The 72,089-nt window shown below is 32.2% G+C and overlaps 2 protein-coding genes and 1 long non-coding RNA gene across 7 annotated transcripts; 2 read left to right on the top strand and 1 right to left on the bottom strand.

Moving 5' to 3' along the window:
- The first annotated feature begins 18,796 nt into the window (after positions 1-18,796).
- On the top strand, positions 18,797-21,039 carry LOC129943396 (uncharacterized). The gene has a single exon (XM_056052805.1). The coding sequence runs from the start codon at positions 19,761-19,763 to the stop codon at positions 20,604-20,606; it is 846 nt and encodes a 281-aa protein (XP_055908780.1). The 5' UTR covers positions 18,797-19,760; the 3' UTR covers positions 20,607-21,039.
- A 6,920-nt stretch (positions 21,040-27,959) lies between these two features.
- Positions 27,960-29,585, bottom strand: LOC129943397 (uncharacterized). 3 transcript variants are annotated; one of them, XR_008781236.1, is made up of 3 exons: positions 29,298-29,585; positions 29,014-29,195; positions 27,960-28,953 (listed from the first exon to the last, which is right to left on the bottom strand). It is a non-coding gene; the product is annotated as an uncharacterized LOC129943397 (long non-coding RNA). The 3 variants fall into 3 exon arrangements; XR_008781235.1 differs by having other exon boundaries at positions 27,960-28,568; positions 28,646-28,953; positions 29,014-29,582; XR_008781234.1 differs by having other exon boundaries at positions 29,014-29,585.
- An 11,901-nt stretch (positions 29,586-41,486) lies between these two features.
- Positions 41,487-62,320, top strand: LOC129943395 (inositol-trisphosphate 3-kinase A). 3 transcript variants are annotated; one of them, XM_056052802.1, is made up of 6 exons: positions 49,090-49,324; positions 56,895-58,210; positions 61,003-61,252; positions 61,327-61,595; positions 61,668-61,778; positions 61,839-62,320. In XM_056052802.1, the coding sequence occupies exons 2-6, from the start codon at positions 57,518-57,520 to the stop codon at positions 62,142-62,144; spliced, it is 1,629 nt and encodes a 542-aa protein (XP_055908777.1). In that variant the 5' UTR covers positions 49,090-49,324; positions 56,895-57,517; the 3' UTR covers positions 62,145-62,320. The 3 variants fall into 3 exon arrangements, with proteins under 3 accessions (XP_055908779.1, XP_055908777.1, XP_055908778.1); XM_056052803.1 differs by having other exon boundaries at positions 49,090-49,345; XM_056052804.1 differs by lacking the exons at positions 49,090-49,324; positions 56,895-58,210 and adding an exon at positions 41,487-41,878.
- Positions 62,321-72,089: the final 9,769 nt, after the last annotated feature.

The following is a 72,089-nucleotide window of genomic DNA, read 5'->3' as shown; positions in this document are numbered from 1 at the left end:
CAAATCTGTATTTTTTTCCTAAATGAGGCCGGTCAGGCAGCTACTGTGATTGGTGTTCGCTGTCGTGAGATGATAACGAACTTTTTATGGCTCTAATTGGTGATAAGGATGTTGACGATATGTAGTTTTAACAGGACGGTGTCCTGTGTCCCACCACACTACTAACGAAACAATGGCTCTTTTAACAACAAATTCAATGTCCATGTCAATTGGCCTCCAAGATCATGTGATTTGACATTGTTGGACTTTGTTCTTCGAAGTTGTGTGCATTTTGGGATCGAACTTTAATATGCCTTAGCGTCATCAAAAATTTGAACTATGGGGTAGATGTATACCGTCGAGGTTGCGACAGACATTTGGCCGTTATTTTCTTAATACATAATTGAACCATACCAATATTTTTATAATTAAAAGAAATAACACAAATTGTATTTAATAATTTGTGATTTACTCATAACGAACATCGGCCCTACAAATTTAACCAACCTTTATATCTTCATTTTCAACCTTCTCCATTTAACATTTTCTTTCGTTATGTTCTAGAACTGATAGTGGTTTTACAGTGACGCCTGATATATTACTGTAATTAAGTGGCGCCTTTTATCTCTGACTGTAATTTACTGTCATTTGCTATCTCAGATCGTTATCTAGTGGCGCCTGTTAATTCAGTCAAATTTTATAAATATAACCACAAAAGTGTACATTTCTAAATAAAGCTAGATTAAAAATAATTACAGTTTAAAGAGAAAAAATATATATATTAAATATATTGAATTACTCAGGGCTATTAAGACTTGAGTACGTTAATGTTAAAGTTTTCTTATTTATAAGGTAAAAATCTACATTCGAGTTCGAGTCGACTTTTAATAAAAAGCTTCCTAACAAAAATAGAAACCAAGATTCAGAAAAGACTGCTTCGACATTCTGTTGGACTCATTTTATGTGGTGAAACAATTCGAGATGGTTAAGGTTTCTTCCAAAACACAGAAGAAGGAGGAGAAACTAAGTTTTCTTCTCAACATACATATATTAAAAAATAAAACTATTAAATATAAAATCAGATTATCCCTAAAGAAAAGGAGCCATCTTTGTCTGCCATAGAAGGTAGATGAAGGTATATTAAAGGATAGTAGTTATATTCGATACTTGAAGTCCAAACGATATTCTATTACCTTTTTTTTTTTGGTACTTCAACATTAAATTGGAAAAGTTTTTCATTTCATTCCATTTTACCTTGATGGTCTGTTAGTAGTTAGTAGTGTGCTTACTTAAACGTTTACCGCAGCCACTATATACAAGTGTATATCCTATACCTTACCTATAATACGAAATAGACGATGGCTCTTTGGTTTTCTTAAGTGTTTGACTTGAATTTAGTTTTGCAATTCTTGAACTAAGCTTACCAATAACCTGCTATATACTATACTATGTATGTGTATATGTAAATTCAATATTTGAAGAGGACTAAACATTATTGCATCGTATAAGATGGTAAAAGTCTCTGTATAGTTTTACAATTTTTTTTTGTAGTTTTATCTTGTAGTCAGTTTTATTGGATTTGACATGCAAAATTAAAACTGAACTAAGGAATATATAGAACTCACATATGGAATGAGAGTTTTATTTCGATCCAGTTTTTGAAACTTTTGCAAATTAAAGATAATACTCGATTTAAGAAGTAGTTAACCTTAATTGAATACAAATTTGGTCTAAAGCACACAATTAACATTTATAAGGATTTTTCGACATAAGTCTTAAGCAAAAGATTTATCGAAAATGGATTTAGTACAAATAAAATGGAAAGTACAAACATTACTCATCTCATACCCTTTACGACTAACCGAATTTCCAACACACTCGAATGTTTTCAAATAATAGTAAAAAATCTAGAAATAATTTAAATTTAATAAAATAGACAATCCAATGACCAGGGTTGATTGGGGAGCTTTTTTTATCTTGACAAATGTTGGCTTTTAAGTGCTCAAGAGTTAAAGGTTTATCTGCATAAATACTGTTAGGTGTAGCCCCACAAAACAAAAAGTCCACCGGTATCGAATCGCCTGATCTTGGTGGCCAGTTAATATCGCTACGACGAGAAATTACAAGACCAGGAAATTTCTCTTGCAATAAAGCCATATTTGCTAGAGTTGTGAGGTATGTGACACTGTCTTATTGAAACCACGAATCTCCAAGTCGTATTCTTCAATAGCACGCTCCGAATTGACGGTGGGGTTGTTTTCCTAGAAGTAAGGTCCAATCACACCTCCAGACCAAAGATCGCACCAAACAGTGACTTTTTGTGGATGTAAATGCCTCTCTTCGTAGTACCCGTGGCATGATGGTTAGTGCGATGGACTGTCATGCGAGAGGTCTTGGGTTCGACATTGGAGGAATTTACAAATTCTCCAAGAGTAATTTTTGTTATGAAAAGTGCTTTCTCAAATTTGCCGTTCGGATTCAGCTTAAAACTGTAGGTTCCTTCCTAACAACAATACTCGCACACAGGAATGGATGAGAGTTGTCAGTCACTAGGCCCTAGTTCTCACCCCAATTTGTGGCCTCTCTTCATTTACTTGAGGATTCTCACCCACGATTGAGAAATGTGCTTCGTCGCTCAAGAAAATGTTGTTCGAAAAATTGCCTGTTGCTGAAGCACCTATTCCAATGGCTAGTTTCAGTTGTTGTGTGAGCTGAACTTTATATTGGAGTAGGTGTATATCCAAATGCAAAAAAAGCCATAATGTGTCGTAAGGTAATCCTAATTCATGAGAACGACGGAAACAACATATTCTGGTCTTCGGCAGCACTTATACTTACAGCACCGATTTTTCAAAGGTACTAGCGAAACATGCCTTACAATATCTGTAACCAATCCAGTCTCGTAAATTTTGTTAACAATGTTGCCAATTGGTTGCGTAGTTGGACGATTGTGTAAACCATAATCTTCTCTTAAAGCACGATATGTAGCTGTGTCAGAATCAACATATTTGGTAGTTAAACTACCCATTTTTGTAAATATTGGACTTTCAAATGACAACAAAAAAAATTGGTTAAACAACTTAGTTTGACAGATGTCGAAATCTCAAAATGGATAACTTCAAATAAATACTAACTTACAGACCTACTAAGTATGGGGGTGTTAATTAGTGGGACATAGATAGTAAAATTGCTCCTTTGCGTTATCGTTTACAATCTCCAGCGATTTGTTTACAATGTTTCCAGCACTTCCCCAACCTCGCTGATTCCTCCTCGACTTTTCTTCTGCACGTGCTTCTCAGTTTCTCGACTTTTGAGTGAGTCAAAGATTTTGTATTTTAGCTGAGAGAATTAATTATCCAAAAATTGGGCAACTTGCCGACTTGTCAGGTGTCACTTTTAATAAAGATTGTATACTTTTACCGCCCCTCAAGCAATGTTTATCGGAAAGGATGACTCAGAGCTTCCGAGACATATCGTTTTCGTTTATACCGTGTTCATTTTCGTTTCCTCCCGTATTGATAGGAATCGAGGCTCACAGCAGAAAATCGTTTATCATCATTAAAAACAGACTCGGTGTCCTTTTTAGAACCTGGTTTAGACTTTAAACTCTTCTGACAAAAAAACGTCACATTTTAACCCATAAGTACCCTTTATAATAGCTATGAGATTATTCGAAACACCCCTTCACTCTGTTAACGATGTCAAATTAGCCAGCAGCAAGTGAACTGGTAATCGATATTTGGCGATCTGCTTAGATATTCTTAGGGCGTTTATATGAACAATGCTGGAGATCAAGCCTGTAATCTTGATAGTTCAGAATCAGGTATGTCGTAATATTCTTCATCAATTCAATTTTTGTACAGTTCAAAGTTTTCGCACTTCATCCGGTATATATTTTTGTCAACTTGAGGATCAGTTTCTTTTTCCACTCTTCAAAGAAGGACTCAGAAAGCAAAACTGTCTCTGTAAGCATTTAGAAGTTCATTTAATGTTATTGGGGCTGCTTGTTTGAATTCTCCGGAAATGCTTTAAAGTTCTAACGTTTTAATGTTTTTTCATCGCTATGCAAATTTCATCTTTCCTGGGTGATGCGGTGTGAGATCGCGACTTTGTTTCACGGCGCATCAAACTAGGATTACATGGTAAAATTCATTAAAAGTGCGGGGAGTCCTAGGTGGTTACGGGGCTATTATAAATATAACAAAAAAAGAGGCTGGGATGCGATCCACACTGATAACTTCCCATTACGTCTGCCGATTTGTTTTCCTTAAAAGATTTTTAGGTTTCGTGTTTTGTTAAAAAATTTGTCAGTTGAGTTATTCTAAAAAAAATTAAAATTATGTATTACCAATATTTTGAATATTTTTTGTGAACGAGGTTTTTAGTTGAAAATCAATATTTACATTTGGGTACCATATTATTTATAGATTTTATGTTCTTATGAAAAACGGACTTTTTATAAAAATTCAAACAAAAAACAATATTTTTTATTAGTTAAATTAATTTGAAGCCAATATCTCCAATTTTTGAAAAATATTTCGTCCAAATTCAATTTTTAACAACTTTTAGTAGTATTTTGTTTAAGGATTCTTTTTTTTGTAAAAAAAAAACTGTAAATTCTAGTTTTCTAAAAGTTGCATTAAATTATTTTGGAGAGTAAATCAATTGTTGTTCGTAAAATAACGAGGTGACAATTATTTTGTTTCAATTTGTTTGATATATAAAAAAAACGTTAATTAGATTGTTTTCCAAAGATATACTTGTTTTTTATTATGTTACATTATAATACAAACTTTTAATGAAGTTGCTAGCGTTATGGTGAGATATTTTGGATTGACCAACATTTGTACGTTGTTTTTAAAATGCTTTAGTAAAAAAAACCACCCGCTAAATTGTTTTATCATTTTTTTAGAGTCCTTTCTGCATTATTATCTGTATAAAAAAAAACTATTTGAAGTCGATATCTATACTGGTTCTTGAGCTATGGACGACGAAAACAACTTTAAGAACGTACGTGCATACGCACGCACAGACATCTTTCTACAAATCTATTGTATAGACTCTAGGGACCTTGAAACGTCGAGAAATGTCAAAATTGTAAAATTGAAAATTCAGACTAATTACAGTGACTGCTATTTGAAGTTAACAACTCGACTTTATTGAACAACAAATGTACGGACTTCATTCCAATTGGCTTAACTGGGGAAAGTTATTTTTTACGTTGGTATGCAATTGAAATTTTAACGATTTGAAACGTCTCTTGGCCTTGGTTTAAGTACACAAAAACTGTGTTTTAAATTCAAGTTATTATTATGAAGTCTACCTAAAAGCATAATTTATATGTTCAGGATGAGTGCTAACCTTCCAACGCCACAGTCGCCGCCACCGCCCGCCACCATTAAGTTCATAAATCAAATAATAAATGTTTTCGTCTATTATTTTCTAGATAGCATTGTTGGCTGTCATGTGCAAAATATAATCTAAATAAAAAGTAGATATTTTTCGTTTTATTTTTAACACGCGTCCCGCAGACACTCATATCAGTTAGACGCACTTAAAGCGCGATAATCTAGTCTAATAAAATATTTATGAAATATAAAAACATTTGAATGCTAAACCAAAAACTTTGAACCCACCTACACCAAAAAAAAGCGTATGTTCGACTTAAATAATATATAGAAACTTAGTTCAACTACTTGTGTATCCTTTTTTAATCCCAATCTTTTCCAAAAACCATTTTCATACACATTGAAGGCATCAAATACATAATAACTCATCCATGAGATTTAGTTTATTTTATGATCGATTGATAAATTTTTTTTCGAATGTTTTGTTTTTGAAATACAACTTCGTGGCTTCAGCGCTTTTGCACCTCACTCATCATCAATTCTAAATACCGAATGTGAAAATTCATTTAAAATTCATCCCATAAATCTGCATTTTTCATCACGACCAACCTAGACACCATCACACGCTACATAGTCAAACAAAGAATAATATGCTCCCGAATATTTCATCTAGTTTATCTTTTTACACATCCACAAATAAACCAACTGCCATGAAGCTTGCTCATGCTGACTATGGCTATAAAGCTATAAACAAAAACGTTAACCTTCCTCCTACATATATTTTCCATTTTTGTGAACGCCAAATATTCAAATTTACAAAATTGAAGTATGTACATTTTTGTTGTTGTTGGTTTGTCGTCCGTTTTTATCCACCGGAAATCAGAAATAAAAAAGACAATATTTTTTTAAACCTACCCCCCACCAAGCACCTAGATAGTGTTGTTTACTTCAAATTAATTTCAATCTGCATGAAAATAAATGCCAAAAAATATACAAAATGGAAATAAAAATATAACAGTGAAAAAAAAAATTAGATACAATTTTTGAAAATATTCGCTGCTGTTGGTTGTAAAATAAATAAGTTATAACCTGCTCAGTTCTTTATATGATTTATGTACATTTCGTGCATATATGAAAAATATTTGTATGTTGTGAGTTTTTAATGAATATATAATCTGCGTTGACTTATTTTATAAAAACAAAAAGTAATGTTAACAATTAAGTCCAATAACAAATTGGAAGTTATAATTTTTGTAAAATTAAACATGAATAAATTGTATGAATTAATATGTGCATTAAGGGGACAATCTTAAGGATAATTAAATAAAACAATAATTATATAGGTCACGGAAAAATTTGTGTCTGAGATGTGACTATGCAATTTTGAAAAATGTATTAATATTAATTGGAGAGAATTTTCAACATATTTCCAGAGACGACAACATTTAAAAGTTATCTTGACTGATCTGGATACAATTTGTTTGACTATAGTTAGACCATTTTAATAGCAGAGTAGTTAAGAAAAAAATATAGGCACGACTGGGTCGGACGAAATTGCTTAGTATCCAAAGAGTATGTTTAAAATTGTTTCCTGTATTTTTAGATTTACAAATTTTTTGAATTAATTTAATATGCATAAAATGTTTCAATTTTAGTTTAAAAATGTCTTAAGTATGAAGTCATTTCGGGTTTTTTAATATACATTTAACATATAAATTTGATTAAAAAAAAATCACGACACATTTTCGAGATATCGAATTTCGAAAAAAATGTTCACTATTTGTTTTAAAACATCAAACATATGAAAAAAGCCAATCGACCAAATGGTGTGGACTGTTCTTTGCCAAGGACTTCTCTACCATCGCAATCTCATGTTTGATTAAAATCTCAAGTTCGATTTTTTTTACGAATGCAAAACTTGTCACTTGCCACGTATGTATAAAGTTTCTATAAGTCGAAAGTAAAAATAAGAACAAGTGGAAGAAGTCAAAAAATCAATGAGTTTTGAACTAGGGTATACTTTTATCCTTTGAAAATATTTCCATCGTTTAAAAGTTACAAAACATTTTGGTTGAAAAGGTTGTTTTATTCCGTTTATGTAAAATAGCTATTTTCGTCTAGCTCTAAATTTCCTAAAATTTTTCGTCTTGATAGTTTTTTTTCTAAACAATAATCAAATATTTTTTTGTTTGTTTGTTTGTTGACTTGTGTTATCAACAAAAATTTATATGAGCTTCATTTAAACTTACAAAAAGTGGGATATCTAGAGGTTTGTTTTTAAATCATAGGTTATTTTGACACTTCCAGATTTTTCCCACTAAATTTTGACAGTAATGTCGAGGGACTGGTCTGCTAGTGAACTTTTTCTGTGTTGTCGTACAGTGCGCACAGATGATAATTTAGCTGCTGTATGGAAGAGTGTGGAACTAATTTGCGAACATTAGTTCGACTTGTTAGCAGCTTAGCATTTCACGCAAGCGGCTGAGCAGTTTTCACTCTTGAAAGGCTTAATTGACTAATGATGATTGCGCACCTTGACACAATAAATGTTTTACGAAACAAATAGAAATGACTTCCCTAAATTGTGATATCCCCCTGGATTGATGAGGAATGTCGATTGGTAAATACAGACAAACAACAGCCACGCAAAGCGGTTAGCAGCTTAGCATTTCACGCAAGCGGCTGAGTTTTCATTATTGAAAGGCTTAATTGACTAATGATGATTGCGCACCTTGACACAATAAATGATTTACGAAACAAATAGAAAAGACTTCCCTAAATTGTGATATCCCCCTGGATTGATGAGGAATGTCAATTGGTAAATACAGACAAACAACAGCCACGCAAAGCGGCGATGCATAAAAGGAGGAGAGTCTATGAGCAGAAGGGGCGAGAGGAACACCGACTTCTCAGAAGGAAAAAAAGAGCATGAGAAGCGTGCAATCGAAGATGTTAAGAGGTTTAAAAGCAGGAATGATATTCAAAGTTTTATGAACAGGTGATACGAAATTTACAGGTCCATAAAGGCATAAACCTAGAACTAAAGGCTGCAAAGACGAAGGTGGAAATATCATAGTGGAACCGCAGTCAATGCTGAGGATATGGAATTACCACTTCTACAGACTGTAAAACGGCGACGACAAGTACAGAATTCCGCTGTCAGGCAGGATGATCCATTCAACATAGACGACGAAAGCCAACAATCCGGTCCTCCTGACTTAGCTGAAGTAAAGATTGCCATATCTAAGCTCAAGTCTAACAAAGCCGATGGAGCACATAGCTTGAATGCCGAGCTCTTTACCGCAGCTGGAGATAAGTGGTTAGGAGCAAGTACCAACTTATCTGTAAGATATGGTCGGAAGAAAACATGGCCGATGAATGGAACATCAGTATTGTTTGCCCGATCTTGAAAAAAGGAGACCCTCTAAACTGCACCAACTTTAGAGGAATCAGCCTACTGAACATCGCCTACAAAATCTTCTCTGCCGTAATATGTGAACGTCTAAAGCCCATCGTCAACAACCTGATAGGTCCTTATCAGTCTGGTTTTAGACCAGAAAAGTCCACAGTCGATCAAATATTCATATTACGGCAGATCCTGGAAATTACCCAAGAACACCAAATCGACACCCACCATCTTTTCATCGATTTCAAGGCCGCATATGACAGCGTCTACAGAGACAAGCCGTATAAAGCCATGTCTAGTTTTGGCATCGCTGCCAAACTCGTCCGATTGTGCAGGATGACCATGGAGAATTCACCCTGCTCCATAAAGGTTGGAAACAACTTAACAGAAACTTTCGATGTCAAAAAAGGTTTTAGACAAGGTGATGCGCTGTCATACGATTTTTTTAACATCGTGCTTGAAAGAACAGTGCAGAGCTCACACGTCAACACTAAAGGCACTATCTTTCAAAAGTCTGTCCAATTACTAGCATATGCTGATGACATTGACCTAATCGGAAGAACGTAGCATGCTATCAATGGGGCTTTTGTGAGTATTGAGGCAGAGGCGACAAAAATGGGTTTAACGGTTAATGAAAAGAAAGTGCATGCTGTCGTCAAGATAGGACCTACAACACCACGTCTTGGCCAAAACGTCATCATCGAGAGACGTAACTTTGAGGTTGTCAAGGACTTCGTCTAACTATGCTCCGCTGTAAACGCAGAAAACAACACTAGGGCTGAGATCAAACGAGGAATAACTCTTGCTAACCGCTGTTTCTTTGGGCTAAGAAAGCAATTGAGTGGAGTCCTGCTATACGGTGCAGAAGCATGGACTATGACAAAAGCGGATGAAAGCACTTGGGTCGGGTCGAGAGAAAAGTTCTTCGAAGGGGAGTGGAGGAGAAGATGGAACGACGAGCTGCACGGTCTGTACAGCGACACAGACTTAGCTAGAAGGGTAAAAGTCCAACGACTGGAGACAGCTAAGGAAAATATTTCACATACACTTTTATTTTAAAAAGCTATGCAAAGTTATGATATAAAATGTTCCTTTAAATTGTTTTAAGAAGTTAAGTCTTGGCAAAAAAAATATTTGATGTCTGTCTTTTATAACAATCTACATTTTGATAGCCTTATTTTTCAAACACAAAATCAAACTCAATATATTAATTTGTTTTAACTAAAGATTAAATTTAAACCAATAACTAGGAATTATAAAACTATAAAATTTTAGGCATGTTTACAACACTTTTAAATTATTATAAAAGTAAATTCTTAAATTATTCAATAATATGTAGGACATAAGCATTTGCCGCCGTGGTGAACAACATAATAGCGGTTGATTGTCCTTGCGGTACTTGAGTAATAGGTTCGGTCCTGGTTCATTTTACTTCAATACATCGTGATTTTGAAGGAAGAGAATAAATGGGATCAAGCCAATTTTAAATGCTAACAAATTTTGAGCGTCACTCAGCCAGCAGTATTTTTAATTTCAAATTGACTTCAAGTCATGACTTTTTAAAATAAGTTTTAACTTTCAAGCTAAAAATCAAAGTTATTTTAGAAGTCCAAAGACTTTAAAAAAAAAGTTCAGAGTCATGATAAGCTGCATTCACTAAAAGACTTTGATTGTAACAACTTCGCTCAATGTATGTTTTGGGCAATTGATGCAGCTTCCTTTTCATTGAAAATAATCTCTGACAACAAGATGTCAGTTTTATGTTAAATGATGGTCCAAGTTTGAAAATCAACTTATTCTTGGAATTGTATGGGAATTTCATCAAAAAGATTTTTTTGGGCGACCCGTTTGCCTTCCGGACGTATTAATATCAGTACACATATATGCATTTCACCATACTCTGAATCGTTCAATCTTTTTTTTATTTAAAAAAAAACTTTAACTTTCAACACTAATCAAAACAAGTTGTGGCAAGTTCAAACATTGCTGAAATAAATTCTTTATTAGTCGGAAGTCCTTATCTGCTATAAAGTTTCGTGAAGTTTTCAAAGTTGTTGATATAATCTACCATCGATATTCCCACTTACAATTGAATTGAGTATCGACGTTAACATCCACAACATTGACATCGTAATCAATATTTTATGCTCCATTTTATTTAGCTTAATCTTTCTTAGTTTGTTATTAAATCCTTCAAATGTTGTTGATGTCACTTAAGATAAACTATCATGTTTCCTTATTTTTTTAAGAAATAAAAAAGGACCCATTTAGATAAATTGATGTAAATACGAACTAAGCTTTTCCTTAGATAATTTGGAAGGTAATTCTTTAATTATTTGGAACAACAACAGTATTCTTTGTTTTGAAATTACCTACCTTATTTCAATTAATAAAATTAAACATTTGAACAAAAATTGTTATTTTTGTTTTTCAGTCTGATAAAATTTGTTTAAGGTTATTTTTGAAGTATGTTCTTATAAAAATACAAGCATAATGACTGACAAATACAAAATATTTTATTATCTCTATAATATTATAGTCTTGTTTTGAACATCTACAACCACAAAAACAAAAAATAATTAACAATTACTACCAAAGGTAAGGTACCTAGTCTAATGAGTCTTTATCAAATAATAACATTTTGTTTGATGATAAGACTTAAGTTATCAAAAAAAAAAAAAAAACTCAAAGTTATTTTTGATATCTGGATGGCTGTAGACTTTGTAGTTGTTTATATGCAGGTTGTCTACGTCACTAAAGGTTTTCTTATTTAAAATTCGTAATTGTAAAAAAAAAAATGTATCACTCTGAGGAATAATAATGTAAGAAAATTATATAAAAACATGTGTGTTCATAAGGTATGATTAAAATTAATTGTTGAGTATGACCTTTGACAGTTCTTTCGATAAAATAAGACTTTTTTATTGCAAAATAAGGTTTTGAAATAAACAAAATTGGTGATTATAGTACTTCCATGATTATCAAAAAGGAAACAAAACTAAAATCCTAGTTATTATCTGATAGTTAAGTATAATAATATATTTCAATCCAATTTTATACACCTAAATAAATCTAAAACATTGGATGGATGAAGTTCTCACTTAAAATATTTCTACCAATCTTTACAATAAAGAATTAGTTATGTGGTTCTTTTTCAAATAAATTTGTTTATATGATGACTTAAGGTCAAATGGGTCAAAGTTTGTCAGAAGGATACATCAGCAAGATGCTGCTAGACCTTTCTTAGAAACGTGTTCTTTTACAAAAACATTAATATGATCAAATCTTATACCTGGGCATCACAATTTCTACCAATCCTCTAGATACGAAAGTAACTCTCTCTAAATGTTAAGTAATCACACCTGAACTACTTAACCGATTTAACTTAAATATAAATGCAAGAGGTTGAATAAAAGGATGAAAGTTTGTGTGAAAATTAATTTTGAAGCTCGAAGCTGAAACTCCTTGTTTAAGGCCCGTTTTCGAAATGCTCTTCGTTTTTGTTTTCATAATATACTTTGCTATAATTAAGATCGATAATTTATAAAAAAGGAAAAAAACATTTTTTAATTGTTTCATTTAATGTTTTCGGAAACACTACTTTTTGAACACTTTTTCGACTTCAATTTGTATAGAAAAAAAAGATTGAACGAGTGGTGCTAAAATATCAAATGATTCAGGATCATTATATATAAATTAACAAAAATCCATAAGATCAACTACGGCATTTTTCATAAAACTGAGCTATGAAGATTTGAACCAAGGCAAGGGTTTGGAAACACTAATTTTATAGAAACACTGCAAGAAGATTTGTTGAACAGTCAAAAGCAACCGCTCAAATAATTGGAGTAATGGAGAAGTTTTAATGTGGCTCAAAGTAATATCGAACGTTTTGAATTGCAGAGAAGTAGTGAATGCAGTTAAATTTGGGCAGTATACTAAGAAAACGGCAGAGCTTTTAAGCAAAAGTATCATGAAAAGCTATTTATACCTGCTCTACACATCCTATTGGTTCATAGTCAAAATATCATTGAATATCAATTACTACCACTTGGAGAACTGTCAGAAGAAGCCCAGGAATGCAAAAAAAAGACTACAAGAAATACCGATATCAGAATACGTGTAAAGTTTCAATGATTCGTCAGAATGAACACCTATTTAACATGCTTGCAACCTCTTCGGATCCTTTTATTTCTTCCTTAAGGCATGTGAGAAGCCAAAAAGATCTGAATCAACGATACACTCCAGAATTGATGAATTTATTACATTTCCCCGGACTTAGATGACAGTTTACAAGAAATTTAGTGTCTATATATAATTTTGGTTTGTCTCTATTACTTTTTCCACTGTTTGACTTTGATATACCACCAAAATACATCATGTACTCTTGAATACTGGAAAACAATTTTTCTTTTTTCTTTTTGCTCTACTGTTTCAATTCACTTAGATTACTTAAAAAATTGATTTTGACGATTGCATATTAAAATACCAATGCGTTTATAACCTTTGTTAAAACTTCTTATTTTAACACAAATTTCTGAAACACCTTGAAACAGTTTTTGTTTTTTTTTTACCAAGCAATATCTTTATTATATGATATTATATGATTGTAAATGTAAAAACGGACCCTTGCGCGTCGCCAAAAAACGTCTTCATTAAGAAAATGATTTTTATCGTTTATTTAATAAAATTTCAAGATTGAACAATTTTGTTTAGATTTTTTAAGAATAAGATTTTTGTATAGATTCATACGTATTAAAATTAATAAAACGAAAATTGGGTGACTCAACAGTCCATTGATCACTAGGGCCTAGTGACTTATAACTTTCAACCATTCCTGTGTGCGAGTACTCTTTTCAGAGATGGATGTGACCTACAGTTTTAAGCCGAATCTAAACGGTAGCCAGTTGAGAACTTACGTGTCCAGCAAATGTCCCTTGCATTAAAACCATTTTCGTTCTCGTCCTCCTTAATTTTCGAAGAAGTAAGGTCCAATCAACACCTCTGGACCAAAAATGCATAGAAGAGTGAATTTTTGTGGATGAATTGCCCTCTCTTCAATTTGTTGACGATTCTCAGAAAATTGTCAAATACGACAATTTTGTGTACTAACGGGGGTGTGTAAATAAACAAAATTGTCGTACTTAGGGCTCTGAGAAATGCGATTCGTCGCTGAAGAAAATTGTGTTCGAAAAATCGCAGTTCACCGCCTGTTATTCAGGCATCCATTGGACTTATCTACAACGTTGTGAATGGTCTGCTGGCTTGAGTTGTTGTGTGAGCTTCACTTTTCTTTTGAATGAAGGTATACGTCCAAATGCAAAATACGCCATAATGTGCGAAACGATGATATCTGTGACCAATTCAATCTCATCAAATTTCTTCCCAATTTTGCCAATTGCGATTATGTAATTCAACCTCTCTCTCCTCTTGAAGCTGTGGTAGAATCACCATATTTGCAGTAGGTCTTAAAAATTTGTATGCGTTGTGCGATAGTTGAGCAGTCCATTTTCGTAAATTTTAGACTCTCAACTCAAAACAAAAAAATTGGTTTAGCAAATTAGTTTTACAGATGTCGAATTCCAGCCCTATACTTTTGAAATCGCAAAATGGATAACCCTTTATTATTGTCTTCGTAAATTGTTTACTTGGCTTCAGAGTAATTTCATAATCATTACTTACTTTCCCAAATATGAATTAGCTTTGTTCCAAATTCCAAGTCTTCTTTGTTTACTTTTAAAACTTAAGTTAAAGGTAAAATATATAAATGTTTTGATTATTTGACATTATACTAAGTACTAAACTATTGACTTTTTGCCAGGAAGATAATTTTATTTAGTCAGAATAATAATTGATCTTAGATTTCCCATTTATTAACATCAACACTTAAACAGTGTTCGAATGTTAATTAACTCAACTAGCGCGTCTAATCTTGTATGTTCAGATAACATCGGAGGATTTTTGGATTTTTTACAGGCTCTATCTTAACAAATTTCCAAACAAAATAAAAACAAAAAAATCAGTAATGTTTAACGAAGCATTGTCTACAAAACCACCGATTTTATTTCCCAATCAAATTCGACTTTATCATCAACAATATTCGATTTATTTCCCAAACTAAGTTTATGTACTCATAAAATACGTCAAGGCAAAAGATTAAAAAAGTTTCAAATTGTAAAAAAAAGAAAGATTCAAGTCAGGAGCTACGTCCTGTGCATGCAGAGTTTCATAATAGTTTTTAATCAGAGTCGATTTAAACTTATTATAATCTACTTAATTTAAGCATCTAATAGACTTGCTTTAGTTTAGTAAAATATTTAAGTTTATTCACCTTTTGGACAATTTACCAAGGTACAGGTTCATTTTTCAACTCTTGAATGACTATCAAAGAATGCTAAGGGCCTAAGCTGTTTTCTAATCAGTTAGTTAGTTAGTTGTTGAAAACTTTGTTTAACACAAAATAATTTTAATTTAACAATTATATCTTAAGTTTAATATGTTTTAACCAAAGGCCGTCTACCAAATTGACAGTTTTAAGTTCAATTATTTCTCTCAACCAAATTTTCTATATAAGATATGGATGATGATTGGAAGGTCCGGTCGATGTGGTATAAAGTTTAAATTGATGACTTCTCCTCTTGCTTTAAATATAACGCTCATCATGGTGAGTGAAAAGCTGTTTAGAAATTACGTCAGTTCAGTTTGCTGTAGATCATTCTGTGTTGTGATGATTGTGCTCCCGTTTTAAAATTTTCATAATAAGTGTGGCTTATTTTCTCAAGGATCCCATTAAACATATTACTTAGGTCCATAGAACTTATTTCGGGAATTTTCACCAACTACAATTGCCAGCTACTCCCATTTCATCACAAGATTTCCCCTAGTAGTTTAGGTGTGCTGCAGTATTTGTTTTGTTAAACTTACCTCATCCATCTCCAATATTTTAATTATATATTCAAAGTGCGTCTAAGGAGTGTCGAAAAATAACGGTGGGACGGTTGTTTCTAAGTGCAGCATATAGTTTAGTGTGTAAGCTGGTAATCGAAAAATCCTTTTTAAAAAATACCTCAGAAACCTTTCGACTTCTTCGAATTCCCCAAAACCCCAAACTAAAGCAGTATGGAGGTACCAGTTGAACGAAAAATTTTTAATTTCGAACTATGATAAATGTATTAATTATCAATGCATCGGTTCCACACTGAAGAAATTGCACTTTTTGCATCGGCCAGCTTACTTTGAAAACGTTTTCTCATGCTGAGGTTTGCAGTGACTATCACCCCTAAGTATTTATACTCTCGCACTATTAAAACATATTCTCCTTGATATCTCCATTTTTCGTGCCTACCACCTCCAGATTGACGGACAGATTCCAAAGTTTACAGTAGCTTTCAAGACGATTCATCGTTCTCTGCATCCCATCGACAGATTCACACAAAACAAATATTTCATCAGCAAAACATTAAAGCAGGTATTCGTACGTTTCCAAGCTGGATTCCTCCACCGGTAGCTTCTACGATATCATTTATAAACAAGATGAAGAGTAGAGTGCTTAAGACACATCCTTGTGATACTCCCATTTGTTTTGTGAACTCCTCGGAAACAATCTCACCATCCCATACATACTTACATTGTTTTTAATAGAACTTAAATTTTGGAGGATATTCCTAATTTGTATAGCTTATAAATATTTATAATTATAACACTATAAACAAGACTTTTTTATTTCTGGATTTCAGTCAATTGTCTCTGTTTGTTGACTTTCAAAACTAACCTTGAATTTTTTTTTTTTTTTGAATTTCGTCAATAATTTCTAAAAACATATAGTATGGCAATATTTAACTAAATTTCATTCCAGAATTTTGTTCAAGAACAAAATTGATGGTACATTAAAATGCTGTATTAAAAGTTAAGATAAAGTTCTAATTTAAACGCATTAACAAGCATTTAAGCCTTACATAAGAATTATAAAAATTTCATCAGCATAAAAGAAAATCACTGCCAACCTCCTGTGGTTAACTTAGAGTCATAAAACCTAAATACGGAAAAAAAACTACCTACCAAGCTTTGTCATCATGAGCAATCCATAAAATATTTGTTGTGTCTTCAAATCAAACTCTTTTACGTAGATTAAATAAACTTCAAGGCCAAAACAGAATCCTGAACTTGTCGAATCTCATATTCAAAAGATCGTCATTTCAGAAATACTTATGACGCACTACAAACCAAACAAATCTCAGTTTTCTTCCTAATAATTCAGTAATATAATATTTTACTTTTTTTCTTTAGAAAAATATGTACAGTCAAAATATGACGTCGGTCGGTTTCAGATAAAAATATACATAATAATCTTAAAATAAAAGATGTTCTTCAAGGCTATCTATAGTTGTGCATAGTAAAAGTACGTATACCATATATCTACAATCCTTATATATTGTTCAATATTTACAAATTTTTGTCATTGTTGTTAAAAATGTAGACAACTTATTTGGAAGACCCCATTTTTTCGAAAAACCAGTCATATTGTTTTAAGTATTTACGTCAATTAAATTCCCATGCAACACTGACAACAAAAAGAAACATCACAATCTCATTTGACATGAAATAAAATCACATGACTCCTAGAAATTTTCTGCCTCTGCTCATAGTTTAGCGGGTAGAGTTGCAATACGACTTTTTTGTCATTGAAAGGTCTTAGGGTATTAACAACGTGTCACTCTCAAGTTAAATGTTCAATTCGAATTTGTTTGGAATTGCATGAGAGCAGGTTTAAAAGCACATTATTTAAGCCAGCAATACAAGTATCAATAGAATTTGTGGTCACTGGTCACCCGTGATCACGTAGTACCTGTGGCGTGATTGTTACCTGCGTAAGACTGTACTGTAAGAGGCCTTGGGTTCAATCCCTACCTGATCAAATTGCCCTACCAAGAGTAATTTTTGTCCTTAAAAGTGCTTTCTCAAATTTGGCGTTCGGATTCGACATAAAATTGTGTATCTATTCCATTTTTGAAATGATTCTCACATGGGAATCGTTGAGAGTTTTAAGTCGCTAGACCCTAGTTCTCAACCGACTGTTGGGCCACCTAGTTTATTTTTTATTTTATCACTGGCACTGTCAACACAGCACATGCCACCTCAAATGTCAATTTTGCAGGGATGTGTTCAAAAGTTTCGTTTTCCTGTAGAATCAAAATATTCATGGAAGCGTTGGTCGTACGGTTCAGAGCTTTTATCATATTTAATAAGTACATGATTCAATCATTATAAGCATGTTTGCTAATATTTAAAAAAAAAATTAATTGAAAAAAAATCAAAGTACTCTCAATGTCGCTTGATTATTGAACACTCGTTTGAACGTGTGTTAACAACACTTATTCATTATTTCATAGGTCAACATATTCTGATTGAAGGTCTTTATCAAACTTGATTCCCTAAGCTAGCTGATGCTAAAACTTAGTTCTATAGTTGCTAAAGAGAACCAAAAAATACAATAAAACAAACAAACCCCTAGTATTCAGTTCTTTTGACACCACCTAACTGCCTCCTACATCTCACAATCAGAACCTCTATCTTCATTGACATATTTTTGCTGACTTATTTTTGTTAATTAATCACTATCAAAATTGAAATGAAGCGTATTCTTTAACCAAAAAAACACGGCTAGTGAATAGGTTAAAAATAAATGAGGTGGCGCGAGGCCTATAGTGACTTACAACTCTCACCCATTTCTGTGTGCGAGCCATGCCAGGTAATGGGTTAGGAAAAATACAATTTAAGAAAACAAAACAAACAAATCTGTCAGACTATAAACGTTTTATCTTTATTTTTCACTTCAAATTTGAGACTGGCATTTCTATAAACATTTATCACACGTACATATGTGAGTAACCTAACTGTGATTACCCGCACACACAATCGAGCCATATAGTCTCAAAGCGATTGCGACGCTGGTCATAAACAACAATGACTGATAACTGTGATACACGAAAAATTCCATGTCGGTCTTAGTGCGCCAACAATAAATAACATCAGCGTCAAAATATTAAGCAACTACACAATAGAGTATCTACGCTTGGATACATTCTCTTCTCTGTATATCTACTTACAACAATCAGCTGAATCACCTAAAATTTTTAACCTCGCCGCCATATTTGACAGCATTAAATGACGCACAAAAGTCACAGCTAGTAGCGGTGAATGACGGCCGGCCGCGGCGGCGTTTAGAAGTGCATATGATGCGAGCTGTGCTTAATTTGACTCCAACTGACGTCAAACAAACAAACCAACGAACAAAAATTAATGCAACTCCCCTCCTCATAATAAGCGCTGGACAGCGACCGAGTAGTGGGTGTCATTTGGAAACAGCGGACAGCGGTAGTGCTATTCAGATATCAAATGAGGGCTGCTGATGATGATGATGTGTGAAGTGAAGCATTAACATCAAAAAACACAAGTTAACGTATCTTATCTCCGGGAAAGTTGTTGAGCAATATACAATTTTCAGAAACTCTTTATCACAGTTTAGTCGGTTGGGATGGGGTCGATCGGTCGCGGTGTACGGTGGGTACTCGGTAAACTTCTCGCAGTGTTTACAGTAATATTATAAATGTATGTGCGATGTACCTGCTCTGACGTTAGTTGTGGGTAATGATAACCAAAACAATAAAAAAAAAAGTTTCTCGTAATCAGCACGCAAACGATAAAAGAACACTCCGATACGCCGCCGGCTGCCGCACCATTGCCGCCGCTTGTATCGCACTAATACCAAAACGAGGGAACAAGCAAAATAAATGGACGAGTACCAAAGAACCGAAAGCTAGTTGTCATCTAGATGTTGAAACGTCCACATCGTCAATGTTCACAGTTAATTCGCCTCACTTGCAAATTTGTCTGTCATTTCCGGCTTATAATCAGACTTTTTTGAGCGGAGAAACCCTAACGTGATTTGGATAAAACGCTCGCAACAGGATACCAGAGCCACTTAACACATCAATCACGATTACTTAACTACAATTAAAACAAAAAAAATGTATACAAAAATCGAACCAAACAACAAACCTCAAAGTACAAACATTATGGACTCCTGTGAGATTTTGTCAAAGGACCTTGAAAAAAAGCTCATTTTGAAGAGAAACTCCCACGACTTCGAAATGATGTCGCCATCGGAAGAAGAAATCATGAGATGTCTGCGGACTTCAAAGGCCAGATTGGAAAGCATCGATTCCGTCCTTGGACTCGACGGCAGCTGTGGCGGGGACTCCAGCACCATGGATGCACATCAACAGCCATCAACGGCCAAGGGTCGTCGCCTGACACTCACAATCACAGATCTACCTCTACGCCCTGCCTTATTGCCCATCGCTGAACCAAACAACCTCCTAGACTCACCCACTACCGAAGTTCACATTAGCCCAGTTCCTAACGTTTCCAGCAGATTGCTGCTCGAAGAAAATGTCGTCGAGATACCCGAGGATCGTTTCCTGTCCAGTTCCCGCCGACAATCGGCACAGAGTTGCCTCAGCGACTATCAAAGCAGCGAAGGTGGTGGAGTTGTTCGCTTCGTACGGACACCTTCAGTGGTCGTTTCGGACTACTCAGACGACACTACCACCATGTGCGGAATTAGCCAAGAGGAGATCGAGTATTTCCGGGCACAACGATTGCGCCGTCGATTCTCCATGGACACTTCCGGCAGCAAAAAGGACGAGAGTACTTCGGACGTTAGTGCCTCATCGTCGTGCAGCAATCTTTATTATTGTGATTCGAAAATCAATCCATTGGTGTTAGATAAGGCTGATTGCTACGTCAATAAAACTGGCACACAAATCGATCACAAGATCACCGAAAGTTCTACGAGTACGTGTCAGATATGACTACAGTTATTTCTGTTAGATATTGTATATTTTGTTGTTTTTGATGCCACAAACACCTTCACCACCGCCCAACACCGGCAAAATGTATTTAAAAAGTACCTCCGTTATAATGATTTATTATTTTTATGATACAAATATTCAAGGCGATTTGAAAAACAAATAATAAAATCGATTGTAGTAACTTTAATCAAAAAAGTGTATTAACATTAAAAAATAAAAATAACAAAAATTTTGTATGTATGTAAATTATCCCTTATCTAGAAGAATATTTTTTTAAGCAAAAAACTAAATGCAACTGTTAGAATTTGTATATGCAATTAATTAGTGATCTTTTCCGTTCGCTAAGTATTGAAATATTCGCAGTTAATATTTTTGGTGATATATTAAGAAGAATTTAAAATAAATAATTTAATAAAATTGTTTATGAAAAGTAGTGTACAGTTTTTTCTTTATTTTTAAAAAAATACATTTTAAAATTTGTGAAGGCCAATTTCATGGGAGGTAGAATTGCTTATAATCGGATATAAGTCGTTCATGATAGCTCATCTTGCAATAGGAAAATTGGTGATGAAACACGTCATGATACCGAAATGAAAGTGATTCGATTTAAATTCAATTATAAGGCCAACGAACTTATAGAATGTTTGTGTTCGATTTTTTTCAGAAGCCAATATAATTTTCGGACTTTGACACAACCAGTGGCATGAGGGTTGTTTTTGGTGTTGTTAACTTGTTGAAGGTAATTTTAGTCATAAAATCAAAGTTAACTCTTTCCAAACTGATTAGTGCCTTTGCCTTGTACCCTAGGGTAGGCTTTTATTAATAGTTCTTGTTTGTTTCTATTCTTCTCTTCCAATTATCACTGTTTTCAAAGCATGCATGCAATAAAAACAGAACAAAATAATAGTTTCCAATTATATAGATATTTTTAACTTTACTGTAATAATCCAAAATCATTTAACTTCTTAAAATCAAACTTGATTGAACTCGATAATTTATCTTGGAATAATGAATTTTTAAACCTAAATTTGAAGAATATACTTCTACTGGCATATTAAAACTCTTGATATTTTTGCTGATTTTTTTTAAACCGGTTTAGTCAACTTCACAAGGAAACTCGCCTTTCTTTCAGTTATTACCCATAAAGTCGATACACTTAGAATTCTCTGATGTATTAAATGGTCTTTAGGATCTTAAACCTAATCACATTCCTGGTGTGGATGTCATTTCTGCTATTGTCTTAAAGAAATGCTCTAATTCTGTGTGCTTTGCATAGCTAATTATATTCAACTAATCTTTATCGTCCGGAATATTTTTCGACGATTGGATATTTTCTTTTCTGATCCCAATTTATAAGTCTGGTTAAAAAAATAATGTTGAAAATTACAAAGGCATTTACAATCTGTCCACAATTCTAATTGCTCGAAAGTTTAGTAAAGATCAAACTGATATTTTTTTCGAAAAGAGCATGTAAGTGACGCCTAGCATAGGTTTATTTCGGGTAGATCAACTGTCCCTAATCTTGCATGTCTTTTTGCCAATGTCTCATACGAGTATATGCTAATGATCTTTATAATCTTCAAATAGACCTCGATCATATATCAAACTGGTGTTTGGTTAACTGTCTTAAACTTAATGTCAAGAATTGAGAAAGTTTAGAATCGCTTCACAAAATATGTGTTGTATAAAATGCGCTGGAGTTTTCGTCCAGATTCTCGAACTCTGGCTCTTAAATCTCTCAAATCTCGAAAAACTATTCATGATTAGTATTTCTACGAGATATTTTGTGTTTTGAGTTCTGACACAAATAAGTACAAATTGGTACAACGAACTCAAAAAAAGAGACAAAAGGGGAGTCTTAGGGGAAATTAATTCCAATAACCAATATTTGAAACTTTTAATAAATTATTTTATTTTTATTTTCAATGTAAAACTAATAGTTTGAAGACAAAAATATTTATAAGTGTTAAATTTTCAATTTTTTTAAAAACATGAAATAGGCACTAACATTCAGCACTTCTAATACTTATTTGCAATTTATGTGAATTTTGCCACTCAAGATCTGGCACCGCTCCTTCAAAAGCAAAAAGTAGGGACCATATAACGATTATTAGACGTACTCTACAAGAAAGATTAAGCTCTGAATTTAAAGATTTAATTAAGAACTTGGGAACTGGGATCTCTTCAAATCCACCACAAAATACCTTAGTTCAAATCATTGAGAACGGAAAACACTAACCAGGAACAGAAAACAATAACCAGGAAGGTTTACAAAAGACATCACAATTTTGGTTAAAGAAAAAAACTAAGTTTGGAAAAAAACCAGTAGGTACCCTAACACTGGAAACTGTATAGTATAGCCTACAGAAAAAATTGTGCTTAACTTAGACGGAAGCCAGTTATCTCCAAAAGAGCTACATGGAATAACACAATGACCGTCACTTGATATGAGAACCCTATAATGGAGTAGAATTAGATCTATCGGCTCCCCAAACTCAATTCGAGAATTTCCTTGAAAAAAAAAAATCACATACCTTGTGGACTTTAAGCAGAACGTGTTACGTGCACTGAACTGGAAATTATTTTTAACATGGCCAAAGGAACCAGACGAGGACAAAATCACCTTCAAGACGATAAAATAGCCTCAAAGAAAGAATTTGCCTTCTTTATAATGATGTTATATTGATTGAAAGACTTAAATGAATTCTCTATCTCTAAAAGAAATTTGAAAAAATTATTGCTAAACGAATTGGTTGGTTTATGGAAGAGTAGCAGGACTTCATCGTTTCCGACCTAAAAGAAGAGTTTCAACACTCCTTCATCTTTTGGAGCATACACTTTTTGGAAACTTATCCAAAACTAAACACAGCGTAATCATGTTATCTGATTTAGAAAAGGCATTTGATTGAGTTAAAATCGTGCCACTTATCAAGCAGCTGCATCAATGGGGCGTTTCAAACAAATAAATACTTACAATCATGTCATTATCAGCGGTAGAACTTTTCATATTAATGTTTATGGATATTACTCTTAAATAATGAAAATGGACATATATTGACATATTTATCTTGGAGCTTTCGCAACCGCTAAAGCATCTAGATTTTATAGGAGTATATACGCTGACATTGGACTCAAGAAGTTGGTGGGTTTTTCCTCCATCAAAAATAGAAGCATTGAAACTTTGCAGACAAGGAAAATGCACTCCTACACAACTTGTCTTACGAGATACAGACATTCCTCTTAAAAAAGAAACAAAAATTCTGGGAGTAATTTTGTCTGCAAATCTAAAATGGGACACACGGAGAAATAACATTGTTAACCAGCTAAAACGGCACTGTTTAACTATTCTTATGTGGACTTCAATAAAAAAAAAAACATAAGCAACATTAACTCAGCCATTAACGATTGCTTTCGAACAGCCTCAGGAGCCTTAAGAATCTTAAAAATAGAAGCTCTAAGGTTGAAAGGAGGCTATGAATCCTTCGAAAACTTTGTGAAAAAAGGGCAATTAACCTTATTAGCAAAATTGTTACTGATCTAGGCCATCCACTCTTAAAGGTTGCTGAAGAAGCGACTAACACGGCAAACATGAATAAGAAACATTCTTTATTAACGCTTATACAAATGATATTCATAATGCCGAATCTTAGCATTTTGTTATTCAATAACGCGCATATAATAGAAGATACCACTCCACCTCGGAGAAGAAATTCAGTTTCCATAAAAACTAACCTTGCGAAATTTAAAAAGGAAAATACTCCTGCCGAATATTTACAATGCTACACGAAGAAATTATCTCTGCTCTAACGCCGACAGAATCCTTTACACAGACGGTTCACACGAGGAAGAAAATTGGTGTTCATACGCAGTCATAGAGTTGCAACCAAATTCTCATATACCTATTATCCAGCAAGCTCTTACAAGAATCCGCAGGAAATGAACAAATCTTGTGGACTCCATTCCGCGTCATATAGTCCGTAATACACCCCGATTCCGCTATCCATGAGCGGCACTTGCATCCAGGAAACTAATCAACTTTCAGTACTCGGTATGTGTCTAATGGAATGATCACATATTCGATATCACCAAAAACGCTGCAAGGTGCTTAGGATTTCTTCAACGGTGCAAGAAATTGTTCACCTCTTCTGATCCAAAAAAGAGCTTGGAAAATCCAATTTGTATTTGTTTATATAGGATATAAAAACCTTTGAGAAATGCTACTAATATTGGTAAAAATTGTTTTTAACAAAAATAGATTTTGAAATCAAACTATTTTACATATTGTTGGTAATTGTTTAGAATAATTTAACTGATAACTTTTTAAACACGATAACCTACAAACTTTTAAGCAAGATAAATCGACAGACGGGCTGGGAAGTTATCAGTGTTATCCTAGCGTCTTTTTGGATTTGCTTTGGATGCTCTAGAACAGCGATTTAAACACGAAATTTGATATCAGGGCAAGTTTGAAGAATTAAACTTCAATACTTAATAGAAGGCTTATTAACTGGGTAAATTTAAACAACAAACTGAGCGAGTATTAGTCAGGGTTTCGGAAAGGGTATTCTACAGCCGATAGCATTTTTATTTTTGGATGTATAATACAAAGCGAACTCATTCGTAATGCTAAACCTTATACCTTTTTCGTTGACTTGAAAGCTGCATTTAATACAGTTGACAGAAAAACGCTGTTCTATCAACTTTACAACTTAGGTGTATCATCCAAGTTTGTTAAAACACTGGAAAAACTTTACAATCAAACGACAACTAGCGTTCATAATAGATGTGGCAAACCAAAAAAGATCCAAATAAATCGAGGACTACGTCAAGGATGCAATCTCAGCCCATTGTTATTTGCGTTATTTCTTAATGACTTGGTTAATTGGCTTTCTTTTGGAGTGGAGTTTGAAAGCTTAAAAATAAAAGTAATAATGTATGCTGATGACATTGTTATTTTGGCAGAATCTCCAGCTTCACTGCAGCTTATGATCAATAAGCTATATGATTATTGTAAAAAATGGTATTCCAAAATGGTGCAGGTCGGGCCACAAGGGGAGAAAATTGGAGATATGATGGAGTAGGGTTGGAAGTAGTCAAGGAGTATGTTTATCTGGGAATGACTCTGACGTTTAATTTGAATATGGACAAACACCTCAAAGCCAAGGCTGATGCTGCTAAAACGACTATTTGCTGGAACTGGAAGAAAATTTTCTATATAACAAACGCCAAACATGAAGTTTTTAGCTCAACTGCAAAAGCAGTTCTGTTTTATGGAGCACAGATCTGGGGTATTTAGAAACACGAAATTGTTGAAAATTTGTTTCGATTCTTCCTTAGAAAAGTATTTCCCCTCCCTCTAAGTACGCCTAAGTACATTTATCATTTGGAAACAGGGCTTTCGACACTCTTTGTATCAACGTTGAAGCAGAGCGCAGACTATTTGATACAGGTGATTAATATGAACCGAAACCGATTGCCAAATATTACGAGTATGTTGAGAAGTGTCATGCGACGAAAAACTGTATTCTACAAGGATTGCGTTGATCTTGCTGCAAATTGTAGTATTATTCTAGAACTGAATGGATGTACTGGTCTCCAGATGAAAAAAGCACTGTGGGAGATTATCCAATGGATCGATGAAAATTAAAGGAACACATTCATAGAAAAGGCGAGAACATTTACGGAAAGGGACATTTATTCGAAACTTTACTATAATCTAAATGAACATAATTACCTTAGGCTCGATTTTTCAAAAAAAAAAACGATTGAAACTATTTTTAAAGTAAGAGGTGAACTTCTTAACCTGAATTGTATGCCACACAGAAACGATTTGGTTAATATTTGCTCTTGATGCAATATGGGAGTGAACAAAAACAGTATCCACTTCATCGGTGTATGTCCAATATTAAAGGAGCTAAGGAGAATCTTTTCGAAAAAGCTATCTAAGCGACAAAGAAAAAGTAAGTTACCTAGCTAAATGGAGAAGATTGGTTTCTGATCCAAAAATATACTACCAAGGCGTTCATTTATAGAAGAAGAATCATAGATGAAAATTTTTAAACTTCCTTTTTTTGTATTTTTGTGTCTACTAAAAGTCATGTTTTTTCTTTGGATTTTTTAAATAAATTTAAAGTAAGCAATTTTCATTTTCCAGTAAAACTAATTAAAGTAATTTTGTTTCGACAAAACTAAAAGTCCCAACTACTCTCCTTTTTGTTGTTTGTTTGAATTAAAAGTAAATTTTGCTACAAGTCAATAAGCAACAATTATTTGAAAAAAAAAACTAAAAATTGTTTTATTTTAAATTAATTTTAAATTGAATATAAAATTAAATAATATTGACACTCGGGCAGACGAAATTTTTGCATGCCTTATTATCTTTTCCTTAAAACAAAAAATGTAAGTAACAAGAAACTTAAAATTATTGAATGAAAATATCTATCTATCTATCTATCAAGAATATAAAGCTAATGGCTAATTGAAAAACAATGAACGTTGTACATCTAATAACTTAATATAAGAGCTTTGAATCTCTTGAGAACTGAATGAAATGAGATTCTCCATTGCGTGCTTTGTGAGTGCCACACTGAAGTTTCTTTCTAACTTAATTTATCTTAATTTGTTTTTAAACAATTTTTAAAGAAACTATGTATTTACAGCACCTATTTTCTTAAGTTTAAAAACCAAACATTTGTATGTCTACAATTTGTATGTTTTGTTGACTCCTTTAAGTTCAAAATATTTTCAAAAGGTTCAAGCAAAACAGCAACTTTTTAGAACTTGTCTTCAAGCATCAGCTCCAACCTACGAGTAAGCCGACTGAAAACGAATATAATAGATATAATATAATAGATTCTCGAAAATTAAGTCTCAAAAAAATACGTCAAAAAAGTCAGAAAATTCTTCAAAACAGATTCTGTTTTGTTTTTCTACGAAAAAAAATCAAATTTTCTGGGGAACTTTCTCATTGACTGGGTTTCTGCATGTATTTTTTTGAAGCGTTCTTCCCATTCATAGAAATACCCATAAGAACAAAATATATAATTTTTGGAAAAAAGCTTTTAGTTTTGACATAATAACGAAATATTTTTATTTTCTCAGTTCCTTGAAAAGAATTTTCGAAGCTCAACTTTGCTATCAAAATACAGCAATATGATTTTCTTACTTGACACAGCAATATGATTTTTTTTAATTTACTATTTTATTAACAGATACGAATTTGTTTCGATATTCAGTCGATTTTGTAGAAAAAACACTACAATTTTTGTACGCACAATTTGTTTCGCTCTAGGAACTACAAAAACAATTATGATACATTTGTACACTGGGCGTATACGCACTTTTTATGTTTTATGCTATTTTTAATAATTATTTAAATTTATTTAAATTTTAAATAAATAGTAATGTCTGCCAAGCTAGTCTGTTTTCTACATGAGACAAGATGCTTGTCCAACGAGATGACCGTGGCATCCATCGTTACTTATATTTATTTTTGTACCACAATTTTCAACTAAGTATTTTTATTTCTTTGTTTTTTTTTTCATTCACGTCTGAACCTTGAGTTATTTATTAGAAAATTGCGAAATGATTGGTGAATCCGATTAGTGGAACATTACTGTATTACACTAATGGACATATCGAAGTTTCACAAATTCAACTTCTTTGATTTGTTTTATTTTTATTTGTATTTGCTTTTTTTGCCGTCTACTAAAACTCTTTGCACGCAAGTAAACCACATACGATTTTTTTTATTTTTATTTTCATTTTATTGCATTTTTTGTGCTTTTATTATTTCTTGTATTGACTGACTGACCATCAGGTAAGGCGTGTCAAACTAGTTTTTGATCTCGCACACCAGATCAATGTTGAGTTGAGTATCTCTCGATACCTTTTTGCAAATCAAATCTTCAGCCCTTACGATCGATCCTTTACTTTGTGCACTCGAAATTGAAATCAATCCATCTTTAAGTTGGATTGAAAATAAATAAAGAGATAAAAACTTGATTTGCAATACATTTAATAAAATACATTAAATGTACCTAAAATATTTATTAAAACAAAACGAGGCAGATGGAAAACCATGTTTCGCATCGCTATTTATCATCATCTGTAGATTTCTTAACTGCGGTGTTTTCCGTATGTGTCTTTCCTTTAGCCATTATTCAATCGACTGCAGGTTGGTTGTGTTTAGAATGCCCGTAGAAACATATTAATCATTCTTTATATTTGACTGGGGACCACTTTTTCACTGCACACGTACCTGCAGTTATAGCTACAGCTGAAGCAATACAACACACCGTCGCGTCCGTTCGTATGTCCGTCTGCAATTATATCGCCACATAGGTTTCTATACATTTAAATTGAATGTCAGAAGAAGGAAACGAAGAACTTATCTGGACCTACTTACAATCTATACCCGCAGTCTAGGTGTTTTTTTCAATTCACCCCGAAACCAAGAGATATTCACCTCAATCTCACGACTTCAATCGATTCGACTACGAACGTCGTCGACAGCGATGCGACGACGACTACGACTACGACTACGACGATGACGATCACACCTCAACAAGAATCGGATTGGGAATCCAACTAAATCCAAGGAGAAGATACTTTATACTTCGCATTTACTGTGCGTATAAATCCCAAACAAGTAGGTACATTACCATCACCATTGGAATACTACCAACCTACCTACTTCTAATTTAGTTTAAATCGTAGTTTTGCAACGTTGGCAACGCAACGGGCCAAAACAATTCAGAGAGCAGATTTGGTACTGAATCAATATCAATATTAAAAGAAAAACAAATTCAATTAAAATTCAAAAAAGCTTTAAATCAGCTGCATATTTGCTTTGAATAGAAGTTTAATTGATTCGTATATAAATTATTTACTACTTCAATCGTTTTGTTTGAGACGAAACGTCTGTCCGTTGTCGTCGCCGTCATCGTTGCCATCGTTTGATCGTCGTCGCCCCGTCCGCGTCCGCGTCCGTCTGTCGTCAGTTGTATGTACCTGTGCATTTATCATTTATAGTGCGCAAATACTATGTGCAGAGTTTTTATTTTTGTGAAAGTGAATTAAAAGAAAAACCGTTCCAGATTTATTTTATTTGATTTGGGGGCCATAAAGAGGTGAACAAAATAGCATCAGCCTGTTAAATGCTATAAAAGAGTGTTAAAGTAAGTGAGTTATGAAATGCGATACATCTTCTTGGGTTCAAATTAATTTTAATTGAACAAACCAAAATGTACCCAATTAAGAGTTTATAATGATTCTCAGTGGAATGTGATGCAAAAACCTTCAACCTGTGCTTTGAGACAGAATTCAACTTTCATCTTCCTTCCACATGCAGTGCTATGAGCCACTGTTAAGAGTATCTATTCGTTTATTAGTAAATTGGTTTTGTAAAATATTTGTCCGAAATGTTTCAAAATTCTTGAACTCGATTAAAAGTGTTTTAATTGCAGAAACCCGCTTGAACTTTTTTGGAGGTTGTTTTTTAAAGACATAAGATTGTTCCTATTCCTATTTTAAGCAGAAAAGTACAAAACTCTTAATCAAATTATTTCTCGTACTGAGAATATTGTACAAATTTATGTATGTCAGCAAATGTTGACCCTTTGCAAATAGAAGTAGACATTTTTATTTGGATACGCATGAACGTCTGGACCAAGAGACGATATGATAACTAAAGACGATACTTTCAACACATTTATTTATTTAAGCCCTCAGAGCTGAGTACTAGCTTTTAACAATGCGTTTACAGTTTAAAGATTTACTTGATATTGTTATTATATTCATTGTTCATAAATAGAATGACAGTTTGTAATGCCATATATACTTACGTACATCGGTTAAACTAATCAGGTTTCTTTGTGGAATATTGAAGCTGCCATGAGGCTCAAGGCGCAAAGGGTCAATATTTTCATTCATTTTTTTGACAACAAAACCAAAACATTAATAAGAATATCTGCTCTCACGTCTCGGCATATTTATAATTTTTACTCTGTATTGATAAGATGGGAAAAATTGTAGGGATTAATCTTAACTGTCTTTCTCAGTGCAATTCTTAGAAACCATTTTTGCACCAGTTTTAGTCTAAATTTAAGACAGGCATAATTTGGTGTTCAGGCCTAAAAAGCGTGTTTAAGAAGTGGTCGGACAAATGTTTTAAAAAGCTGCTTTATAAAACTTGACTTCATGTGTGTGGTGAGAATTTTAGTTTTCTATAAAATAACACATCAAGAACTGACATAATTTAAACAAACTACAGTAAGCTTTCTCGTAAATTTCATAGAACACACAAATCAAAAAACCATAAAACGAGTTAAGATCACAGTACAGCTTTTATAAACATGAATTCTTGAAAATTGTAACATCGTCGGAATAAATGATGCACTAAGAGTGTTTTAACACAGATGGTAAGTCATTTATAAATAAAATGAAGAGAAAAGGACCTAGAGGGTAACCTTGTGGAACTATAGTACACTTTAAATTTGTTAAATTAGCAACCTTCAAAAGTACAGAGGAAGAAATTTCAAATGAGTAAGATTGAAGCAATTGTAGGAAATGTTCTAGCAAGCCCAGCTTTCTTCAATCAAAGAGTGACACTCAATGTAAGAGCTTGTCAAACGCCTTACTGAAGTCTTTAAGAATACAGTCTAATTGTGATTTGCTTTTACAAAAAAGTAACAGTAGAACTTCCTTTGGAAAGGCCAAGTTGATTTGGAACGATTATTGCGTTAACATTAACACATAGTGATTCACAAATAACAGACTCAAAGAGTTTAAGGACTACAGATAATCAAGCAAAAGGTCTGAAAAAAGATAATAAAGGAACTTTTCCAAATAGATAGAAACACATAAAAACATATTGACAAATTAAAAAAGAATGCACAAAGGAAGCGACAAATAATTTACACAATTTTTTAAAATAGGACTGGGTATACAAGTATAGTCAAGATTAAATATAGACTTTACAATGTTGTCAATATTACTTTAAAAGTTCAAATCAATCGAGTAAGTTATATATTTCAATAAATCAAAATCTTGGCCTTTAACGTCAGATTTAACAAAGGTTGACGTATTAAAGTTAAAGGTATCACAGCTTAAAGTTTCAGGATTAAAGGCACATTTGAAAAAGTACGAAAATAAATTTACCGGGGATCGTGTTTTGAAACTTAATTGAACTCGAGAACAGACGAATAAGGGCAAGATTTTGTTTTGTTATCTATAAACTTCCAAAAATACCTTGGATTTATTGTAAGATCTTTTTGCATTTTCTGAATGTAGTTAAAATACTTTAAGCTTGAAATTATGTTGAAAATATATCTTGTTCATAAAATTAACAAAAAACAGAACTTTCGCAATCGAATAAGGAAATAACATCCGTAGTTTGATAAAAAGAGAAAAAGGGTATCTTATAGCAGTTATGATTCAACAAGTATTCTAAGATTGAGGGTTAAGAACGTCCTTATAATGATTAAACACAGTGCGGGCAATAAGGAAAGGAGAATAGGATATTAGGATTAGAAAGGAGAAGCCGATGCACATTGATTTTGAATGTCTGCACATTGTATTGAGCCTTGGTAATGCATTCCACATTCGTGCAGTGCGGCTAAAGAAAAAATATCTGCTCTTAACAATACTTAAATTTGGCTCTAGGGTAAACTGATGGGCATTCCTAGCAATACGGGTTTTACGGTTGAATTGTTTAAGGGGAAGTCCTTCTGTCTTGTATTAATGTCTTGTGTTGTTATCACTTTATCACATAGTCTAGTCGCTCAAGGTGGTGTGTTCTCTACTCTGTACATTTATGTGGTGAGTAGTGTGTAATGTAATGTTTATAAAAATAACGATAAAACAATGACAGGCATCAGACCTTGCGTTGTGTTCAAGAGAACCAAATGTCTCGGTAAGAGAATGATCTCCAATCATTTTTAGGGCTCTTTTTTCAATTCTATATAGAAGTCTCAAGTACGTTATTGGGAAATATGAGAGCCCAAATATGAGAGTTATACTCGAATTTTGGACGAATAAAAGCTTTGTAAATTATAGCCAGATGAGAAGGCGTAAAAAACTTCTTGCATTTTCGGAGAAAACATAAACACTTAACAGTATTTTTGGCGATGTCAAATATGTTATCCCTCCACAACAAGTGGTTTGTGATGCACACACCTAGGACTGATAGTTGTTCAATCTCCTCGATCCAAGTACCACTGGGAAGGGTTACGCTTTTGCGACAGTAGACAGCATTGAGTTTATGAAGCATTAAATTCTACAAGGTTTTTGATTCTCCATTGAACAATATTGTCAAGATCAGAATTTAATGAGCTTATCATACGTTGCCGTTGGTAGTCTGCATCCGAAGAACAAGAATGAGAATCTAAAAAGGAATATAAAAATCTGAGGGTACTGTCATCAGCGAAAAAATTTAGATCAGTTATACAAATAAGGAAGAGTGTTGGAGACAAAACGGAGCCCTGGGGCACACCAACGTTTATTTTGTGAATATCAGATTTGAACCCGTCCAATACTACTTGAATTGAACGGTCCAAAAGGTAATTTCGAACCCAACAATGAAGACATTCATCGATACCAAAAAAACACATTTTCGATAAGAGAGCTCGATGCTAAACTCTTCCAAATGCCAATTTCAAGTGCAATAACCTTACTTTCTCTGAAATGATGTAAAGATTTGTTTACACTATTCTGTGAGATAAACCATGAGAAGAACACCTCTTTAGAACAATAGCGGGGATACTATCCGGGCCGGTGGATTTGAGATTGTCAAGATCTTTTAGTACTCTAGCAACTGTACGAGTGCGAAAGATGATTCGTCCCATAGAATCGTTTACGCTAAAGTGAAAACTCTTGAAAAAGCCCTTATTGGACATGCGCTTAAGTCAAGTTTTTTGAATCAGACTTTTTAAACAAATAAAATGAAACGAAATCTTAGCATGTGATTGAAATAGAAAAAATATATTAAATACAATCCCTCGTATTTATAAAGAAAATATACCTAAAATTAGTTATTTATGCTTCCGTGTTTAGGAAAACGAACACGAACTCAAACTAAAGGCAGTTGCCTACCGTTCCATTTGAGTCCGGAATATTTGTATTCCGTTGTGTAGTTTTTCTAAACACGGGATCTGAAATAATTAATTTTAAATATGTTTTCTTTAGTAATACGGGTAAATGTGTACATATATCTAATCGGAAACTACATATGTACATATATTTAAAGTAAAAAATTATCATCCGAAAAGATTTGTATTTGATTATCTTAGATACATGTCAATCTTTAGCGTTGATTTTGCCATTTTTTCTCTTCTTCAGTACACTTTTAAATAAACATACGTTAGCTCTTTAAAAACACATCACGTAGACAACAGGTATGTATAATTAAGAAATAACAATAAAAATACTCATTGGATTTAATTATTTTTATAGCACTTATTTTTTTAATAAAGATTTTTTGGTAGTTTTGTATAATTAAAATGCCCCCACATGCTGCACATGCTTTCATTTTCTTTGAAGCAGTTTTAAAGTGCTTTTAAGTTTTTTGATAAAAACACTATTCATTTCACAGAGACACGTTTTGGCAATTTGATTATTATATTATAAGGCTGTTATTTTCTCTTATGAATATAATTTCGCTGGTATTCCAAACAAGGCATTTGATATTATTGTTTATTGATAATTTGCATGGTATTACATGCGTAAAGATATAAGTATTATTGATGGTGTAGGAGGTATCTTCGTCAAAGGATAAAACTAGAAGACAACTTTACTTTGTTCGATACATTGTACGGAAGACAATTTCAAATATAATACACTTTTTTTTGTTTAAAAACATTCAAATGGTATTTTTGGTAATTTTTAATAACAAATTGCAGATTAGTCTATTTTCCCTCAAGATTAGTATAACTGGTAGGTTTTAAAAAAAAGTTTGGATTGAATTTTTTTCAACAAAAAAAAATAGCTCATATTTTAAGAATTCGTCAATATTTTTTTTTCGTTCTCAAATATTTGAGCCGAAAATGCGTGTTTAATAATTTTATGTATACTTTGATTTTTTGTAAAATAATTTCTATTGGATTTTGTTACAAAAATGTTACCAGATATCAGAAACTTAATGTTTGCTCACATAAAACTATCTTGAATATCATAATTCTTTCGTAAGATATTGCTAGCAAATATTTTCTTCGAGGTTTTACGATTTATAAAAAAAACTGTAAGTTTATTTATTAATTCAATAACTTTCAAAATAAAATGTATTTAAAAGCAATGTGACTATTAGTAGGTGCGGTATTAGGTCAACCAAAATATATTACTCCTTTTTTAAAATTCTAAAAAACACCCTGTTAGTTAATCAATTTTTCTGCAAAGCTTGGATTCAGCAAAAACCATTGAATTGATTCTATATAAAGAACTTAACACCTCGGGAAATTTAAAACTTTGATTTTAAAACCAATGATTTCCAATACATATTGGAGTTGAGAAGTAGAGACATTTTTAAAAACGTTGTTTTTATAATGTTTGTAATTTGTATCTTGTCAGAATTTCGATCCTAGAACTCACATCACACTTTACACGATAAATAAATAAAAAATATAGCAATTATAAAATAAACAAGTTTCATATAATATGAATAATTAATTTGTTTTTCTTTTTTGAAAATGAATATTTGTGTTGAAATGAACCCTTTGTTGCGAACTTGTTTCTTTCTTTCTTTTATTATTTAAGTGCTGCTTTAAATTAAACTTTAATATTTTATGATTTAAATTTTCTAGGAACCATAACTTATGATTTATGCACACACAACATCTATAATCAAAACTATAAGCTTTAGGACTCAAATAAGCTTCAGGAAAAATGTATAATTTCTTTCGGGTTCTTTACGTCTTTTACACAACATATACATTCCACAAACCCTTCGCTATACTGACCTACAGCTACCTTACACTCATTAAATTTAAACTAAAAAAACTTGGCAAGTGCCTTTGAAACCCAATAGCTCAAGATACTTAATCGAGATTCCTTGTGAGTATTTGTAGATACTTATATTTCATACAATGCAACAGTATAATCAAAAATGATTATCTCCATTTTGTCAACCTTTATTTCCATAACAATCCATCACTTTTTGTACAGAATTGCACGCACTTTTCCAATCCCAACTTTAATGGGAACTTTCAAGGTTTTATTGAGACAGGTGGATGCATTCGAAACGCTTCATAGTCATTAACTACCAGAAAGAAAATTAAATTTTTCATACTTAAAGTAATTATCAATGCCACTTGAACTTGGTACAAAATATTTCAAGAATTCGCTAAGAACTGCACACTATAGCAACAATACATAACAAAACACAGTTAAATAAGAGACATTGAGTTGAAAACCATTCCCTTCGATTTGTATAATCTTAAAAGGCAATTGATTATATGGACACAATTAGATAACCCACTTGGTGTTCCATTTCATTAAACTATTTATTATTGTATTAACAGAAAAATAATAAAATAAAAAGATACCTACTTTAATCAAATGAGAATGGAAAAATAAACAAAAAATAAAATACCGGATTGAAGAAATAAAAACACAAACAAAACACACAAAAAATAAGAAATTGAAAACAAATGTCAAAAATAGTCTTGTCTGATATATTAAAGAGACAGACATATAGTTAGGTTTACTTTTAAAAAAGGGAAATTTATTATAGTGAACGTTATTTGAATTTTGAATCATGGCTGAACGGGTATATTCTTTAAAACTTTTCTTTTTTTACTCTGCATTCATATAGGTATGTATCAATTAAATAATTTTATAAAATTAACAAACTCATTTTAAAAACTAAGTGAACTATTTCTAATTTTTATTGTAATGCAATTTGACGTTTTGCACAAAGTCAAAGAGTCGCCATCTATGAGGCGTTAGGAGCATAACATAATTGAAATAAAATACTGGGAAAATTAAATGGCTGCCGTTTAAATTATTTCAACAGTTTCTATTCAATTTGAATTTAAAAACACTTGAATTTGATTGGACCAAAGTTAGCTGCAGTATGTTACGGATGGTTCAAAGCATGCATAATTTTGATTTATAAGATTCAGTTATTTATTCAAGATTTTGTATAAATTTTTTTTGTGATATAAAAAATAATATAAATCAATAGGTATACACATGCATATGTACATACAAAGAAGAAGAAGAAATCATTTGGGTACAAGATTTTAAATTTCAATAGGCAAACATTAAGGTCGAAAATTTTTTCTTAAAATTTGTCCCACTTACAGCTGTCAATTTTGAAGATTATCCTTTTGCATAATTTCATAAATATTTTTGTCAGCATACTACTTTGAAGACTGAAGGGCATCATTTGGTTTGATTCGCATAGTAACGGGTTGTCCATTTTGTGGTTTCACGTGGGTATGTTAATAAAAATCAACATTTCCGTATTTAGGGTTCTGAGAATCCTCAAGTAATTGAAGAGAGGCCATTACATCGACAAGAAGTCACTATTTGGTGCGCTAGTTGCTCCGGAGGTGTTGATGGACCTTACTTCTTCGAAAACGATGGAACGGCTGTCACCGTCAATTCGAAGCCTTATGGTCATATGATAACTGAACCCGCTTTTTGTGGGGCTACGCGATAGACCGTGTTAATACAGATAAAGTTTCAACACTTGAGCACTCAAAAACCAACATTCGTCAAGTTTTAATTTAGAAACTAACTTCTCTAAATTAACGTGTAGAAATGAAGAATCATAAATGGGTTTTGTTCCAGTAAAGAGAAAAGTCAAAAACTGAAAATCTGTTTGGTTTAATAAAAGACTAACTCATTTGAAAAATAAGCTCATTAATCTTCAAAAAAAAATATCAATCCAGTTCAGTTTACAGCGAGCAGTTCATAAACCAAAGAAATTGTTACGAAATACTAAAAAAGTTTGTGTATAAACAGTATATGTGGGGTCTAGAAATGAAAATAAAACTTGACTCGAAAGCTTTTTGGACATTTTCAAAAGGTAAAACGTAATCTTATGGCTTACCCCTCAACATGAGGTTTGAAGATAAAATTTCATCCGATGAAACAGAGATTAGTAATATGTTTGCTGATTTTTTGCATTGTCATCCAAGTATTGTTGTATGTAAGACTGGACAAAATAATGAACAACTATGTATTAATGTTAGCTTTGTTGGTAAACAGATATATATGAAAGTCATAGTTAACATCGTAGGCAATTTATTGGAAAATCAATACCCATTTATTGTTGGGGATTTTAATTTAGGTGATATTATATGGAATTATTCAAATGAAAATCATGAAAAAAAGATTATGAAAATAATTTTATTGATTCTATGTATTCTATGAATATTTCTCAAGTTAATCATATTTATAATTCACTTCATAGATTGTTAGATTTAGTTTTTGTAGATAATATTAATATTGAAATTATTCAAGTTCAATTTTCACTTTTAAAAAATTCAATTCATCATGTTGCAATATGTTCTATTTTAAAATTTGAAAACTGTGTTAAAAACTCTGTACTTTTGTCTAATGATGATTTTTTTTGATTTCAACAAAGGAGATTTCGTTGCACTCAACAATTACCTTCATTCCATTGACTGGACGCATGATCTTTCCGGTTTATCACTTCAAGATGCGTTTAAAAAGTTTATATATATTTTTTCGATTAGCTTAAGACAATGTATTCCAAAAAGGAAATGTTTGAAATCATTTAAGACACCTTGGTCTAATAAAAGTTTAACTAATTTAAAAAATGTTAAAAATAAAGCTTTTAACAAATTTAGAAAATCAAATTCCAAAGCTTACATACAGCTTTTCTGCCAATTTCGTAAAGAATATGATTTTCTAAACAAGTATTTGCACAAGCAATACATATTGAACATCCAAAGCAGTATTTCTTCGGATTCCAAAGAGTTTTGGACTTTTTTAAATGGAAAGAAAAGTTCTTTAGCTCTTCAAAAAAATATGGAATTTAATGGTAGTATTTTTTATGATTTACAGAGTTCATGAGAACTTTTCTCAAATTTTTTTAAGTCGGTTTATGTTCAACATTCCGAATTAAAGCTCCATCAAACAGAAAATGTATGCATTAACAATGCTAATGACTCAAAACATCATCTCTTTGAGTCTGACATTCTTAATGGTATCTCAAAATTTAAATCTAGGTCAAATACTAGTCCAGATGGAATTCCGTCTCTGGTTCTGAAGCAATGTCAATTCACATTAGTGTTTCCACTACTAATAATTTTTAATAAATCGCTCTGTACTGGCGAATTTCTTGATGAGTGGAAGTTCTCATATTTAAGTCCTACCTGGTCCTGGTCCAAAAAATCTTGTAACACATTACCGGGCTATAACTAAGCTCACTTATTTACTTATTTAAGGTGGCGCTACAGTTCTGTGTGAACTCACCCAATTAACTTCTTCATCTATGACACATATATGTAAATAGTAAACATTGAAGTGGTTTTTACTTTCGACGTATAGAAATTATATGATATGTTTTGCATTAGTAAACAATTTCGAACTAGAGCTTTTAATCAACTATGACATTACGACGGTAGAGAAGTCGAAAAAAGTTGGTACTCCGATTCCGTCCGTCTGTCTGTTTTTCCAGCCTCCTACAGTCCAAACAATTGTATTGATTGCAAATAAGGTTTTCAGCCGATTAGCGTAAGGCGTTTTTTTTTCATTTTAGTTATTCGAAAAATAACAGCAGTCCCTATACAAAATTTTTTGATTAAAACATGTGATTTTTCTAAAACTTTCTTTAAATTTTGTGTTCTTAATTTGGCTTCTTTCTACAAGAAAGGAGGCATACAAATTAAATAGTTAGACCATACTTTGCTGGAAAACAGTGTTTTAAAATAATTTGATAACTAAAGTTATCATTTTAGCAATTGGAATGTGTAAAGGTTACGTTATAATACTCGTACACATTGTGTTAGTTAAATTTTGCTATCCTCCTTTAGAAAACATAAAAGAACATTTTTAAGCGGAGAGTAAAAACTCATCTAAGTGTGTGATAGATGAAAAGTGTGGATCCGCCCTTGGCCGTAATGTGAATATTTGATCGACTGTGGGCTTTCCTGGTCTAAAACCACACTGATAAGGATCTATCAGGTTCTTGACGATGGGCTTTAGATGTTCACATATTACGGCAGAGAAGATTTTGTAAGCGATGTTAAATACACTGATTTCTCTATAGTTAGTGTAGTTTTTCTCCTTTTTTTTTTAATTGTACTGGGTAGATAATATTATGCATATAACCACAGGTGCTTAATTTTACGCTTAAAGACCCTTCAAATCAGAAATAACCAGTGTTTTTTATATATGTAACCATATAGATTGTTCTATGCTGCTTTCACTTTACCCAATTCATGTTCCTTCAAGACCTCTCAGGGAAAGAAATGATTTTGCAAAAAGTTAATAATATGATTTTTCGAACTTTATAAAACTAAACTGTAGCCAAGTGTTGAAAATAGTCTAAAATTTCGAAAACATAGTTTAACATGATAAAAAAACTGTTTAAGTTAGTATATTAAATATCTTCTAATTTCTGATATTTCAGAATAATGAAAAAATGTTTGACCCTCAAATTTTTCAAATGATAAAACAGAAAAAACATCGAATTTTTGTTAATTTTAACGAGAAATATGAGAAATAAAACTTTAGCTTTAATAACGGATTGGAATTGTCAACATTTACTACGAATTTTGTCTTTGAAATGCATAAAAATAATAAAGGTTTTCTTCTAAAAATCTTCTTTACTGATGTAGACTATTGACTCATTACCTCGGAGGCTGTATTAACAAGCAGGACTATATCACTTGAGATTCGAAAAGCCCAAGAGTTAAAAATCTTCTCTATCTCCAAAGTGTCAATGTTTCGTGCAAGCTAGCGGTATGGTTTAATCTTCCTTATTCAAAAACAACAAAACAGCTTTTTTCATTTCATCTATTTCTTTTTGAATGTTTTAATTTTAATTATCTTTGTAACTGTTTAAAAAAACAATAAAATGTAAATTATTTATGATACAAGCGTTTAAATATTTTAAACTTCGTGTAAAAAGTTATTGAAATGGGGCCGATTTGTAAAATTGAAATTTTTGACATTTCTCGATGTTTCAAAGTCCCTAGAATCTAAACCCATGGTTTTTAGAGAGATGATTGCGAGTACAGGTATGTTCTTTACTTTCGATGGTTAGGAATAACTTTTTTCGCCATCCATATATCAAGAACTAACAAAGCTATCAAGTTTTTATAAAACAAAAAAATAAACTTAACAAATATTTTATGAAAAAAGTTTATATTACGAAAATTAACTTTTTAATTTATGGTAGAATTTATAAAAAACCCCATTTCACAATTTTACAAAAAATAAAAATGTACACATTTTTTATTTAAAGTCTCGATACCGTGCATAGAAAAAACGCAACCTTCAATTTTTGGCTCACTTCTTTAAATGACTTAAGTTCTTTAAATTTTTTGGATTTGCATGAGGTCACAATTGGAAGTTATTAATGTGGAGCAAACCCCAGCCTCTTAACACATAAAAAGTGATTCTATATATCTAAATAAATTTTGAATTTTGAATTTTGCCTTCGAATTCGGAGTTATTCCTTATGAAACGTTTAACTGTCTTCAAATAGAGCAAAAACTTCCATTGAAAACGCCAATCGCTTTAAATCAAGAAATTGAATTTCTTTTCTATTTTTTTGAATATATTTTTTTCTAAAAACTTCCCACTCTAGTAATTTAACTTTTCAATTTTTGTAATATTTTCTTCTTTTTCTTTTCAGGATAAGGTCATGAGCAATCGGATATTTCCAGAGTAACTTTTTCATCGCTTTCAATAAACAAAATATTTATCAATAGATTGTGTGATTGTTTGTTTACAAAATATTCATTAATATTTGGATGCGAGTGGGCGAGAATAAGAGACCTTGCTAGTATTTCCTACGACTACCGAATTCATCAGCAATATTATTTAAAATGGCATTATTTCCTTCATCGTCACGCCCTCGTACACTTATGGAACAATTACTGGCACGTAAAATTGATACTGTTGCACAAACTGGACCTGGAGGTAGCCGATTGTGCCGCACTGATTCTCTAGACTCAACCAGTAGCATAGGTTCGTTGGGTTCAATGGTGCTTGGTGATGACGTCTGTCGATGTGACGATTGTTTGCTTGGAATTGTGGATTTGTATGTCATTAGTGCTGAAGCATCAAGAAAGAAGGTATATATAAAAGTTTTTGATATACATTATGTAAATTTCTAAGAAACATACATATAATATTGACCGAAGCAGAAGGTTTCTGAATGATCAAGATTATTGACTATAGATATTCTCTATCACATTTCTTAAAAAAATGAATTTTGCGTACATTTTGAGATACTCTATATGAGTCAAACTAATAAGAAGTACAGAATTACCTTGTCAAGTTGCAAAGGCCAGAAGGAGAGGCTGGCTCTTAAAAAAAAGACACTTCTTGTTTTCCCATTCATAATGAGTCATATCATAAATTGAAATCAACATAAGATTAAGTTTAAAAATTAATTGGTAATTATGATTTGCTGGGACAATTTATAAACTTTACGTTCATTAGATGAAGTTACATGTATGAAACAACTTACTACACAATTTTCGCAATTAAATATTTATGATTTCATGGAACAAACAGGTCCTAGTTATACTTTTTGTTTTTTTTTTAACCAAAACTTGAAACGTTATAATTGTAAGCTACTTAAAACAAACAAAAAGCTCATATTAAATCAATATTAATAGACTGGTTTTTGAACACATTTATCACATCAAATAAATCACAAAACCAATATAAAATTTTAATTTAACCAAATATTATTTGAATTTATTTTATTTGTTCGCATTAAATAAACAGCGGTTTGTGCCTTATCTGCGGTACAAGTTTATATAATTTTTGTATTCGACATGAGCCGTTTAACTCACTTCTTTTTTAATTGTTTTTACCCTAAGGAAATATTGAACCAGGGTTTGAATGGTTTCAAAATACCTTATGTTTCAAACTGGTTAAAATTAGCCTCAATTTAAGGAAAATGGTTAATTGATCTAGCTGATTTCGACAAATAATTTTGTTTGTCCTGTAAAGACTTTTGAATAAACATAAATATGTACATTTATTGCTCTGCAACAACTGAATAAATCTGCAAATAACTATAAATGTCACGTAAGTATTAAAACATAGTATTAATCCATCCAGTGCTGCAAAAAGCTTACTTACAGAAGTTACACTTCATATGTGATGGAAATATTTCAATCTATCTTTTGGTAGAAACAAATTAATCCTGAACCCTGAATTTCTATACCTCGTACATATATCGGGCTTTTAAAGCACTCAAACTATTCTAATTTATATGTCGTCATCAGCAAGCCGTTTACTGGAGCCCTAAAAAACTTCAAAATTGAGTTTTAAGTTTCTTATTTAATTTTCCAATAATCATCATTTCTTGTCAGTCCAAGTGTAAAGCTGACAGAGTTTTTAAACAGTAAAAGACAAAGAAGGTTCAAATATTCTTTTTTAATAACTTGACACGACACAAAATTTTTAATTTTAGACTAGAATTCAAAACATCAACTTTGAAATAGTATTATTCGATGATGAAAAAAGGTTGATTTCATTTGCCAGTGGTAGCTTGGTCCTTTCAGATTTTTTGAACTCTCATTATTTTATAAATTGAGATCAATTTTCTTTCAAAATAACTATTTTCAAAATAAAAGAGGTTGGGATGCGACCCACACTGATAACTTCCCATCCCCTCTTTCGATGTGCCTTGCTTAAAAGATTCGTAAGATTTTGTGTTTTGTTAAAAAGGATATCAGTTAAATTTTTCTAAAAATTTTAAAATATCCAACAATATTTTGCATTATGATGAAATAGTTTGATTTCAAAATCTATTTTTGTTAACGAGATTTTACCCAATTTTAGTAGCATTCTTTAACGTTTAATTCTTACATATTTAAAAGAATACAAATTGGATGAATGAATTTTATTGGAAGTCAATGTTTTTTATCGAGATATCGAAAACCGAACATCAATTTTTACTACTTTTGGTAGATTTTAATTTTTTTATGAAAAAACTGACTGTCGGATTTTTTTAAAAAATTACTGAATGTTGAAGACAATTTTTTTTAAAAATGAAATTAATTTGAAGGCTGTATATCAAATTTTTGAAAACGTATTTGAGCCGAAAATCAATGCTTACGTACTTTTTTTAGGTTTTTATTTTTTGTAAAAAAAACTGTCAATTCGATTTTTCTCAACATTTCACCGAATTTTGAAAACAATATTTCTTATAAGATAAAATAATCGGCAAACTGTTTAAAACATTTTTGAGTCGAAATTCAATTTTTACCAACTTTGAGTAATGTTTTTTTAGGTTTTATTTTTTATAAAATAGTGTCAATTCGATACAATTTCGAGGTGACAAATATTTTTTTGTCAGTTTTTTGATTTATAAAAAAACATTTTTTTGGATTTTTTTTCTAAAAATATATTTATTTGGTATCACTTTACAAAACATAACATAACATTTATTTCAAGTCTCTAGCGTAATTGGTTCGTGAGATGGGAGACGGACATAATCCCGAAAACCCACAATCCCGACAATTCAAAATCCCGAAAACCCACAATCCCGAAAACCCAAAATCCCGAAAACCTAAAAGCCCGAAAACCCAAAGTCCCGAAAATCCACAATCCCGAAAACCCAAAATCCCGAATGGCCAAAATCCAGAAATTTTCTTAAATTTCTGATATTTATTTCAAAATAAGAAAGAAAAAAGAACTCAACAATAACAATTCAGTAGTAAAATATTCTTATGAAAATTAAAATTTCAAATAGTTTAAGAGTATGGAGATAAATCGTCTTATTTTATATAATTGTGTGTTATATGAAATACCTTTTAGGAAATTAATATTGAAACGTTCCTTTCGTTCCGAGTAAATTTAATTTTTTTTTCTTCTAGCTTATACTTTTTTTCTAAGGTTTTTTTAATTGGTGACTTTCAAAAAAAAATTGTAGGTTGTCTTTGCAATTCTCGATCTTATATAAAAAACAGTTTGATTTCGCGATTTTGGGTTTCCGGGATTTTGGATTTTCGGGATTTTGGGCTTTCGGGATTTTGACCCCAACCCTTTGTGAGCTATTTGGGTTAACCAAAATGTTCACCTTTTTTTAAACTGCTATGGTAAAAAAACCCATCCACGCAATTGTCTTGACAGACTTTTCTGCGTCTTTCTGCATTATTACCTGTATAACAAAATTTATTTAAAGTCGATATCTCTATTCTTGATGTATGGGCGACGAAAAAAAGTAGCGAACGTACGGAAGTACGGACGTATCAACGAACGTACACACGCACGCACAGACAACTTTCTACAAATCTTTTATTTCGACTCTAGGGACCTTGAAACATCGAGAAATGTCAACATCTTTAATTTGACAAATCGGACCTATTACAATAACTTCCTATGGGAAGTTAATAATAAAGATGATTTATTGAGATTAAGAAGATGATTGAAAACAAGAATGTTTAAGTCCAAAAAACTCAGCCAATTCTTTACATGACTTAAAAACCAAGCAAGATACGGACAGACACACGAAAGTTGTTTACAAAATCAATTACTACGGAAAACCCAGTAAATATTAGAACCACAAAAAGTTAAAAAACGTAGTATTTAAAATCGGGATAAATCGGCTATTAAACATAAGAATCCGTTTTGCAGACTGAAGAAACATGTTTTAAAACGATATATGCTAATTAGAAACATTGCAAACTCTCAACAACAACATGCATAGAAATCAAGGCTAACACAACATCTCTGCCATTTGGCATCTTCTCTCTTCCTAAAATATAATATGTGCTCTGTTCAAAATTAAAAAACAATTAGCTCCATTGCTTTAGGTTTCTTTTTTGCTTTTTGTTCTTTAACACGCATTTTTAATACTTGTTTAAATTAAGATCTCCTGCAGCACCCCTGACAAAACGTTGGGAAAGTTATTGTTAATTTATAGATTTATTGCAAAACTTACAATACCCTTTTTATTTTCAAGCATCCTATTATTAATAGTCATTGAAATGTGCATCAATTTAGTACTTGAATCTGCACCCGCAAAAATTCAAAGTGATTCAGAAGTTCCAAATTAGTGATCGCAGACAAAGCCCTTTATTTGTTAATAACACTTTGAAAATCTCTGTCAATTCCTCTTAATAAAATAATCAAGGCGAAGTTTTGTTGCTCCAATGGAACTTGCCACATGTGAATGGACATTTTGCCTAAATAGTTTAAGGTCGGGTTATCTCTCAAAAAAATCCTTTAAAACAGTAACAAGTTGAAATTCGATTTGTGTTAATTCAGTGCAGAAAATATAGGCTTGTATATATGTTTGCTACTTAAAAAACAAAGACGTTAAACATAATAAACGTATTGTCGAAGAGATAAAGACAAATTCCTGGTTGAAACTGTGTCCAAATTGGTATAATTCAAAAACCGTTTAGGTAGCAAAAACTGACTACATTTGAAGTGCTTTCAAAAAGATTTAAAAAAAGGTTTTATTGTCATTTCGAAAATATGCTAAAATGCTAAAGATTTGCTAATACTGTTAACAAAATTTTGGTATGAGGTTTACAACAAATCAACGATAAAAATAATAAGAAGCAAACATTAATTAAAGCAACGAACCACAAAACTGAATACGAAAAATAAAATTTTTAATATTTGTTTTCAGTTTTGCAGTTGTTAAGAAGTCAAATAAAAATCTCTGTTTTTGGTCAAAAGAAATTACGCCAAAATATTATTTAGAAACAAGACAGGAAATTTTTCATTTAATGTCAAATTTTTTTAGCAAAGCTGTTTGAATTAGATTATGTTTTTTTCTATTTAAAAAAAAAGCTCAGACAAATTTTTTTTAAGAAGCCAAAAATATAAGTTCTTTAGTTGTTTGGTTTTCAAAGGATTGCAGGGTACTGTGTGTTTTCAACACATAATTGACCTATGGATTCGAAAACTGTGCATTATATGTATAGTGATGGCCTAATTTATTTGTTCGCTTTCTTTCAATGCCTGCCAGACATGATCTTAATCATTTTCGACTTAAAAATAAAATAAATTGGGTGGTGCGAAAGTCCATTGAGAACCAAGGCCTAGTGACTTACAACTCTCAACCAATTCTGTGTGCGAGTAATGTTGTCAGGAATGGAGGGGACCTACAGTTTATATGCCGACCCCGAACGGCTAATTTTGAGAAAGCACTTTTTCATGACAATAGTTACTCTTGGAGAATTTGTCAATTCCTCGCAAGAGGCAGTACCCGTGAAAAGACTTTAGATGGCATAGGCAGGGATCGAACCCAAGACCTGTAGCATGACAGTCCAACGCACTAACCACTACTTCGACTTATTTTCCAAAATAAATGTAGGTTTTGGCATTAGAGCCTTGTTTTTTTTTATCAAAGTTTGTCATTAAATTTATTTTAACTTTACCGATGACCCCATAAATCTTAGGAGGAAAGAAACAAACTGGCGAGAAGGATAATTAAAAAAAATTGGGTGTGGCAACAGTCCGTTGAGAACTTTGATTTTTAATAAAAAAAATTGTCCTTAAATGTTACAAGATTTTACAAGCAATATTAATATGGGATGAAACAACTTTTAAATCATTGTGTTTCTTAGTTCTCAGGCCAAAATTAAATTTTTACTACTGGATTTTATTCCCAAATTTTAAGCAACAGCTTTATTTATCGCCAAAAAAATCGATTCTAAGATCAATTTTTGACATTTTTTATTACAAATTGTTTAAGGTTTTTTATTCTGTAGCTTCGATTTTTTCTTGTTCCAAAGGTAGTATTCGAGGTGAAAATATTTTTTTATTTATAAAAAAGAAAATCGATTTTTTTTCGAGTTTATACTAATTTGGTGTCAGTAATACTGACGTGACAAATGATTAAATTGCAAGTAATTGAAGCTTTTCAATTACATGTAATTATAATAATAATAGTAATTAAGATTCTTAAATTAATTAATTGTTAAGTGATTGTAAGTGTATGGAGAAATGACTAGTAATTAATTTTTTAAATAATTTTTTTGCTACTCTGGCCTTTAGTGACATTGGTTTGTGAAACATTTTGGGTACACGATATTTATAATTTTGTTTTTTATTTTTAAGTAAAACATATTTCAAAAAGTTATTAGCTTTATTGAAGGTATTATAACTGTACAAAAAGTACACGTTTTCTAACTGGCACTAAAATTCCACTTTTTCAATTGGGTTTGGCTACCTTAATTCAAATTCGACTTCAAAAGTAATATTTTACGTCAGGTTCTTGAAATACCAATTTTTAAAATTCGAGAAAAACACGTATATAAGGCTTTTTGAGGCTTTCTAAGTTTATAAAGTTGTTATTTTTTTCAATAAAATCTTTAAATCTATAATCCTTTTCTTCAATATTTACTTAAAATGTTTACATTTTTTCATATTATAATATTCAAAACAACTTCAAAAGTTTTAAGATATACATAACCTATCTTACACAAATCTAAAAGAAACGCTAAAATAATTTTGCTAAAATAGCTTTCAAAACAAAGAGACAAAACGGTTTGAAAGTAAGTTAGGTTTTTGTAACGAATCTGTTGTCTAAACAATTCAATTATATCATTATTTTTGGAATATATTAAAAAAAAATCTAAAAATATTGTTTAAAATTGATATTTTAAAAACAGCACTAAAAATTAAGTCAAAACTAATCTTCCAAAATTATTAAAGTATCACATTCAAGTCGCATCTTAAAGAGAAAGATTTGTACTTTTTAAAATCATCATATAAATAATTATTATTAAAAAATATTTTGAATTTTAACTTAGGCTTAAAAAACCCGTTTTTGGTTGTTTGTTGAAGGGAAATATTTTCAAAACCTGAGGTGATAGATTCAAATTTTGAGCATCAAGAATTCTCTTAAAAAAGTTTTCTTTTGTTTGTGCAACATAAAAAAAAATGTAATTTTGTCAACTAAGTCTAATAAATTAAAGCTTTGATGGTTCTTGAAATATGTCTAAATTATAAAAATGGGAATTTCCAACATAAGTTTTGGTCTTATGATTATGTTACCCGTCCACAGCCATTCGTTTCTTTTTTAACATTTCGCCAACCCTGCATAATTCTGTTGTTTGTTTGTTTTTATTTGGTTATTTTTATTATTTTTTAATTCAGTTGATGACGTTATTGAATAATACATTTTAGGTTTCTTTTACAATTACTTTCGCCACGCAAAGTCGCAAAATACTGGAACTACATTTGTTATTTTTGTACATAAAATGTCTCTACAAGCTGCCTTCACCTGCACTCTATCTAATCTTTACTCTCTGACTCCATCTGCTCTGAGATCTGAGCTCTGAGCTCTAAAGTCTGCGGTCTCTGCTGTCTCCAGTCAATGTTATGAAGTGATCGCGGTCGGCTGTTGGTTGTGTTCCGTTCCCGCGGAAGTCTTAATATTTCGACATATCAGCAAGAAAACGTACCCTACCGTATATACTTTACCTACCTACATATACGAAAGTTTGCTGTTTTATTTAATTAATTTAAGAATAAACTTTCAGACACTTGTTAAAAACACTTCACAAACTGAAGAAAAGAATAAGAAAAGAAAAAACAATGTAAGAATCTGGTTTTATTACGTACGAAACAGTTTTATTTATATTTTTATTTTTTTAATGACTTATCGATCATGCTTTGCGGTATAGAATGAATTATTAATTTTTAATGATATAATAAATCAGTGACGTAGTAATTATTCGGTATACTCGTATCATGATGATGATTATGATGTGCATAGCTTATCATTTATCAGTTATGAAATTTGTTTGATGAGTAGGTTCGGTGGTTGGTATCTAAAACACATCACGATCAGCTTTATTTTTTCTTTCAAGTGACAGTGACGTTCGTACTACCCTACCTATATTTTCAATACTTATATATTTATATACAAATCATCAACTAGCTTATCAGCTCTAGAATGATAGAATGGAATAAATTAATTTGAAACTTGAATGAGACGCACATTGGTTTGCGAGTCGAGTGAATGCTTAAAAAATTTGTATTCAATTTTCTAAATAGGCATGTACCTACCTAGAACTGAAATTTATGTATGGTGTTTGACATTTTGAGTTATAGTTGACTTTTTTTGTTTCAAATAAAAATATCTTATTATTGTAGGCTTGAACTTTCTCATTGTTTGTTTAGCAATGAACCAACCATGTTTCAAAGCTGCCAACTGTGAATATTTGGCAAATAAATACGGCAACGCACTTTTTGACTGGAATTTTTGTTTACCAACTTTAGTGAAACGTTTCAGTATGAATATAAAGCTGCTACAGTGGGTGTTGTTGGTGCTACTGCTGTGTTGTTTCTGTAGCTGCTGCTACTGGTGGTGGAGACAAACATGTGTAGTATAGAATAATTATCACATAAAGCCTTATTCGTTATATTTATATGATGATGAAATGAAAAAGGCAGTGAGCCTGAACGCATATGTCAGGGACTTAGTCAGATATTTCTTTTCGGAGGGGCTGCTTTTTTATGTTGAAATATTTAGTCGTAGTTCGTAATTTGTTATTCAATATTTTGTGGTGGGAGCTTTATGAAATTAATACAACCAAACCACAATCTAGCTTCTGATCTTTTTTAATTGTAAGTTTTGTCATCTTTTATAATGTATTAGTTGTCGATAAAGCAAAAAATAACTCTCAAGACTATTTTTAAAGTTTGTTAAAATTAAAATTGTATTCTATTAATTGCGTATTTTATGGCTCATATACAAATTGTCACTGATAACACTGGTCATACAAACAAAACAGTACTAAAAGATGAAAATGTCTTGAGTTCGAATTTCGCCTTTAAATTTGTCTAATCACTTTAAGTTTTCAAAACAATTCGCTTTGAAAATGTTTAATACAACGAAAAACGATGTTTTTGAATAAGAACTCAATATATCCCTTAAAAATAAATTGTATTATTATTTTTCGAAATGCAAATCTTTGACTTCTTGATAAAGTTTAAATCATTTAAGTATGATATTGTTTCTTAGTTTTTGGAAATTCTTATTAGTTGTGAGTCTTTATTTGGTTCTGTATAAAGTTTTGAGCAACTTTTGAACTTAATACTTTTATAGTTTTCAGAAATAAGATTTAGAGTGCTTATTTCGATTTTTAACTTGATTTTAACCATATCTTCTCAAGATTTAAAAATATCCGTTTTCAATAGTATTTTTATGTCTTTAATATAATTCAGAAACATGATACGTATAATAGAATTGTTTAGACCGCACACTCGTCACAAAAACAAAGATTACTTTCAATCCATTTCGACCTTTTTTGACGGAAAATTGTTATAGCAGAAATGATCCTGCATTTCTTTAAAACTAATTTGAAACAACTTTTAAAGATTTTTCAAATATTTTATGAAATACTATAAATGTTTGAAATGAATGTGGAACAAAGGGATTATAGATTTGGATTAACATCACGAAATAATTGCAAAAAAGCTGTACATTTTAAAAGTAATATCTCAACTTTTTACAACAAAAGTTTGACTTGAAAAAAGAATCTAAGAGCTTAAATCAAAGAAAGATATCAGCTCTAAATAATTGATTTAGTTTATTATTTTCTGATAGAACGCACTTTGTCTTATAATCAAACAACAAATTCTTGCAAACAAAACTTGCGACTTTAAAAAGGCCACTTTTCATCACTTTTGTTTTTCATATTCTTCAAAGTTTATTGAAGCAATTTTGCTTTGTTTTACTCAGCCCCAAAACTTATAAATACAAGAATCTATTGATTTTTAAGCTTGAGGGTATTTTTCCCAAAGAACCACGCACCCTTCGGAACGTCTCTGTTTTCAGCTTAATAAACGGTACAATTATGTGTGGTATCTTCGTGCGTCAGAGATTTAACAACCACTCAACATCAAAAACAGCCATACAATCGACAAGACTGTACCGACGACAGACGCGACACGAAGCTTTGTACTATGTGTACTTAATATCTTTCGTTTGCACCCAAAAATTCATGAGCATCAAATTCGAATAGCGTGCGTTGAAAGTGAGAGTGACAAAATAAAAAATGGTATATCTTGTCATCATCGTGTCGCCGCACCGCGTCGGTACGTCCATATATTGATATAAATTTATGCGTTAACATAAATATCTAACATCTTAACGAGCCTTCCTTTTTTTAGTTTGTATCCCCACAAAAATGGACATAGGTATTTTTTGTATTAAAATATTAATTTAATTTTTAAAGAGCAAATGGCAACACTATTGTTGTTGTTGTTGTTATATTTTATTTTGTAAAATATTAAGTGAACTTTGGATAGGAATTTGAAATTTTTTTCACACGTTTCGATGAAATGAAAAAGAAAACACGTTGGCGGGTACAGTACAATAATTCGTCGTCATACTCTATTATAATCTCTATTTCCTATTATGTTAACAACAAAAAGAAAATTACATACTAATTGTGTCAAACTTCATAAAAGCACCTACACAGTTTGAGTGACAATTGAAATGGTTACATAAACATTAATCGTAAAGTGATAATCTGCATTCAACCCACATACATGTCAAATCGGATCCAAGTTGAATCATAGTTTCAATTCAAGTGTGAACCTCCATAGGACAAGGTTAGAAATTTTCAATTCGTCTGAGGGAAAATCTAAAGCTTGAAGTTGAAAACTGCCTTTGTAAACACAAACCGTGGCTTCAACTCATTCTTTAAAAACAAAACTGTCCGTTTTGTTGAAATAAAATATTCAATTGCCTTAGGGTTGCATTATTCGTAGCTTAGATGGTTTGAAACTCAACTGTCAAAATAAACTTACATTAGAACCAGGATTCAATTTCCAGAGAAACGACAGACGACAGCTGTTTTAAAGTAGGCATCAGAAGGACTTAACCACAGGCTGACCATTCACGTAAGAAAAAAACCACGCAAATTGTCTTGAGCAAAAATCAAAATTGTTTTGATTCCTACACAGACAGCAATTACATCCCTATTCACAACATTCCAAAATTTGCGTAGTTTCTTTTATATTGTGAATGTGTCGTGAAAGGTCGGCTTATAGTCCATAAGGAACAATACTGTAACTTTGATTGAAAGGTTTAATATTTTGATATTTAAAAACGATTGAACTAAAAAAAGAAATTAATGTGTGTTTTAACTAAGGTCCCGAATTACTTGCGAAGCATTGACATTTTTACCAACTTAAGATTATTATTATTGTAGTCTTTTAAGGCCTAAGTTTGATAGTTACATTTATTTATTTACAATATTGTTTGTTAAAATTAAAAAGTTTTAAAAAACTTACAATATTTAAACTATGCAATTATAAATTTAAAATGTGAACATTGAACTTTAAAAAAAAATAAAATAGGCAAAATTTGAAGTTGATAGTGTTGATTATTAGCATAAGCCTACCCCAAGGCTATCCAAGTGTCTCTAATTTTGACTTCGTTATACTAATTTGTGCTTATTTGTACTGTCACTCCATCTTTTATTTGGTCATCCTGCTGATCCATTGTTATTTGGTTTACATTTTGTTGACATATTTGCCCATCTTAAGTCCTGAAGTCTAGATACATGACCTGTCTAGTTCCATTTTAGTTTATTGTAGAATTTCGGTTCTATTGCGAATATCTTCTATTCATACCCATTGACTTGGTATATTCAAAATGTTCCTTTCCATTTTAGTCTTAAATATCCCTAGCTGGGCAAGTGTTTTTATAGTCAAGCTTATTGTTTGTAGTCCTTAAGTAAGGATCGGATAGGTAGAATAGTAGATTCCAAAATATATATTTCATTGTGTTTGCACTTTGTAAAATATGCTTAAGGCTCCAGAATTGTTTAAAGCGATTTGTGATGCGTCGGTTAATTTCTTAATTTTCTTAGTCCCTTAATGATTTTTGCTGTTTCAAACATATGTTATCATGTACGTACTCAATCTTTTGTTGTGTCAATTGTCATGAATTTAGTTTTCGATTTGTTTATTTCAAGTCCGTAATTTGTACACAAGTAGTGCCCGTGGCATGATGGTATAGCGCGTTAAACTGTCGTGCTCGAGGTCTTGGGTTCGATCCCTCACGAAAAGTGCTTTCTTATATTAGCCGTTCGGATTCAGCTTAAAACTGTAGGTCCCCTTCATTCTTGAAAATATTACTCGCACACAGGAATGGTCGAGAGTCGTAAGTCACTAGGTCCTAGTTCTCAACATGCTGTTGGGCCACCTAATTTTTTTTTATTTTACACAATGCTGTTATTTCCGTCAACATGCCTTGAATGTATGAACCTTTTGTAGAAATAAGAAGTATATCGTTTGCATATCTAAAATTGTTAACAACTTATCCACATATCCTTATTCAATACTTTGTCATCTAGTTAATTTTTTGGGAAAATGTCTTCCAGAACTGAACTTAATAGAAATGGTGGAAGCGGAACTTCCTGACTAACTCCTCCTGTTATATTAAACTTGTGTCCTATATCCTCTGGTTTTATTCGTGCTGTGTTATTTTTGAATATATTTTTAATCGTCTCTAATATATTCGGGTTTATGTTTTGATTTTTCAAAAAGTAAGTGTAAATTTGTTGAATTGCAAGATATCATGGGCCAATTGCCCATTTTTGTAGGGAATTCCAACAATTGCATTGAGTGTTTCCATTTTAAACAATAACGTACTTTTTACTTGTTAAAAGTGAAAGCTACCCAAAAAGCGGGTTATTAATAATTGAACCTCTGTATATTTTAACTACTAAGATTTAATTTAAAATTTATGCATAATCTTCTTAAAATATATGCAAATTATGCTTCGAATTTAATTTAACCTTGTAACCTTCTGTAAACCTTGTTCTTTCAAAAACAAAACTTAGAAGTTTGGATTCGGATCACACTAATAAGGTCCCATCCATGCCGGTCGGTCGAATTTTCTAAACGTGTAATAAAATGCTAATAACATTTTGTCATGTTTAAGATAAAAAAAAGTTTGAAGTCAATATCTTTCATTGTTCTTATAGTACTTGATTCGAAAGCTGTTACTTATTAAAAATTTCAAAAAAAAATTGTATATAATGAAATAATTTTGAAGTCAATACCTTAATTTATTCTCGAGATTTTTGAAGTGAACATCAATTCTTACCAATTTGTGTTTAACATTAAATGGAAAAAACTGATAGTTAGATTTTTCTAAACATTTTACTAAATGTTTAAAAATAATGACACAAAATTTTTACCAACCTATTGTTAATGGTTTAAATATTTACTAGTGCTATTGCTAAACACTTAGCAGTTTTAAACATTTCATTTCATTTTATTAACAAGCATCGAAAACATGTCTAAAAAGTGACAGTTCGTAAAAATAAACCGATAATTGGAATTCCCAACGAATGATTAGATCATTCCATCCACTGTTCTTATAAGAATAATTGGGCAGATGTCATATGGATTTAGCAGATTGCGTCATTTTAACTCAAGCACAATTTTAAGAGATATAGTAAGATGTTAAAATCGTTTAAAATTAGGTAAATTATCTTTTAAGTAATTTGCTGAATATGACTTTCATAATTTACTAAAACGTTACAAATTTGTTTATATATTAAAATTAGAATAAAGGTAACCTCTTTCATTGTTGTCAAGGTATTCGAGTCGAAAACCAACTTTTACCAACATTTAGTGGTATTCTCTTTAGTTTTTTTTTATTTATTGTAGAAAAAACTGTCAATTAGATTTCTAAAAATTTTACCAAATGTCAAAAGTCGTTTTTGATGCACAAGATTATTAGTGTTAGTTCAATATATTTTGACTTTATACAAAATGGCATCACGTCGCAGTGGATATAAAATTTAATTTAAGGCACCAGATTCAATAGGCATATTTGGGGTCAACCACATTTTTAACTTCCTTTTTAAATTTGTAAAGTAAAAAAAACACACACTCATTTTATTAGAATAGTTATTTCTGCATCTTTTAGTGTATTGGGTATCGATACCGGTTCTTCAGATATTTAACAACAGTTCCCAAAAAATCCCTCCAAAAATCAATTTTTTTAGATTTTAGGGACCTTAAAACGTAGAGAAATGTCAACATTTCCAACTCGACAAATCGCACCGATTACAATTATTCCCTTTGAGGAGTTAAAGCTCATAGAGATTTGCTTTCGAATTTCAATATTGAATTGAATGGCGAATAATTTTAAAACGAATTCCGACCATGATTTTCTGTTAAAAAATATTAGATGTGTAGGTATACGAGTACAGAATCATTTTAGTTCCTTTTTATTTAAAAATTGTTATCTTTTGTTGTCACTAATCAGGATATACAACTTCCAGTATTTATCATGCAACAAACCGCATACGAATTTGTATGTCCTTTAAACGTTTTTATGCAGTCTTATCGTCGGAATTAAAGAATACCATGTTCAATGTCACAAGTATTAATTTCTTTAATTTTTCAAGAATAGAAATCTTGATTACTATTTTAATGAAGACAAAAACTGTATTACCAGACCAATCTACATCAATATAAGCGATAGTTTGACAGATTACTCCATTGAATCTCTAGAACTTCCGCAAGGTCATATTGTTAACTAATATTTTCATTCTAATACCAAAAATAACGTATCTGCATATACATTCCATTGAATAGCAGCAAAAAGTTGCATGGAATTAATATAACGAGTCATGAAAAAATTTACATATCCTTGCTCGATTTATCAATTCAATTTTTGTTGACTCAGAACAACATCAAAATTCATCGATACAGAAGTTTATGACCTTTCTATTACAAAATAAGTACAAACCAAATGAACTAAAACAAAAACCAAAAATTAGCATTATGCCAATGAATAATTTAAGCCTCACAAAGTTGCATTCAAGTGTCACATTCCTATAGTGAAAGTATCAAACCGCAATAAAAACTGTTCTTAAGTAATCATCACCGTAACGACTACTGAGAGAGAAAAAGTTGTATGTAATAAAAAAATATCCAAAGGGAATTTTATCGTATTGCTAAGTAAACACTTACATTGTTTACACATTGCAATTCTTGAGATAAATTGGTTCGTTCAAATATTCAAAGCATGATCGGGATTTGAAAAATACGTAATAGATTTTGATTTACGACTGTGCGTTTTTCTGCTTTTTTCTTAAACTAACGTTCTGTGTGGTCTTCCTTTTACAGTATGGAACAATCTAAAATCTAAATAGTTATTCCCCCCATAATATTTGTAATTATCTTAAACTAAAAAAGGAACTTCATCACCATCAACAATCATCAAGGCCAAGGCGTGAAAACAAACCGCGAAAATAGAGACATGGAATTGCCAACGGAACGCGAATAGAATTAAATAATAATTGAATACCCTATAGTAGAAGGAGAAGTCATCCATCAGTGATCGTGATCGTGATCGTGACGTTTGCATAATAGTAAAATTTAAAGTGTTCTGCGCTGGCCCACCCACGCGTTCAGCAGGTCAAATCTCTTAACTCGCTTCTCGGCTTCTCGACTTCTCGACTCCTCGGTGTTGTATGTAGATATAATCGTATTTTCTACTCGTGCCCGTATAGTACTTTAATGAATCTCGAATTGAAAGTCAATTGCATATGAAAACAATTTTATTGTCCAAAGAAATTTAAATAGCTTTCCGCCCGTTTTTTAATAGATATATTCGTACTCGTAATTCGTATATCTATATGCTATATACGGGCTACTACGAACGAGACTTTAACTTTTCGAATTCGAAATATGTGAACAGTAATGTTTTGTTGACGTTTGGGTACTTAGGATTTTAATTTAAAAAAATAATGTCTACCTGTGCGTATCCTCAAGTTAAAATTTACGAAGATTTCGATAAGATGAGTGCCAAAGAGGTCTATTATAATGCAGCTGGAAAAAAGGTCACAGTGAAATTGTTACATTTTCCGGATATTGCACCGGAGGACGTTCACAAAGTGAAGTTCTCCGACGATGAAGAAGGCTCTGACGATGATAAGGTCGGGAGTATCTCGAACCTCTCGTTGGCAGAAGAAGCTGATGAAAAAGATGCAGAACACAATTTCGTTGAGGAGAATTATGCTGACGTTGATGACGAGGAGGAAAATCAATCGGCAACCCCTACCGATGTTATGTACAAAAAGATTTTGAGAAAGAAATCTAAAGACAATTTGCTGCACCAGAGAAAATGCAGTAAGGCCTTTGCTGAAGCTCATGGCATATCGATAACTCCACCGACAGGATTCACAATCTACGGAACTAGTGAGCTGGAATTACTAGGCGAAAGGAATTTGTTGGGAAGAAGATCACCCATTGCTTCGAGGCGGTCGTCTTCGCCGTCGAATGGAGCTTTATGCTCGGGATATGTTCAATACTCCAAATCGTTGCTAGAGGTGCCAATGCCAAGGGACTATGGATATGCGTCCAGCGATGATTTGAGTTCGGAGTGGGATTCGGATGTTCCGACTTCTTCGTCGGAGCAGGCAAAGGAACAAGAAACAAAGGTATGTTGGCATGGTTTGTTTTTGTTTGTCATTGCTGTAAAGGAAAAGTGATTTCGTGATCCTTTTTTCTGGGTTGATAAACCTAAAAACGTAAAACTTTTAATTTGTATAAGCCTTGTCAGTTCATTTATCAAATATTAGCAATATTTAATGTTATGTATTTAATCGCAAGGTTAACCCAAGGTTAACCTGCTTCAAAGAATACATACAGATTTGACTTTATAGCTTTTAATTTTTTTATTTTACATGCTCTTTTTATTTCTTGGATGTTGGAGCTAAATACCAATTTTTAGCAAACCTACAAGCGATAGAAAAAGTGCCGGTTTATCAACACAAAGTTACTGTTTGGAATACTCTATAATCCAAGCGTGTAATTTGTCCGTATTTATTTGAAGAAGGCGAAGATCGATTTGACACATTTAGATTTCATTACGTGGGTCTAAGCAAAATATCGTGTTTTTGAGAACGATTTTCAAACTGAAGACGCATTAAAGTTCAATGTAAATTAAATTATAGTACAGATACTGCCTAAGAATGTGAGAAAAAGCAATCAAACATTCCCCCGACAAAATCACATGCTACAAATATTCTCGAGGCGGTCCTATAAATGATATTGTTTTTCAGATTTAATGCCAACTTAAAAAACTTTTTAACAAAATGCATCGCTGTGCGGGGTTTTTTTAACCAAAAAATGAATGACCCACTGCAGAGGGTCAATACGTTTTTGGATCGTAGTAAAGTTCACACCTGTCAAAATTAGTATGTAGATTTCACTTTCAATTACAGTCTAGGATATACATTAGTGTTAAAAAAGTGAGTTTTTTTTTAAATTTGGCAATAGTATTTGACAGCTGTCACTTTATTTATGCTAGGTTTATTTTGTAATTTTTAAATGAATGGACTTACTTAATAGTTTCGCAAATCATGCAAATTTATTACCAAAATACTAGTTCAGTCCTCATGAGCTACGATCGGTTTATTAAATGAAACTTTTGGTGAACCCATCATCTCGCGTCTTAGATCTATGGCATGACCTCTAAGACCGTGCGATTTGTCACCGCTGCTGGTCTATTTTCTGTGATTTTATGTGAAGTTGCTTGTCTATCTAAATAAGCCCAAGACAATTGACGCATTGAAAGAGGCTATTCGGCGCGTTATTGCTGACCAAATGCACCAAAGTGGCCCTATACGGCAAAAACCGCTCGAAATTTGGGCCTCTCGGTTGAAATGTTGTATTACCAAACGTGGCAGAAATTGTTGAAATATAATGGCAAACCTTTATCTTTATGATAAAGCTCAATCTTTATCTTTATGATAAAGCTCAATTATTGGCAACAATTTTAAATTATATGCCTTTTATTTCTTCTTTAAAAACACGCGCCTAAAAACCGAGTTTGAATAACATAGGAAAATCAGCAGCCATTAAACAAAAGCTTATAGGTATGTGTCTTATTAAATCACTGTCGGAGGTTAAAAATTGTACTGAATAACTGTTTGGGGCACCAGGTGTGGTATGCCACTACCCGCATCCCTCCTTCTTCAGGACACTGGAGGATTTGGAGTAGGTCCGAGGTTTAAAAATACATAAGCGATGGGCCAAAAGTTCACAGGAATTTTTCTGGACTTTTGGTCCACTCTTGTTGGTTAGTTCATTATGCACTTATAGACTTTTAATCCACGCAAAGACGTCTAACCTTTCTTCGATATTTATATACCCAGCATATTAGCGTGTTTATTAGAACCACCGGCATCTGCGAACAAATAAAAATATTCTCAAAAATGGCTCTTATGAGGAAATTCAGATTGAAATTGTTGGTCCCCTTGATCTGTATCAAAACATAACCTTGTTCTTCACAAAATGTTACTGTACATAAATTCTATAATTTAGATATCATCAAAAAATAGTTCCTATACAGTTACAACATCTTCAAGGTCTAGCTGCTTAAAAGCATTAAACCGATTAAAGTAAGCACTTATTTTTATGCGCGTTAAGTCTAGTTTCACAATAATAGCCAGAGTATTATATCTATGTGGCATTAAGTGATATGGGAAACATAAATGACATTTATTTCGATAAGAGTGTGCACTGTGTAGTTTTGAAGTGCATTTCTTTAAATTGTGACAATGGGAAAATTGTACTTTTTCAATCGTTAAATTAAATCGTTAGCGTCATTTTAATTCACTTATATTTATGCATCTATTATTATATAAACTGCATCAAACAGGCAACTAACTGAACTGAACTTTGCTTCAGACAATTACCCATGTTTATTGCTTAGAAGAGATCAAAAACGTATGTGCTCAATAAGTTTAAAAAATAACACTTAATAGCGAAATCCATGATCTTCATTTTTATACCATTTATTTGATATGTATAATACCAGATACGCAAAGGATGGGGGGTCAGCTAGTAAGAAAAAGAGGTATTTTAGAAACATTAAGGATTGAAATGGATTTCAGACTCCTAACAAGTATCGGACAATATTTACTCTTTCCAATACTTTTTTTGCACGGTTTAAATAATAAACTTGGGGCACACATCCCTTTCCTAACATTCAATCCTGTGGGTAATGTCGGTCTTTCAACGACTGTCAAATTTGTTCTAGATTTTTTGGATCAATAGGTCTCTGTACTAAAACTTTGGTACCGAAAAATGTGTTAGTTAATAAATAGGAACAATCATGTCATTCATGCCATTTCTGCGAAAACAATTTTTAAATATAATAAATTCCGTCCTTTTTCGAACTTTTTAATGGCATCATATTCATTTGGTTTTTGTTTTTAATTTTCAGCCATCTGGATGGCGCAAAATACGCAACATAGTCCAATGGACACCCTTCTTCCAGACGTACAAGAAAAAACGATATCCATGGGTTCAATTAGCCGGGCATCAGGGCAACTTCAAAGCTGGTCCAGAACAAGGAACCGTTCTAAAAAAGCTTTGTCCAAAGGAAGAAGATTGCTTCCAGGTTTTGATGCGTGATGTACTACGGCCATATGTGCCAGAATATAGAGGAAAAGTGACAAGTGAAGATGGCGAACGTAAGTTTGACAATTTATAGTTTATAGTTTTAGAAATTATTAAAAATTTTAAAATAAATTATGCATAATTTCAGTCTATCTCCAACTACAAGATCTTTTGAGTGATTTCTATCAGCCCTGTGTTATGGACTGTAAAATAGGTGTACGAACTTACTTAGAAGAAGAACTATCCAAAGCTAAAGAAAAACCAAAACTCCGCAAAGACATGTACGAAAAAATGATACAAATTGATCCAGATGCACCGAATGAAGAAGAACACAAGGCCAAAGGCGTTACGAAACCTCGTTATATGGTCTGGCGTGAGACAATTTCAAGCACTGCTATTTTGGGTTTTAGGGTTGAGGTGAGTGAGAAAATTGAGGAGAGTCAGAAGAACTTTAAAAATATGATTTGAATTTCCTTTTTTCTAATTTAGGGTATCAAGAAAAGTGACGGGACAAGTTCAAAAGATTTTAAAACAACAAAATCTCGAGAACAAATCAAAAAGGCTTTTGAGGAATTCATCGAAGGATATACTCATGTTTTGGTAAATAAACTTTTAAGTTTTATATTTTGTATTTTGATTTTAAAACCTTTGCCTTTACAGCCCCGTTACTTACAACGTTTGCGAGCTATTCGTGCAACTCTAGAATGTTCCGATTTCTTTCACACCCATGAAATCATCGGAAGTTCATTACTTTTTGTCCATGATCGTTCGCATGCAAGTGTTTGGCTTATTGATTTTGCCAAAACCGTAAACCTACCCCCAAACCATGTCATTGATCATAACACAACCTGGAAAGTTGGCAACCATGAAGATGGCTATCTCATCGGAATAAATAATCTCATTGATCTTTTCTCCGACATTGAAACCAATGCAACCACTCCCAATGAAGATGCAATTAGCCCATAAGAAAATATAAAAGATCCTGTACAAAAACAATTTCTTAAAAAACGCGAGGACCAATCAAAGATTAAGAGATTTGAAGGAGTCAAAATAAACCTACACATACATAGATACCTAATTTTAATTTTGTGTAACCTAACTTTTTGCTGCAATAATAATCAGAAATTTTGTTATAAAATCAATTCAATATTCAAGACTGATGAAAATAATTTATATTTGAAACAAAACAAACAACAATATGTAAATCGCAGATTCTCTAAAGCTTTTCTTTTTAGTATAATTATTAACAATTTATTAATGATCTATATAATAATTTATATATACAAAAAAGAAACATGCGTAGTTATTTGCGTGCAATTTACATAACTTATTTATAAATTGCGCTTAACTGAGATTGAGCTCTGGCATCACGTTCGATATTAAAAATTCTGTGAGTGTGAAAAAGATTTAGTATATAATTTTAGAACAGCAACAGAAAAAGAAAACTATTCAAACACATTCTACTAAAATTTTATGGCTTTATTGGAGAAAAAATTAATCCAAACACGTGTATAGTAAAGTCGGAAGAAAAAAACAAGCTTGCATGTCGATCGCAAATTTCAAATCGCAATAAAGCTTTGAGAATAATAATTGGAGATACGAAACATGAAATATTGGCTGCTGTAATCTGATGATAAATTAGTTAAAGGAGTATTTAATTTTGTTACGTGCAAAACATTATTGCTGTGAGTTTAATCGATGACGAACTTATTCGTATTCTGGCTTAAGAATGTTTTGATACTTTTTGGTATTTGGTTTGAAATTTGAACCCCAGACAAATTGTGCGCAAATATTTGCAGTCTCAAATTTTCGGGGGGTGATACGTCAAAACCTTTTTAAATACGTCTGTACAGAGCAAAATAAAAATATTGAGTGTGTACACAACGAGTAAATATAATTTAATTCGTGGCGAAAATCAAATATTTTTGTCTGATGTATGTTTTTTCAGGAATGTTAATAAAATACGATTATTTATAAACATATGCTACCGAAGACAGCTTTAAAAAAACTCGATAAACATTTCTACAATAAGAACTCTAATATTCTATTAAAAGGGCAAATAAGACTCAAATTGAAAGGGGTTTTTAATGCTGTATTTTTGAAAAATGTTGAGCCTTGCTCATTCGCAGCTCGGTTCTTTTAATTTTCTTCAAACAAAAAAGTATGTGCCTTAATGTGCGGTTGCAAAGTATGAGTTGGACAAACTTACGACAAAACTTAACTTATTGTAAGATTTTTTGCAAGAGTTTGCAGGCATATTCAATAAAAGTACAGTATACTCCTCAAGTTTGATTCATTTTTCAAAGACTCAATTAAATAAGATAAGATAAATAAGGAAGCGGCATGTGGCCACCATAACACTTGTAAAATATAGAACGATCAAGTTAGAAAGCTATAAAAACATTTATTTTTACCGGAAGCTTTTGGGATAATGCAAAAAATCAACTAAAGACATCGTATTATTCTTAATCATTCATACGTTGAAACAACTTTATTTTACAAGACGCAAAACAAAGAATTAACTTTACAGGGCAAACTTGTCCTTTGATTCTACTCAAAACCTATTCGCGATTCTGCTTTAAAATGATTTTTTTTCTAAACATCAGGCTTTTTTAAATGTATGACATTCATAAAATGGTAAGAACAACCAAAAACGGGATTTTTCAAACTAAAGTCTTGTCTGTATAAACAAGAGCTTTAACATAGGCCCACACAAAATAGTCTAAAGGCGTAAAATCGTGGACCGGTCTCGAACGTGAAAAAAAAAGTTGGGTATCATCTCACGGTAGCGCACACCGTTCAAAGTTACGTTACAATTCGCATCATGGTCCAATGATGCCACCAGTCCATAAACCACACCAAACTTTGACTTTTTCCGAAAGAATTGGTAGCTCTTGCAATGCTTCTAACTTTTTTTTTAGTATCTTGCTAAGTTCTCGTAATTTTTCATTAGCTGTGAGATGAATGATGGGTCTTCATTTCACTTTATTTGACGTTTTAAAACAAACTTGAATGCAATTCGTTTTAGAACTGATTTCAGATCCAAACTCCAAACATACATATGTGCTGAAACTTAGAAATACCCGTTTTCAACAATATTTTCATATTTTTCTGTATGTATTCCAGAAACTTGATGTCATGCCCTTAAGACAACGAATTCGTTATACCGTTTTGCGGTTTTTTGTTAAGAACCGTAGGTGAAGACGATAACGAATTTGAATTTTTTTGAAAATAAGAAAGATACTGAAAATATTTAAACGGAATATTAAAGTAAGGGATTTGCAGGGTTGGAAAATTATAACGTATATTATTGAAAAAGAAAACTATTTCATGAATCTCAAAAAGCATAATGTTAGTTTTTTTTCGAATTATAAAAGGTTGTATTTGAAGTCGGATTGCAATTTGTGGAAACGCATCAAAAATATAGTAATGGTCTTAGAGAACATATTTTTACAGAAAATTAGTTTACAAGCATACACTTCGTTTTATCTACTATTTTTTGGTATACGTTTCGAATTCGTATAAATACACTCCACTTCAAGTGAATATGCACACACATTTTCGAAAATGCTTTTTAAATTTGTTTCTAATATTGAGGGTTCTTGTGACATAAGTCGATGCTAACTATTCTCTTAGGTTAGGGTTAGGTTAGGTTATAGTGGCTGTCTAAGTTTAATGGCCCATTGTGATACCACATGAATCTTGAGGCTTCCTCCTAAGCTTGAGTCCCTTACGAAACGTGAGATGCTGATTATACCGATATGATTTAGATCGTTTAGATCATTAAAGAAGCATTCTCCTAGGTAATTCTTGCGTTTTCGAGCTAGAGCAGGGCGTGTGCAGAGAAGATGAAGAACCGTTTCATCCTCTTCCACGTCCATACAGCTTCAGCAAAAGTCATTTAAGAATACGCCTAGTCTCGTGGCGTGCTTTCCTATTAGACAGTGTCCGGTTATGACACCTATTATCGAGCTTATATGCGATCTGCTTAGAGAGAGCAAGCACCTTGAACGTTTTAAATCCAGTGTTAGACAGATGTTTTTTGTGGCTTGACACGTGGTGATGTTGTTCCACCTGGTGCCTGCCCTCCTCGCAGCGTCTTGCATTAGCAACAGTTTACAAGTAGCGATTGGTATGCCAGTACTTGCCAAACGTGGTAGGAAGGGCTGCACTGTACCGTTCCTGGCGAGTTCATCTGCCTTACAGTTACCTGGAATGTCTCTATGGCCCGGCACCCAACAAAGGTGAATATTAAACTGTTGCGCCATCTCAATTAGAGATGATCGACAGTTATGGACTGTTATAGAGTTTGTAGAGACTGAGTCCAGAGATTTGATAGCGGCCTGGCTGTCGGAGAAAATACGGATATCAGATGTTGATATCACGTTTTCTTTGAGCCAAGACAAGACTTCTTTAATCGCCAAAAGTTCCACCTGGAACACGCTACAATGATTGGGAAGGCGGAATGAGAGACTTAATTTCAGTCGTTCAGAGTACACACATCCACCAATGCCTTCTTTGGTTTTTGATCCATCTGTGTTAGAATGGATTAACTCATCCTCCAAGAATGTCCTAACCTCCCAAAAAGATCTGGTAGGTATAGAAATTTGGAATTTTCTGTCGAATTGTAGTTGGGGGATGGTGTAGTCTGTGTGCTTTGGAGTTGATTCTAAGTACCTTAGAATTACGGAGTGGCCAATGTTGTTGTTAGTCCACTGCGACGAAGCATTGAGGCGAATAGCAGAGCTTGCAGCTATTTGTTTATTTATTTACTTCATCTATCGAGTTAACTCTTGCAGATTGCTTTTAACTACATACTAATTAATTAGTTTATCATTTAAATATTGCTTAATAACATTCCTTTCTAGGCTTATATCTAAATATAATTCAAATTCATTAAATGATTTCATGCATCTTGAAATTGGTTCATTTAAACCATAATTAAATCTATGATATGGTATATAAAACAATTGTCTTGATCTTATATATCTTTGAGGAACATACAAATTTAATAGATTAAGTAAATCGGAGCATTTTATATGGTAAGACAATATATCATGAACAAACATTACACAATTAACAATTCGCCGATTTTCTAAAGAGTTCAGACCAATTAAAGCGCATCTTGTAGAATAACAATCTAAATTCCATTTAAGTTGTCGAACTACAAATTTTGTAAAAGACTTTTGAACTTTCTCAATACGATTTTTTGAAACTGTATAATGAGGATCCCATACAACTGAAGCATATTCCAAATGAGGACGTACAAGAGACATATAGACGGATTTTATTGCATATGGATTCGAAAATTCGGCACAATTTCTTTTAAGAAAACATAACATTGAATTCGCTTTAGCAATAACATAATCCATATGCCCAGAGAAATTTTATTTTTCATTGAATATTACACCGAGGTCCTTAATCTCCGAAACTCTACCTAAGACGACGTTTGAAATATTATAATTATAATTAATAATGGTATGACATCGAGAAAAAGACATACAACTACATTTATTGATGTTAAGCGAAAGATGATTACTTTTACACCAATTGTTTATAGTATCAATATCATTCTGTATTAATATACAATCATTGATACTATTAACAGTTGCAAATATTTTAAAATCATCCGCAAATAATAGACCATTTGTAAAATTCAAGTATAGTGGTAACTCATTCATGAAAATCAAAAACAACAACGGACCAAGATGGCTCCCTTGTGGAACACCAGATGGTACATATATTGTTTTTGTTGACAGCGAGTTCAAAATTTTCACAACTTGTTTTCTATTAACCAAATAGCTTGAAATCCACTTGAGAAAATTTGAATGGAAACCGAAGTTATTGAGTTTTTGAACAAGAAGTGGTATACAAATACTATCAAAGGCTTTCCGAAAATCAGAATAAATTACATCAACCTGAAAACCAGATTCCAAGGCATTTGGCAAATGTTGAGTAAAAAGTGTCAAATTAGTTGTAGTAGATCTACAACTCACGAATCTATGTTGACATGGAGAAATAAATTCTTTAACATGAAAATAAATTTTGTTTTTTACAATCAACTCAAAAAGCTTCGGTATAGCAGAAAGTTTGGTGATTGCACGATAATTCTCAATTTTATGTTTTTGACCTGATTTAAAAATGGGATTTATAAACGAAAACTTCCAGTCATCTAAAAAAACTCCTTTTGAAAAAGACAAATTGTAAATAATTTGAAGAGGTTCAACTAAAGACAAACATTTTTTAATTACATAGGATGGAATACCATCAGGACCTGGAGTTAGACTTGAATTAACATTCAAAATCCCTTCCTTAACGTCGTCTAATGACAAAAAAAGGTGCCCTAAATCCAATATGTCAAGAGGTGTAAGGTAGAGCAAGGTGTCTAGTGCCGCAAACGGGGTCATGCGAAGCGATCCGCTTATACATAGGCAGGCTGACTCTATTAAACTTATTCCTGTTTATACCTTACTTTAAAGCAGTCCAGCATACTGCCACACCGTACGTTAAAATCGATCTGATTACCGATGTGTATAGCCAATGCGTGATTCTGGGTTGTAAACCCTATTTATTGCCAATAGCTTTTTTGCAAGAAAAGAGAGCTACAGTAGCTTTTTCTTTCCTGTACGTTACGTTTCCAATTTAGTTTTTTGTCTAAGACAAGACGTAGGTATTTAGCCTCGTCTGAGAATTTTAATTGGATTCCTTTAATGCAAGGAGGGTTGACAAATGGAATTTTGTATCCCCTCGAAAATAAGACCAGATAGGTTATGTGTGGGTTAACACCCAGTCCACACCGATCAGCCCAAAGCATTAGTCTGTCCAAGGCATTTTGTAAGAGTTCTTTTAGGATATTAAGATGCTTTCCTGAAACTGCTATAGCAACGTCGTCCACATAGGCTATCACTCTGAAACCCTCCGCATCCAGACTAGTTAGGATTTCATTCACCACTAGGTTCCAGAGGAGAGGGGATAGAACACCACCTCACGGTGTCCCTCTACTAACGAATCGTCTGCTAGAAGAGTTGCCCAGTTTTGAGTTAATTATTCTGCTAGTAAGCTTTAAATGAATTAACTCCCGAAGCGAACTCTCTAAATTTAGAGATGTCAGTGCAGAAGTGATTGCAGATGTGTCCACGTTGTTAAAGGCACCTTCGATGTCAAGGAAAGCAACCATAGTGAACTCTTTATGATGGAGGGTATATTCGATGGTGCGTACTAAAGTGTGTAACGCTGTTTCCACCGATTTACCTTTACAGTAGGCATGTTGAGACGAAGACAGAAGTCTTGTATCGATACGTGCCCTTAAATGGATATCAATCAATCTTTCCAGGGTCTTAAGAAGGAATGATGATAGACTTATAGGTCGTAGATCTTTAGGATTGACTTGGGAGCATTTACCTGCTTTAGGTATAAAAACAAACTACTCTCTTAGTACGTTAAGAAAACAAATTAAAACAAATGCCAAAATAAAACTGCGAGTCTTGTTTTCGTCCACTTCTAAAGTAAAGCTAAAGAAGTAAAGAAGACATTTGTTTTTTTGAGTCAACTGAATAGCTGCAACGACCATTTAATCGTTGTTTATGGACATTTTCAAGTACTGGTATCAAAAGTTTAAGGGTTTTAAGGAAATATCCATTTCTGTTCGAAACTGTTAAACCCAATAGGTAGATAATATGCCTTATCAATGTTTCAAAAGCTAAAATCGACTAAATTAGACGTCAAGACCTAATGGCTTTTATTCTTACTTAAAAAATTAAAACTCGTACACATTAAACTTAAAGGGAAGTAAAAAAAACTGCAAAAAGGCAGCAAGGGTGTAAAAAGCCTCCTCACAACTGTAAAGGAGATGTTGTTATATTGAAAGGTGTCAGTTATTATGCAACAGTTAAGGTTGTGATTGTAACCTTGGTAAAAGAAAATCTTAGAAAGATATTTTTCTAAATAATCTAACATCTTTTGAGCCATAAACTTGGTCTTACAACATATGTAACGTACCTATTTACTCGGTACGCATAATTAAGGCTTGAACAGAGGAACAAAATTTGCACTTTCTTAAATAACTGCCATACTTATCTGATCTTAACAGTTTTAAATAAACTTAGGATATTTCTTACCCACAGTTAATAATGGTGGTCGTCAGTTTAAAGACAAAGAATCCTTAATTTCTGCAATTAAGTAAGCGTGTACCGATATATCGATGAACTATATCAAAATGCAATAAGGTTCAAACAAGAATTAAATAAAGAAATGGTTAAAAGTAAAGGTGGAAGTGCCAACTTAACAGAAACGTGTTTAATTCCAATTCATTAACAATTTAAATTTTTGTACCTATTCAGTTGACTCAAAAAATTTCCTTGTAGTGAGTTTGCAAGTGGGTAAAAGAAAAACTACAGTTGATTTTGATCCAATATTTGCAAAAAATGGAAAAGTATTTTCAAAAATTTGTGTGCGTATTCAGTTGAAGCGGAGTGTAAGACGCATGACCCACAACAACAATACAATAAAATACAACAATGTGTTTTTCTGTGAGACTGTCATTTCTCTAGGATCGCAGTTTAGATTGAAAACAAAATATATGAAGAACAAATAATTTATTGAAATGAAATGACAGAAAATTGGTCTTAATTAATTTCCTTACATATTTTATTTAAATCCTAAACAATTCGAAAGCTAAGAATTTTCAAAGCAACCAATATTTTTTACTTGACGCCCAAGAAAATTGCCGTATAAAATAAAAGATTAAATTTATTTATTAATTTATTCTTTACACATTCTTGAATGAGCGGAATTAAGTTAAAAGTATTATTTAAAGAGAAAAGTAAATTTTTAGAGCTTTATTGTCTTCTTTGTTAGTATTATGTACCTGTTATGTCATGCGGAAGTAATCTTGTGGTTAATATTGCATTAATTTAATTAAAGTTGATAACAATTTTATTCTGTTTTTAAAAAATCACTTGAAACAAGACTCCAGAAAAAATTAGCTACTATTTGTGTTTATTACATTTTTTATTGACCATAAAGTTTTGAGAGTTATGACGATAAAAATAGTCTATTTTTTTATGACAAGGTATTCATAGGTATTCTTGAAATGAATACATTTGTGAATGCGAAAAGAATTCAATAGCGTAAATATGAATTAAAGGAAAATATTTTGTATAAAATAAATTTATATGTTGCGAAAAAATTCGTACATATCGTTCAAAAATTGTCATTTAATTAGTCATCTTCAAATAAAAGGTTTAATGACAACCACTTTTTGGAGCCGAGTTTACTTTTAACTTAAATTCTCTATTTAATAAAGAACGTAACAAAAAATAATGAAATGTTACAAACGGGAAAGCAGTCTATGATATTTCATTTCTCTCAAAAACCTAACCTGAACTTTGAGAAAAAACCAAAGCCCTGGTCTAAAAGGTTAAGATCCTGGCAATCAAATTGCATTTTTCGACGGATTTTGATGGCTTCAATTCAAGCCTGACTCCAATATTTTTTTACACATAAGACTTTTTGTGGCTATTGCTTGCTATTTTGGTGGGAAACACCATAGTCAACACCAATGGCACCATCTTTCAAAAATCCACACAATTTCTTGGATATGCAGAAAACTTCGAAATTATAGGAAGAACCAAATCAGCAGTTACATGTGCCTTTCCCGGTATTCAGCCTGAAGCGAACAAAATGGTATTGTGATTAACGAGGACAAAACGAAGTTTTTACTGTCATCGAATAGAGTCGATTTCCATCGTAGACTCAGAAAGTGACCAATTATTGGTGCAACTTGAATTTATCTCTCTGGGTACTGCTCAAAGTCAAACGTAGAATTACTCTTTCTAATCTCTGTTTCTTTGGCCTAAGTAAGCAATTGAGGCATAAGGCGAAGTACCAAGGAGACATTGTACAAAACCTAAATCAACCCAGTCTTACTTTATGGTGCAGAAGCATGGGCTCTATTCCAGGTCGATGAAGAATCTTTTGGTATCTTCAAGAGAAAGGTTCTATGTATGATAAATGGACCGGTTTGTGTCGACAGGCAAAATAATATCTGGTGGGGAAAGTAAAATTACGAAATATACCAGCTGTACAGCGATTTGCCACTGGTCAAAAAACTACTTGTTTAACGTTTAAGATGGATAGAGAATATAAAGCGAAAGAACATTTGAAGCTCCAGCCCGTAGGATATGAAACGCTAAGTCTGAGGAAACCAGAAACAGAGCCAGACCTCATCATCGGTGGAGTGATAATGTTTAAGCCGACACACGCCGCCGCAACGCCGGCTTGGTATTCAAAACTGGAGACAGTAAGCTAGAGATGAAGTAAGCTGGTGGGGATCATTTATTGAGATCCAGAAGCACGATGCTCTGCAGCACCAACTAAAGTAAGTAAGTATGATTTTTTGAAGATATTTAAATTCATTAAGAAGTTTTTTTTTGGTCAAATTTTCGATAGTTTTCCTAATCCATATAATCCCTTTATTAAATATTCAGTTGAAATATTTGGAGTGTTTTATACAATTTTAGAAAATTCTTCATAAATTGTTTGATTTCACCTGCCGTACATGAACCTTAAAGAAACGCTAAACTATTTCTGCTTAAAACTGTTTTTAATAGAAAAGGACAAAACGGTTTGAATTTAATTGGTGTTTTTGTGACAAATCTAAAATTCATATTAATTTCTTTTTTATTATTTAAACAAATAAACAACACAACAGACAACACTAAAAATACACCCTAAATAGCATCTTTCAAAACCACGAAAGGGTTAAGTTCAAGATTTCTCAAAACATCATCTTTTATTTATTTTATTTATGTAAATATAGTCAAATGAAGACTCATAACTACATAATATTTCTTGAAGCATATTTTAGAATATCTAAATTTCAAGCAAACGAGAGAGGGGGGGAGAGGTGTT

The sequence above is a fragment of the Eupeodes corollae genome, chromosome 1 (genome assembly GCF_945859685.1).
Source record: "Eupeodes corollae chromosome 1, idEupCoro1.1, whole genome shotgun sequence".
NCBI classification, from domain to species: Eukaryota; Metazoa; Arthropoda; class Insecta; order Diptera; family Syrphidae; genus Eupeodes; species Eupeodes corollae.
Note: the sequence above shows the minus strand (reverse complement) of the source record. Positions and strands in the feature narration are given on the sequence as shown.

Excerpts from the sequence above, each read along its gene's own strand:
- LOC129943396 (XM_056052805.1), top strand. The coding sequence starts at position 19,761 with ATGTATACAAAAATCGAACCAAACAACAAACCTCAAAGTACAAACATT.
- LOC129943395 (XM_056052802.1), top strand. The coding sequence starts at position 57,518 with ATGTCTACCTGTGCGTATCCTCAAGTTAAAATTTACGAAGATTTCGAT. Across the intron at positions 61,596-61,667 it reads TTTTGGGTTTTAGGGTTGAG|GGTATCAAGAAAAGTGACGG; the intron begins GTGAGTGAGAAA and ends TTTCTAATTTAG. Across the intron at positions 61,779-61,838 it reads AAGGATATACTCATGTTTTG|CCCCGTTACTTACAACGTTT; the intron begins GTAAATAAACTT and ends TTGCCTTTACAG.